This window comes from Kogia breviceps, chromosome 5 (genome assembly GCF_026419965.1).
Source record: "Kogia breviceps isolate mKogBre1 chromosome 5, mKogBre1 haplotype 1, whole genome shotgun sequence".
Lineage (NCBI taxonomy): Eukaryota > Metazoa > Chordata > Mammalia > Artiodactyla > Physeteridae > Kogia > Kogia breviceps.
In genome coordinates this window covers 8,487,714-8,559,802 of record NC_081314.1, presented here as the reverse complement: position 1 = coordinate 8,559,802, position 72,089 = coordinate 8,487,714, and the positions used below count along the sequence as shown (strand labels likewise).

Sequence of the window (72,089 nt, the reverse complement as noted above, 5' to 3'; positions counted from 1 at the left end):
GGATGCCATAACTAAATACCACAGATTGAAAGGCTTAAACACAGAAATATATTTTCTCACAGTTTTTGAGGCTGGAAGTCTGAGACGAAGGTGCCAGCATGGTGGACTTCTGGTGAGGGCTCTCATCCTGGCTTGTAGAAGGCCACCTTTTCACTATGTCCTCACAAGGCCTTTCCTTAGTGTGTGTGTATGGATTGAGAGAAAGAGAGAGAGAGAAAGAGAGAGAGAGAAATCCTAGTCTCCTTATGAGGACATTAATCCTACAAGATCAGGGCCCCATTCATTTATCCTCATTTAACCCTAATTACTTCCTTAGAGCCTCATCTCTAAATACTGTACAGTCACTTTGGGGTTAGGGCTTCAACATATGAATTTTGAGGGGGACACAAACATACCATGATACACAGTAACTCATTTCAGACTTCTGACCTCCAGAACTATTAGATAATACATTTGTGTTGCGGTAAAGCCACTAAGTTTGTGGTGGTTTGTTATAGCTGTGATTAAAACTAATACAGATTTGGTATCTGGAAGTAGGGTGCTACTATAACAAGTACCTAAACATGTAAAACTAGTTGTGGGATTTGGAAATGGTTAGAGGCTGGAAGAATTTTGAGTATGATTGAAAAAGCCAAGATGGTCTTAAATAGACTGTTCATAGAAATACAGACATTAATGTCTCTGCTGGTCAGTATTCAGAAGGAAGTGAGGAGCATGGTAGAGAAGATATGTACAGTCTTAGGGAATACCCACATCATCATGAACAGACTGATAGTGGAAATACATATTTAAAGGTGCTGCAGCTGAGGGCCCAGATGAAAATGAAGAGCAATGGAAACTAGAGGAAAGAGGATCTTTGTTATATAATGTCAGAAAGCTTAGCTAAATTGTGTTCTGTAGTAACTGTATAATAATTAATATTTTATACTCTATTTCTTAATAAGTATATCATACAGAGCCATTTTGAGAAAATATAAATATATTGTTATTGTTTCTTCTCAAACTTTTAGAACTGGTCTTAGCAGCCATTAATGTTTTCCTCCTGGAATCAAAATTATTAGGATGATAATGATCAAATGGTGATTTATTTTCTAATTCCATAATTTCTTCTACAATTTTTAGTTGACTTCTACTGCAAAAGAGAACTTTCTCCCCTCCCTCCCTCCCTCCCTTCCTCCCTTCCTGCCTCCCTTTTCACTTTCATTTCTTTCTTTTCTTTTTTGGAGCAGGAATGTTCTTAGAATGTCTCATTATTCTAGCTACTGGATTAATGGTGGCTGTGTTTTCATTGTCATAAAATAATCATCAGAGAAATTCATGATAATCATGAGAAGTGATCTTTACTTACCGGACTCATTGGGTTGACATTCCTTATTCTCTCTGTAAAACCTACCCAGAAAGCGCAAATTATGATGAATACGTGTGATGAGCACATTAAGAGGATTATTAGTTCTGTAGTTTCTTGGGTACATCTGCTCTGACAAGTTGAGTTCTATTAAAAGTGATTTGTGTTTGTTCTTAAACAAATTTATACAAAATATATCTATCATCATAATTATAGAAAGTTAATAAATATTATTTACTACATTGCTTATAGAGTTATAAAAAGAAATTGTTTCTAAGTTTCTGTAAACTAAGCTGAATTCATGAAAATGCTTATTAATCTAGTCCCTAAAGTTGATTGCTACTGAGTTAGTTACAGTTGAGACAAATATGAATGAAATTGATAGTAAAAATTTGGTATTCTTCACTAAGGTAACTTTTCAGGTATCTTAAAATTTTGACTCTAAACAAAAGTAAAATGTGTGTCTTTATGCAAGAAAGATAGGCAGAAGCTCGAGGTCATACTCAGCCTTTGTATCTATCAAAAGATTGGCAAATGAATGGATGATATAATAATAATATTTACCTTTAATTAATTTTTTTAAATGCATGCGTCTTTTTTGAAAATAAGTTTCCTCACCTTTCTGTTGACACTGTTGTTTAAACAACTAAATGCTCATCCCACCCAATCTCTTGAGATAAATAGATTTTGGCTATTTTGAGAACTTTCAGGTCTTGTAACATGAATCCATTCACCCTATACATTTGAAAGACGGGTAATTCAACAGTTTAAGCCATGTACCATGCATCTAGTTTTTGGTGATGAGGGAAACATCAAACCACTATAAGATACTGTTCATTTACACAGAGAACATTTCTTAAGAGAATATGTGGTTTAAGTACAGTGCTAGAGAAAATAGTGCAATTTCAGAGCAACCATCATCAGGGTGTCCTGGAGACTGAGAGAAAGTTACATCAAGCAGAGGGGACTTGAACTATGTCTTCAGCTACATGTATCTGGAAGCTCCAGGAAAGGCAGTCCAGTCAAGAGGCAGCATGGATAAGACAGGAGTAAGAATGAACTTCATGCATTTATAGAGAGAAAACAAGATTGCTTGAGTATTCATTTTGGAGAGAAATGGGAAATAAAGCTAAATGAGTGATTATAGTACCAGGTTATAGTGAACACTGCAGTTTACTTAAAGACCCATGAATTGTGATAAAGGAGGTTTTTGTTGGTTCTTAAACAGGAGTCCTTATGAAAACTCTTAATAAGAGTCATGTTGTGAACTCCCTTATCCTCATAGAGCATGAAAGCCTCTATTGTAAATATCACAGCTTCGATCCTAATGCAGGAGACCTTTGGCCTCTCCAGCAGGTGGTATTACATTCCCCTCCTTAAAGCGCTCCAATTTTATTCCCCTTCTTAAACCTTCCATTGTTGCTTTCAGGATACAACCTGAAATTCTTCATGTGGCTAGCAAGGCACTGCATAATCTAGTCCTCCTCCTTAATACCAGGACTGGAAAGAGTAGCTGACAAGATGCTAGGAGCCCAGATGTGATTTTCTGAGCATTTTAACTGCCTCTGCCTGGAGCATCCCTTCTCCCCCAGCAGCTACTCTACTTTAGTTCTTCCCTCTTTCCCCCCCACCCCCAAAGGCTCTCTGGCCAGGTACCTGACACTTTAGCCAGACCACTCACCCAGAGCTTCTCAAGATTGAAAACACAGCTCCATTCCCCTGCCTCTACATCTTCTTCCCACACTTACCTCTTAGTCAGGGAAAAAAGATGACTCAAGATTCACTGTCAACCCACCCTATGGTGTCCTGGTTCCTTGATCCAAGGCATGACCCCTAAACTTCCCCTTTCCTGGGCCTCAGGCAGTTCCAGAGCAGGATGAGAAACTTCTAACCCTCTGTATTCCCTCTCAAGGAATCTTGGAGTGTGGGGCAGGAAGAATAGCAGGATGAAGGGGTAGGAGTGCAGAAGTCACTTCCCTGTCCTAGGATAATAGTAGACTCAATACTCTATGTGGTTTTGCCCCCACCAAGCCACATGGGACATGTGGCCCCAGAAGGAGTGGCCTCACTTTACTTTCCTGAACTTTTCCACTCTGGCCTGTTTCTAACTGGGATCATTAGGTTTGTCTACATGTTGACTCTCTTTAGACTGAAAGATGCTGTCAACCCTCCTCCTTCACACATTGTCACCCATCAACTCCCCTCATATATACACACTCAGACACAGCACTCAGATTTCTAACCAGTCCTGAGCTCTGTGAACACCTTTTGAGTGATGACATGATCAAAGGGATAAATTGGTCAAATCCCCACAGTTTGACTTCAAAACTACCTTGAAATGGGGTGTGCCATCAGGAGCTTTACAGTGCCTGCTTAAGACTGACACATATCAAATATGATAAAATACTCTGTCTCCCATTCCACAGCCCCAGGATAACAAGCACTGAGTAAAAGAAAAGTGAATTGCAGGTGGGAGGGCTGTGAGATTCTCTCTGAGGAGACATTCAGTAAAATTCTCCAGTAAACTAATCCACATCCTGAACACAATTTATCACTAGACTTTGAAACCTGGAGTGCACCAAGGGTAACTATAACAACCCACTGCAAACTAAGCCCAAATCCTCACTAAATAACCACAAGTTACTGGATGAAGGCAGGCCACAGGGAAGGCAAGCTCATCCAACATTAAAAAAATAAATTCGAGGATGTCAGGTCCAAGCTGGTGACATAGGAGGCTCCAGAACTCACATCCTCCCAAAGACACACAGAACCTACAGCCATACATGGAATATTTCTCTCTAAAAGAAATCCAGAACCTAGCTGAGAAACTTCTTTGCATTGGGCAAATGAGAAAATAAACTTACTTTGAAAACAGTAGGAATGGCTGTGATAAACAGTCCCTATAAATCCTACCCCTGGCACACTGCCATACAATTGGGAGGGAAATCACAACTCCCAGAATCTCTCTAAGGAGCAAAATATTTGAACCAACATCAGGCATCCCAATTCCTAAGACCTACACCTGAGCTTTGGGCCCCCAAAATACCTAGTTCTAAAAATGATCAGACCTTGCACCCATGAGACCCCCAGGACTACAGTAAATAAGAGCTTCCCAAAGACTTCCTGTGGCTATCCCCACAAAGCTCAGCATAGAGGCAGCAGACAGAAACACCCATCTGTAAGTCATTACCTGAAAGATGCCTATTTGCATAATTGAAAAGCTACAGCCTGAGGGTCATGCTTCCAATTCAGCACAACCTAGGGCCAACTGTACTCCTCTCTAGAAATTGAGAAGGTGAATGGGTGCCATCATCACATTCTCTGTCAGCCCTGCCCCAGGTCGCTGGTGTATTCCTGGAAAGAGCTTATACATATGTTGGGTGCCCCAGCTTTTGTGATTGCCACCCAGGGAATGCTCTCCTTGCTCTTTAAGCTGAAACAAAAGAACACTAATTAGTAACAAGAAAACATATGACATGGAAATGTAACTGGAAAAGGTAAATATATAGTTAAATTCAGAATAATCTGAAGTTGTAATGGTGGTGGATTAGTCACTTATAAATCAAGTATGAAGGGTAAAAGACAAAAGTAGTAAAAAGCACAAAGGACATAACAAGAAGAAGAAGGGAAGAAAGGAGTTACAAAACACCCATAAACCAATGAACAAAATGGCAATAGCAAGTGCATACCTGTCAGTAATTACTTTAAATGTAAAAGGACTAAATTCTCCAAGTAAAAGACAGAATGGCTGAATGACTAAAACACCAAGACCCAACTATATGCTGCCTATAAGAGACTCACTTCAGCTTAAGGGTACACATTGATGGAAAGTGAAGGGATATAAAAGATATTCCATGAAAATAGATATAAAAAGAAAACAAGGGGTAACTGTACTTATATCAGACAAAATAGACTATAAGACAAAGAGTATAGTAAGAGACAAAGAATGTCATTATGTAATGTCAAAGCAGTCAATTCAATAAGAGGATATAACATTTGTAAATATTTGTGCACCCAACATAGGAACACCTAAATATATAAAGCAAATATTAATACCTAAAGGGAGAAATAGCAATACAGTAATAACATGGGATTTCAATACCCCACTTTCATCAGGGAATAGATAATCCAGATACAAAATCAATAAGGAAACATTGAATTTAACACATTACACCAGATGGACATAACAGATATTTACAGAGTGTTCCATTTAAAAGCGGCAGAATACAAATTCTTTTCAAATGTACATGCAGTATTCTCCAGGATAGATCATATATTATGCCCAAAACAGGTCTTAATGAATTTAAGAAGATTGAAATCATATCAAGCATCTTTTCTGAACACAATGGTATGAAAATAGAAATAAATTACAAGAAGAAAATTGGAAAATTGACAAATATGTGGAAATTAAACATGCCACAAAACAACTAAATGGTCAATAAATAAAGGAGAAATTTAAAAATATCTTGAAGCAAATTAAAATGGAAATATTACAACCAAAACTTATGGGATGCAGCAAAAGCAATTCTATGAGGGAGTTTCATATGGATAAATACCACATAAAAAAATAAGAAAGATCTCTGTTACTGAACCAGGTTCATTTGCCTAATGCACAGCCTACCAAAATGCTGAGATGCTGAGTCTTGCAGCAAAGAAAGGGTTTATTCACAAGGCAGCCAAGTGAGGAGATAGGAGAAGAAGTGTCTCCAAAGGAAAGAGGCTCAGGATATTTATGGGATAAAGAATAAAAAAGCAGGGTGGTCTGAGGCATGGAGAGTGGGGAAAGGTGATTGGAAAAAGATACAGTAATCGTTCTGTGCAGATGTAACTAAGCTACAGGTATCTGCAAGTTAAAAAAAAAAAGCACTCAGCATGAGATGAGGGTAGAGTTTTTGGCCCTCTGACATCAGAAGGTCACAGAGTGGACAGTAATACATGCCCAGTTGGAGGGTCAGTGGTCCTATCTAGTCTTAACCAGCTCAGCTCAAATTAGCCACAGCTGACTCTTGGCTCAGCTTGGACTAGACACAGCTGACTCCACATTTCTGGAAAACAAGTTGAACAAACATCTTATTGTTTAGGCTGTGTGCCTCTCAGAAGACATGCAAGACTTTTGTAGCAACAATTAAAATGACTTTGATTAGTGAAGGCAGGTTACATGTGAAATGGATTTAACTAATGATTACCCACGGTTTGCTGTCTAATAAATGCACTAACTTTACACCTGAAGGTACTTGAAAGAAGAACAAACTAAGTCCAAAATTAGTAGAATGAAGGATAACAAAAATTAGAGCAGAAATAAATATAGAATAGGGCTTCCCTGGTGGTGCAGTGGTTGAGAGTCTGCCTGCCGATGCAGGGGACATGGGTTCGTGCCCCAGTCCGGGAAGATCCCATATGCCGTGGAGCAGCTAGGCACGTGAGCCATGGCCGCTGAGCCTGCACATCCAGAGCCTGTGCTCCACAACAGGAGAGGCCACAACAGTGAGAGGCCTGCGTACTGCAAAAAAAAAAAAAAAAAAAAAAAAAAAGATAATAAAGAAATAAATATAGAATAAAAACAATAGAAAAGATAAATGGAACTAAGAGCTGTTTTTTAAAAGATAAACAAAATAGACAGCCCTTATCTAGACTCACCAAGGAAGAAGAGAGAGGACTCAAGTAAATAAATTAAAAAATGAAGTCATGTTACAAGTGATAACACAGAGGTACCAAGGATTATAAGAGACTACAATGAACAACTATACACCAACAGATTGGACGACCTAAAAGAAATAAATTCCTAGAAAATAAGCATCAAAGACTGAATCATCAGCAAATAGAAAATCTGAGCAGACCAATCTCCTAGTAGTAAGGAGATTCAATCAGTAATCAAAAACCTCACAACAAATAAAAGTCTAGGACCAGATGGCTTCACTGGTGAATTTTACCAAACATTTAAAGAAGGATGAATACCCGTCCTTCTCAAATTCTTTCAAAAAAAGAAGAAAGGGGATCTCATTTTAAGATGGCAGCCTTACCCTCATATAAAAATCAGACAAGTATGCTACAGGAAAAAAAAAATTACAGGCCAATATCCTTGATGAGTATAGATGCAACAATTCTCAACAGAACATTAGAAAAACAAATTCAACAATATATTCAAATAATCATACACCACAATCAAGTGGGATGTTTTCCAGGGATGCAAAGATGATCCAAAATGCACAAATCAATCCGTGTGACACACTACTTAATACAATGAAGAATAAAAAGTTATATCATCATCTCAATACATGCAAAAAACCATTTGACAAAATTCAACAACCATTCATGATAAAAACTCTCAACAAACTGGGTATAGAGGGAACAAAATTCAACATAATTAAGGCCATTTATGACAAGCCAAAAGCTAACATCATACTCAATGGTTAAAAGCAGAAAGCTTTTCTACTAAGATCAGGAACAGGAAAAGAATGCACACTCTTGCCAATTTTATTCAACATAGTACTGGAAGTTAGCCAGAACAATTAGGTGAGAAAAAGAAAAGGCATACAAATCAGTCAGAAAGAAGTAAACCTGTCTCTTTTCACAGATGACCTGGTATTATATATAGAAAACCCCAAACTTCAACAGTAAACTATTAGAACTAATCAATGTATTGTTAAAGATGTGGAATACAGAAACAATAAACAAAAATTAGTTGCATTTCTATACATTAACCATGAACTATCCAAAAGAGAAATTATGGAAACAATCCCATTTACAATTGCATCAAAGAGAATAAAATATCTAGGAATAAATTTAACCAAGGATATGAAAACTATGTACACTGGAAAGCTTTAAGACATTGATGAAAGAAATTGAAGAGACAAATCAATGGATAGATAGTCTGTGTGGTCGTGGACTGGAAGAATTAAGATTGTTCAAATAGCCATACTAACCAAAGAAATCTATAAATTCAATTCAATCCCTATCAAAATTCCAGTGGTAGTTTTCACTGAAAGAGAAAAAAACCTAAAATGTGCATGGAACCACAAAAACCATGAATAGCCAAAGGAATCAGGAGAAAGAAGAACAAAACTGGAGGCATCACTCATTTCAAACTTCATTACTAATCTACAGTTATCAAAACAGTATGGAATTGACATAAAAAAGACATAGATCAGTGGAACAATACAGAGCCCAGAAATAAACCCACACATATGTTGCCATTTCATTTATGTCAAAGGATCTACAAATATAATGGGAAGAGAATAGTCTCTTTAATAAGTGGTGCTAGGAACTGGATAGCCACATGCAAAATATTGAAATTGGAGCATTATTTTACACCACACACAAAAATCAATTCAAAATGAATAAAGATTTGAACATAAGACCTGAAAACATAAAACTCCTAGAAGAAAATATAGAGGGTAATATCCTTGACATTGGTCTTGGCGTGATATTTTAAATTTGACACCAAAAGCACAAAGGCAACAAAGGCAAAAATCAACAAGCGGGACTACATCAAACTAAAACATTTTTGCGCAGCGAAAGAAACTCTCAATAAAATGAAAAAGGAGCCTCCAGAAAGAGAAAATATTTGCTAATCATATATTTTGTAAGGGATTAATATGTAAAATATTATGTAACACACAGCTCAAAAGCAAAAAAATATATATCTCATTAAAAACTGGGCAGAGGATCTGAATAAATGTTTTTTCAAAGAAGACATACAAATGGCCAACAGATACACTAAAAGGTGCTCAAAATCACTCATCATCAGAGAGATGCAAATCAAAACCACATGAGGTATTACTTCACACTGATTAGAATGCCTATTTTCAGAAAGATAAGAAGTAACTAGTGTTGTCAAGGATGTGGAGAAAAGGGAACTTATGCGCTTTTGGTGGAAATGTAAATTGGTGCAGCTACTATGGAAAACAGTATGGAGATTCCTCAAAAAATTAAAATATCATATGATCCAGCACTTCCACCTCTGGTTATTTAATCAAAGAAAACGATATCATATCTAAAAAGATACCTGCACTGATATGTTCATTGTAGCATTATTTACATTAGCCAGGACATGAAAACAACCTAAGTGTTCATCCACAGAAGAATGGATAACAAAACTATGGTATATGTACATAATGGAATATTATTCAGCAATAAAAAGAAGGAACTCCTGCTATTTGCAACAACCTGGATAGACCTTGAGGACATTATGCTAAATGATATATAGCAGATAGAGAAAGACAAATACTGTGTGATTTCACCTATATGTGGAACATATTAAAAACTGAACTCATAGACACAGAGTAGAGAGAGTGATTGTCAGTGGTGGGGAGTTGGGGGATGGCAAAATGAGTAAAGGTTGTGAAAAGGCACAAACTTTAGGTTGTAAGATAAATTAGTCCTGGGGTTGTAATGTGCAGCATGGTGATTATAAGTGACAATACTGTGTCACATATTTGAAAGTTGCTAAGAGAGGAAATCTTTTTTTTTAACCAACAAACAAAAAATATTAATGACTTTATAAGATGTTAACATAGGAAAGAAACAGTATCTTAGAGAACCATTGTTAAGGTATTTTTAAAACAATTTTAAAATAATTGTTGTGATTTCACTACACTATTAACAGTTATCTCTAGTCATTGGGAAATGTGAGTCAAAGCAGAACAAACACATTCATATAGACATTATAACTGAGCTATAAACCTTTGGAGGATAATGACCTTACATTGCTGTGTGTGTGTGTGTGTGTGTGTGTGTGTGTGTGTGTGTGTGTGTGTGACAGGGACTTATGCATCGAAGGCTACAAAGTACCCAAAATATTTGTTCTTTTGTTTTTTATTACAACATGAGTTAGAGATGCATGATAAATAAACAACCAGCAAATAATTGCCTTTTTTAAAAACATCTTCTTTGGGGTATAATTGGTTTACAATGGTGTGTTAGTTTCTGCTTTATAACAAAGTGAATCAGCTATACATATACATATATCCCCATATCCCCTCCCTCTTGCGTCTCCCTCCCACCCTCCCTATCTCCCCCCTCTAGGTGGTCACAAACCACCTACCTGATCTCCCTGTGCTATGTGGCTGCTTCCCACTAGCTATCTGCTTTACGTTTGGTAGTATATATATGTCCATGCCACTCTCTCACTTTGTCACAGCTTACCCTTCCCCCTCCCCATATCCTCAAGTCCATTCTCTAGAAGGTCTGTGTCTTTATTCCCGTCTTACCCCTAGGTTCTTCATGACACTCTTGCACTGTTGGTGGGAATGTGAATTGATACAGCCACTATGGAGAACAGTATGGAGGTTCCTTAAGAAACTAAAAGTAGAACTACCATACAACCCAGAAATCCCACTACTGGGCATATACCCTGAGAAAACCATAATTCAAAAAGAGTCATGTACCAAAATGTTCATTGCAGCTCTATTTACAATAGCCAGGACATGGAAGCAACATAAGTGTCCATCATCAGATAAATGGATAAAGAAGATGTGGCACATATATACAATGGCATATTACTCAGGCATAAGAAGAAACGAAATTGAGATATTTGTAGTGATGTGGATGGACCTAGAGTCTGTCATACAGAGTGAAGTAAGTCAGAAAGAGAAAAACAAATACCGCATGCTAACACATATATATGGAATCTAAGAAAAAAAAATAATTGCCTTTTGAAGTGTGTGAGCAGATCTCTCCTGTTTGGGAATTATTGTTAAAAGTCTATAAAATATTACTTTCAGGAAACTTGTCATCTAGGTAATATCTGTGTCTATTGACAGAGATTATCTCTGTGAAGTCATCATTATCATGTTTTGACAATTTCACAGTGTGTCCACATATGCATTAGGTTATTTCTTATTTCCTTCTGTTTCAGGTACTATGTGTATATCTTCCTGGAAATAAAGGTTGACCAGACTATCTGGGGTTAGAAAGAGAACAAAAAATTCTTTAAGCTGGGGACACTACAGGAAATGTTTCTTTTCCTTTGGGCATTTTCCTGGTTTATTCCTAAATGCATGCTGTTGACCTTGTTTCCATTTTGTGAGTAAACTGGGACTGAAGATAAGATTTGCAATAAATGTGTGCTTACTTGCTTATTATCAAAATGAATAGCTTATATATTATCCCTTTCTAATGAGTAAATATTGTTGGTTAGTTCTTTTTTTGGGGGGGTGGTTAGAGTTGTTTTATAATGTCATGTTAGATTCTACTGTACAGTGAAGTGGAGTTCCCTGTGCTATACAGCAGGTTCTCATTAGTTATCTATTTTATACACATTAATGTATATATGTCAATCCCAGACTCGCAATTCATCCCACTCCCCCCTTTCTCCCCTTGGTGTCCATACGTTGGTTGTCTATATCTATTCCTCTATTTCTGCCTTGCAAACCCCTGGTTCATCTATACCACTTTTCTAGATTCCACATATATGTGTTAATATACGACATTTGTTTTTCTCTTTCTGGCTTACTTCACTCTGTATGACAATCTCTAGGTCCATCCAAGTCTCTACAAATGACCCAATTTCATTCCTTTTTATGGCTAAGTAATGTATATATGTACCACATCTTCTTTATCCTTTCGTCTATTGATGGACATTTAGGTTGCTTTCGTGACCAGCCTATTGTAAATAGTGCTGCAGTGAACATTGGGGTGCATGTGCCTTTTTGAATTATGGTTTTCTCTGGGTATATGCCCAGTAGTGGGATTGCTGTGTCATATGGTAATTCTATTTTTAGTGTTTTAAGTAACCTCCATACTGTTCTCCATAGAGGCTGTATCAATTTACATTCCCACCAACAGTGCAAGAAGGTTCCCTTTTCTCCACACTCACTCCAGAATTTATTGTAGATTTTTTTATTATGGCCATTCTGACTGGTGTGAGGTGACACCTCATTGTAGTTTTGATTTGCATTTCTCTGATAATTAGTGATGTTGAGCATCTTTTCATGTGTTTGTTGACCATCTGTGTATCTTCTTTGGTGAAATATATATTTAGGTCTTCCACCCGTTTCTTGATTGGGTTGTTTGTTTGTTTTTATATTGAGCTGCATGAGTTGCTTGCATATTTTGGAGATTAATCCTTTGTTTATTCATTTGCAAATATTTTCTCCCATTCTGAGGTTTCTCTTTTTCTCTTGTTTATGGTTTCCTTTGCTGTGCAAAAGCTTTTAAGTTTCATTAGGTCCCATTTGTTTATTTTCATTTTTATTCCCATTACTCTAGGAGGTGGGTCAAAAAAGATGTTGCTGTGATTTATGTCAAAGAGTGTTCTTCCTATGTTTTCCTCTAAGAATTTTATCTAAGAGTTTTATAGTATCTGGTCTTACCTTTAGGTCTTTAACTCATTTTGAGTTTATTTTTCTGTATGGTGTTTGGGAATGTTCTAATTTCATTCTTTTACATGTAGCTGTCCAGTTTTCCCAGCACCACTTATTGAAGAGGCTGTCTTTTCTCCATTGTGTATCCTTGCCTCCTTTGTCATGGATTAGTTGACCATAGATACATGGGTTTATCTCTGGGCTTTCTGTCCTGTTCCATTGATCTAGATTTCTGTTTTTTTTGTTCCAGTACCATATTGTCTTGGTTACTATAGCTTTGTAGTATAGTCTGAAGTCAGGGAGTCTGATTCCTCCAGCTCTGTTATTTTATTCTCAAGATTGCTTTGGTTATTCGGGGTCTTTTACATCTCCATACAAATTTTAAGATTATTTTTTCTAGTTCTCTGAAAAATGCCATTGGTAATTTGATAGGGATTGCATTAAATCTGTAGATTGCTTTGGGTAATATAGTCATTTCCACAATATTGCTTCTTCCAATCTGAGAACATGGTATTTTCTGCTTGTGTCATCTTTGATTTCTTTCATCAGTGTCTTATAGTTTTCTGAGTACAAGTCTTTTACCTCCTTAGGTAGGTTTATTCCTAGGTATTTTATTCTTTTTGTTGCAATGGTGAATGGGTTGTTCCCTTAATTTTGCTTTCTGATGTTTTGTTGTTAGTGTATAGGAATGCAAGACATTTCTGTGCATTAATTTTGTAACCTGCAACTTTACCAAATTCATTGATTAGCTCTAGTAGTTTTCTGGTGGCATCGTTAGGATTTTCTTTGTATAGTATCATGTCATCTGCAAACAGTGAGAGTTTTATTTCTTCTTTTGCAATTTGTATTCCTTTTATTTCTTTTTCTTCTCTGATTGCTGTGGCTAGGACTTCCAAAACTATGTTGAATAAAAGTGGCAAGAGTGGACATCCTTGTCTTGTTTCTGATCTTAGAGGAAATGCTTTCAGTTTTTCACCATTGAGAATGATGTTTGCTGTGGGTTTGTTATATAATGGGTTTTATTATGTTGAGGTAGGTACCCTCTATACCAACTTTCTGGAGAGTTTTTATCATAAATGGGTGTTGAATTTTGTCAAAAGCTTTTCTGCATCTATTGAGATGATCATATGGTTATTATTCTTCAATTTAATATGGTGTATCACATTGATTGATTTGTGTATATTGAAGAATCCTTGCATCCCTGGGATAAATCCCACTTGATCATGATGTATGATCCTTTTAGTGTGCTGTTGGATTCTGTTTGCTAGTATTTTGTTGAGGATTTTTGCTTCTATATTCATCAGTGATATTGGTCTGTAATTTTCTTTTTTTGTAGTGTCTTTGTCTGGTTTTGGTATCAGGGTGATGGTGGCCTCTTAGAATGAGTTTGGGAGTGTTATTTCCTCTTCAATTTTTTGGAAGAGTTGGAGAAGGATGGGTGTAAGCTCTTCTCTAAATGTTTGATAGATTTCACCTGTGAAGCTATCGGGTCCTGGACTTTTGTTTGCCGGAAGATTTTTAATCACAGTTTCAGTTTCATTACTTGTGATTTGTCTGTTCATATTTTCTACTTCTTCCTGGTTCAGTGTTGGAAGGTTATACCTTTCTAAGAATTTATCCATTTCTTCCAGGTTGTCCATTTTATTGGCATAGAGTTGCTTGTAGTAGTCTCTTAGGATGCTTTGTATTTCTGTGGTGTCTGTTGTAACTTCTCCTTTTTCATTTCTAATTTTATTGATTTGAGTCCTCTCCCTCTTTTCATTTCATTTCCTTTTCATTCGTTTGGTCTTGTGGGTTTTTACCTTTCTCCTTCATCTGCTGCGTATTTCTCTGTCTTCTCATTTTGTTTAACTTACTGTGTTTGGGGTCTCCTTTCCACAGGCTGCAGGGTCATAGTACCCCTTATTTCTGGTGTCTGTCCCAGTGGGTGAGATTGGTCCAGAGACTTGTGTACACTTCCTGGTGCCTTTGTTCTGGTAGGTGGGGCTGGATCTTGTCCCTCTGATGGGCAGGGCCACATCTGGTGGTGTGTTTTGGCTTGTCTGTGAGCTTAGTATGCCTTAAGGAAGAGTGTCTGCGAATGGGTGGGGTTGTGTGTCTGTCTTGCTAGTTGTTTGGTATGCAGTGTCCAGCACTAGAGCTTGCTGGCTGTTGGATCTTAGTGTGGAGATGGAGACCTATGTGAGAGCCCTTGGCCATTAATATTCCACGGGGCTGGGAGTTCTCTGGTTTTCCATTATCCTGGACTCGGCTCTCCCACCATGGAGGCTCAGGCCTGACTCCTGGCTGGAGCACTGAGACCCCGCAAGCCACACAGCACAGAAGAAAAGGAAAAAAAAAAGGAAAGAACAGACAAAACCCCAAGAGAAATGGTAAAAGTAAACAGACAAAAATCACACAAAGAAACACACACATTCACGAAAACAAAAGAAAAAAAAGAGAGAAAAAAAAGGAGAGAGCAACCAATCAATAAGCAAAGCCAAAAATGAAAACAAACACTAAAAACTAAACTAACAAAAACAAAAAACCAGAAACAAATCAAATGCAGAAAGGAAACTTAAAAAAAGGCAAAGAAAGCATAAAATAAACATACAAAAACGATTTTTAAAATGTGTAAAATGAAAGATGAAAACAAAAGGAAAAACTATAAACAAAGAAGTAAAGTAAAAATAGAAAAATATAAAATATAGTTAAAAATAAGATAAAAACAAAGCAAAACAGAGGAAAGAACAAGAACAAGGGGAAAACAACGAAAAATACAGTATAATAGGAAAAAAATAAAAAGTATATTAAGAATGAAAGCATAAAAAAGAAAAAACAAAATACATAAACATTTAAAATTAAAAGAATAATAAAAAGAGAACAGCAGAGCAAAACAAAAAAACAGTCATAATAATAATGATATTTTCCTGTGGCCTCAGCTGTCAGTGTCTTTGCCCCCTCAGTGAGCCAACACCAATCCCTGCCTATCCAGGATGTCATGCAGTACTCTAGGTAGGTCTCTGGACCTGCTGTGGGCACTGTGGAGCCAGCTCAGACTCTGACCTGGCCTTACTCCTGTGTGTACTTGCCCTCAGCATCCACAGTTGCCCCCAAGGTCCTCAGCCTCAACTGTGGGAACTCTCATCATTATCTATTCAGATGTTCCACAGTCGCAGGGTTTATCAAGCTGGTTGTGGGGATTAAATCTGCTGCTCCTGTGGTTGCACGCAGAGATTTCAGCTTTAGTTTTGGCCCCGCCTCTGCATGTGGGTCACCCTCAGGTGTCTGTTCCCCACCCGGGCAAGAGGGGACAAAAGCAGCAGCTGATTAGGGCTCACTTGCTCAGTCAGGCCAGGGAGAGGGAGGGATATGGCAGTGACAATTTGGATGTGCAGGGAGAGCCTGCGGCGTCAGAGGTCCACGTGAAGTTACAACAGCCTGAGGCACGCCGTGCGTTCTCCCAGGGAAGTTGGCCCAGGAATGTGGGGTCCTCGGCAGTGGTGGGCTGCACAGGCTCCCCAGAAGGTGTGGGCAGTAACCTGCATGTGCTCACAGGACCCTTGGTGGCAGCAGCAGCAGCTGTGCACCCGCCTCTGGGGACCGAGATAACAGCCGTGGCTCGTGCCCCCCTCTGGACCTCGAGTAGGCGGTGCCCTGCCGTCTGTGAGCACACAGAGCAAGAAGTTGCTGTGGTGGGCCTGTGCCCCTCCTTGCGCACCCACAATGGTCTCTTGCCTCTCCACTAGGTCCAGACATTTTCCTGGACTCCCTCCTGTCTAGCTGTGGCGCACTAGCCCCCTTCAGGCTGTGTTCACGCCGCCAACCCCAGTCCTCTCCCTGGGCTCTGACCTCCGAAGCCCCAGCCTCAGCTCCCAGCCCCCGCCCGCCCCAGCAGGTGAGCAGACAAGCGTCTCAAGCTGGTGAGTGCTGGTCAGCAGCAGTCCTCTGTGCGGGATTCTAAGAGAGAAAATCTTAAAGTTCTCATCACAAGAAAAGAAAAATTGTAACTATGTGAGGGGATGGATGTTAACTAAACTTATTGTGGTAATCATTTTGCAATATAAACATAAATAATCATGTTATACGTCTAAAACGAATACAATGTAATTTGTGAATTATATTTCAATAAACTTGGAAATATTATTTCACTATGTGCTGTTCTAAACTACATGTCACAACTCCTGAATCCAATTAGGTGATACTCAATTTACTTTGTCCCATTATTGATGATGATAACTTTGATTACGTGATCATAGTGGGGGCTGCTAGGCTCTGCTGGAAAAGTTACTCTTTCCTCCTTAAAAATTAAAAGGGTTTCATGAGAAAGTAATTCAAAACTATATCTGTGTCCTCAGCAAAATTTTAAATTTTCACATTTATTATATCTGTAAGGACATATGGTGTCCTACTTTACTTAATGGTAATAATCTCATAAAAATATTTTGGTGTTCAAATTGTCCTTAATTTTGCTGGTTGGAGCCCTTTCAGATTCATTCTTTGAATACACCACCATCATTCCTTGAGCACCTTCTTGATTTTCCATAAGTTGTTCAAGGCTTATCTTGTACTTTTCCTGGCTTCAACTCTGGGATCAACCATTTCTCAAAGAGCTTAGCTCAGGTAGAGAATGGTACTTAGAAGCCAAGAGCTAGGACTTGGTGGGCAGAATAATGACCTGAGATGTGATGATTTTCTTTTGTTCTTTTCAGGGTGAGAAGGACAGGCAAAGGGAATTCCTGTTCTGAATGAGTCCACGACCCCACATCTCTAAGTCACATCATCCTGAGGGACAGAACCTCTGAAGTGGTAAGGTCTCTACACAAAGGCAGGCATAGGAAATGGGGGGCAAGGACACAATACCTTTATAGGATTTCTTTTTGTTCCTCATACTTTGATCCTTTAAATGTCTGTGATTAAACAGGGCTGAATTGATTGAACCTTATTGACGAGGTAAGTAAAAATGAACTAGACTGTGGGAATATCATGGATTTTAAGGCACAGGAACCATTCTACTAAGGCCTAACAATGTCTGCCCTAGTGCAGACATATAATAATTCTTTTGTGAATAAATAATCATAGATAGATAGGTATTTTCATGAATTTTTCTGATATATGATAAATTCATTCAACTAGAAGAGTACAGTCTGTTCTGACTGGAAATAAGTTTTCTTACTTATAAAAATTATTCTCTTGGTTCCATCTGATTTCTCCTTCTGGAATTCTGGTTGTACATAAATTGAAGTTGATATATCTATTCCTCAAAAATCATCTTTTCTCTCTACACTTTGTTAGACTTCCTGGAGAATTTCTAAAATCTGTCTCTTTATTGTGTTATCTTTCTTCCATCATATGGATGATATGATGTGGTCATCATATTTTTCAACCTCACTAACATGTTGGCACATCAGAATGTTCCCGTTTCTCTATTGCCTGTTCCAGGAACAAATACATATGCAACATTCCCTGAGATCTCACTGAGATTACAAATTAAGATATTTATTGTAATTCCTGGTATTTTTTCTCATTTAAATTTCTAATCTTTCATATTTGATCATTTTTCTCTTTATAAATATTTAATGAGAAGATATTTGTCTAATATTTGAACTTAAATGGGCCCTGCAGATAGTGTGTGGTTTTCTGCTTAAATTTTCCTTGCACAGCTGAAGATAGAAGGAATTGCTCAGATTAACTGCAGTTTTACTTTGCATAATCAGAGACCCTGTGTCCCATGCCAGGAAAGGGGAGGTGGAAGCTGGGGAGGAAGGGGTGGGGGGAAATGAAAGCAAGATGTAGCTGTCACAGAGATAAGGTCAGTATCTTTAACCTCTTTTTGGGTTGGTTGTGGTACCTGACAGCTGGCTTGGAAAGCCCTCCCCTTCTCTAAACTGATATAACTAATGCCACTAGGATCCAGCTGTGCAAGTACCTCACTTTACCTGGCATGCTGTCTGTACCAACTCTAAACTGAACCTGAATACCTCTGTTACATCTTCTCATTGTAATCTGGCATCTGGTGAATTATTTAGGCTAACAAAAGGTGGTCTGGACATCACTTTTCTTGCAGTTCCCTCGCCATCCCAATGTTCTCAGCATTAGGAGCTAGTGGTGTTGGAGTTCTGCTGCAGAAGAAAGGAAGTCTCTCCCATAAGCTCTTATTTCTTAAACACATGTCCTTTGCATGAAGTAAATTGTGGGTTGGATATCTCACTCAGTTCAGTCTTCTCTACAAAACAGAGTTTAAAAATTCCTTTAACTTTCTGACAGATAGAAATGCTAGATTCCAGTACTGGTATTGATTTTACTAATGGTATCATATGTTTTTGCTCCTTTTAAGGAGATTTGAAAGAGAATGAAAGATACAGAGTTCAGAAAACCACCTGATTTACTTGTTCACTGATTGTTTAAAAAAATCAAATATGCAAGGAAATATATCAACAATTTAAAAACTTCGGTTATTTGATTATTGGTACATTTAACACTAGGCCTATACTGAAGTTTATACCCTGCAAAGGAATATGTATATTCTATTAATACCTAGAGTAATATCGAGGTTACTGTGTTCTATAAACAGTAGGATATAGGAACTAACTATTCCATGTGTAAATGGTTACTTCAAAAATTATAACAACACCCCAGTTTTAGAGTGAGTTTTAAAAATGTGTTCTTCTTGGGGACAGAATCAAAATCAAAACCATCAAAAATGGTAATTTATTGTCTTGTCAATATGAAGATTTTACTTGTACTAGCAGATTAATTTATCAAAAAGCTAAATATAGTGTGGATTCCTGAATATAAAACAAACACATTTTACTTTTCCTTGATATCCGCATTGAGTATTATCTGAACATAATTGTAAAGGATACTGAAATTATGTTAACTCTTGAATATATAGTATTTGTAAAATAACATGAGTTGTTACATATGAAATATCTAGATTTAACAAAGTATAATTTTACATTATAATTCCTTTAATAAGTCATTAATTTTTGCTATAAAAATGGAAAATGAATCAGAGTATAATTCAAAATGGCTTTTCATAAGAAGTTTCATGTCTAAAGGTAAAAGTCCTATACATTTCTCCCAAATACACAGCAAACATTCAAAGAAAATGTATAAAACATTTGTAGCCAGTGAACAGAAAATGAACCATAGTTTCAAAGTGAAATAACATTCTGGGACTACAGGCATCACAGAGTATTTCACATATGGTACAATGACTTTCAAGAGAAAAAAATGATGAGTGTTTCTTTTATACAGTCCCAATCCGTATAGACATCAAATTTTCTGATACTTTCACTAATCTGCTACCATGTTCCTGCTGTCAAAAGCTGAATGCAGCCATTGTTATCATAAAACATGAAATCCTAGATAAAAACAAAAATACAGAAATGAATTTTCAACAGCAGAACAGAGGTAATTCTGATGTAGAGATGCTGAGGGATCTGATAAAATACAGTAATATATCTGTTAAACAAGAAACAAAAAACTGTAAAAAGTAAACCTGGAGCTAGTCTATAGCTGTATAAGCTCTACCTGCAGCTTTCAATTTTAATAGCAATTAAATACTACAGTTCTATTCATTTGTTGGTAACTGCATGAATTTGATTAATCTTCTGGTAATTTCTCCATATTTCACTTTTTAAAAATCCCCCTTGGGAACTTTTTCTTTCAGTCTTTCTCCTCTATGTTTTGTAGTCCTTGTCTCTCCTAACTTGTGAGTAGAGTTCCATGTGCAATTTTTAGATTTGTTTTCCACAAGAATGACAGCCATCTCAAGAGTCAGAATGCACCTTAGAAATTTTTGTGTTGGTTTCATGGTTTGTCTTCCAAATTTGCTCACTGTGTTCCCCAGCTTGTTCCATCATTGTGTATCCAGATGCCCTCCCCTATGACTTTGGCCAAACCCTATAGAATTTTTCTCTCACATCTATTATTTTCCTTTATCCCTTCAACAGAAATAATTTAATCCTAATTGCTAATCACTTGCAGTTGCACTATTGCAATTTTACCTCTCAAATTCATTTCTTTCTAATAGACACCAGAATCTATCTTTCTAAAATTTATATTTATAATTTTTATATACATCTAGTTTGAAACTAAACAATTAACAAAACAATTTTTAATGAATTACCAACAAAAAGTTGCCTAATCTTTAAAGGACTTTTAGAGGAAGGCCAAATTCATTTCTCAATAACCCCACCATCACCCCCCAGTCTCATTTCCCATCTATTCAGACACGCCAAATTGCCTCTCTTCCCTAAACACATCATATCTTTCACATTACTCTGCCTTTGGTTGAATCCTTCCCTTAAGGTTAAGGTTAGATTTTGCTTTTTATTTGAAATGAATACTTATTGAAAACACAATTTTTACACAGAACTCTGGTTATATTAAAAGTTATTTAGAAAATATTATGCATATCCCAAATTAGACAGAATTGTATAACATTGTCCCAAAGACCCCTCCCCCTGCTTCAATAATTATTAACATGACCAATCTTGGTTCAGCAATTTCTACATCCCCTAGATCTCCCTGCCTTCACCTCCATTATTTTAGAGCAAAACCCCTGACAACATACCACATTATACTGAAATACATCAGTGTTGGGCTTCCCTGGTGGCGCAGTGGTTGAGAATCCGCCTGCCGATGCAGGGGATACGGGTTCATGTCCCGGTCTGGGAGGATCCCACGTGCCGCGGAGTGGCTGGGCCCGTGAGCCATGGCCGCTGAGTCTGTGCGTCCGGAGCCTGTGCTCCGCAACGGGAGAGGCCACAACAGTGAGAGGCCTGCGTACCACAAAAAAAAAAAAAAAAAAAAAAAAAAAGAAATACATCAGTGTTTGCAGCTAAAAGATATGGACAGTGTTTTGCTTTTACATAACCCCTATTACCATCATCAGAGCTTAAAAAACCTTAATTAGTCATTATGTCATCAAATAGCCAGTCAATGTTCAAATTCCCTGATGTCTTTTTAATGTGTTTTAACACTGATTTGTTCAATATGCAAACCTGGTCCACAAACTGGGTAAAGTTGATGTCTCTCTCCTTTTTTCATTTTATTTTTCTTTTTATCTTCCTTGACATTTGTTTGTTGAAGGAACTGGGTCCTCTTTGCTGTATAGCATCTCACCTTTTAGTTTTTTCTGATTGCATCTTCAAATGAATGTTTAAGATAGTTATCTAATGATTACAAATCTTGTTTGTATATTGGAATCACCTGGGAGCCCTAATCAGCTTAAAGACTTGGTCCCACTTCCAGAGATTTTGGTTTACTAGATCTGGGTGCAGTCTTGACATAGGGAGTGTGAAAAGCTACCCAGGTGTTTCTACCCAGGTGTTTCTACTGTGCAGCTAAGGTTGAAAATCATTGTTCTGTCCCAGATGTCTTTGACTTTAGCTGTGTATAGAATCATCTGGGGAATTACACAAACTTTTGATTCTGAGCTTCCAATTTAATTGAACTGGGGTATGATTTGGTACTTGTGGTTTTTGAAATCTCTCTAGGCAATAATGTAAAGACAAGTTCAGGATCATTGCTCTATTCCATGTATTCCTCTCAATTGGCAGTTCGATCCAATGGCTTGATTGGGTATATACTCTTATCGCAGATTATACTCTTGTATTAGATGATTTAATTTAATAGTGAATCAAGAGGAAATCTACCTGTTTCACTGAGTTTTATCCTATGTAAGCCCGTATTTAAAGTATTCCCCAAAGCACCAATTTTGATTTTTCAATACAAGCCCCAAAGACTAGGGCCTCTCCTTAACGCATAATGTCCTTCTATTGACGTGTGCAACTAAGTAGACCTTCCAGAGAGAACTAGTCACCTATGAATCCACAGTATCAGGAGAAACTGGAATTTAAGAGGTAGGATTAAATAAACCCTTTTGAACAAAACCTATAAATTTAAGAAGGTCATTCTAACATATACAATTTACTGAATAATTTAAGCATGATACTAGAGAAACCATCTATACCCAAGATTAGTAAGAATAGACTTACAATGAGGAAACACATGCCAAGTATCACAGGTTTCCTTTTCACATCAATGTCTGCAGGGAACTGGATGACAAAGTTACTGTAATGTGTAAATATTTCTCTCATAAGCCTAGTAAACTGCTTGGAAATCTTGCCAACCACATTTTTTCCATCAAGAGATTTAATCTAAATAGAAAAAAAGGAGACAGTCTTAAAGAATTCTAGAAATTTTTAATCTACTTTCAAAGTTGGATTAAAATGAAACAAATATACTCTTAAAATTATGCGCCAGGTGGAACTATGAATGTTATATGATTCAGTAGATGCATACAAATACCTGCACCTATCTATAGATACATGAAAAAATTATTTCTTTGCCTTATGTAAAAGTTGTTTTGCTGAAATATTTAACACTTTTTATTCTACATTAAGATAGACTTAATAAATGAGTTGAATTGATCCAAAATACAAGTTAAGTAGAAAAAGATACAAATATGAAATATTTCTTTGGTGAAATTTCTAGAAGCCATTGGGGGGAGTAGTAAATGAAACTCCCATCTGAATTCTGCTTTAAGACAAGCACAGAGAGTTTATATAGGTCTAGTGTTTAAAGGTGATGGGAAGCCCCATTATCACCCACTGTCAGTAGGAAAATGTGAAATGCCAACAGCCTGGAAAAGAGGACTGGCAGTTTTGAGTGAAGTCAAGTAACCAATAAGTAACTTGATGGGATGCTCCAGGTCAAGGCTTGGGGGTAAGACTTGACAACAGAATGGGGCTGAACAACAAAGGAGGAAGCACGTATGAAACAAAAGAGCTCCAAAGTAAAATTTTTCTAGTTTTACAATTCTGACTAAGGAAAGCTCGGGGCCATTATAAAGAGTTGAACAGATTGTGGCTGGATAAATGCACCTCACCAAGTGGACATGTGGGTCTGAATGTAGCCCACACTCACCAAAGTATGTGCAGGCAGGGTGTATGAAACCAGGAAGAGAAGTGTTCTTTTTGAATGTGTATAAGATACAATACGTGCTGGCAACCACCTTATGTTGACAATAACATAAATGTGGAGAAACTAAAAACAGTTGACTCATTTTGCTTGGATGTGGGTGGTTAAATTATTGGGTTGCTAAAAAGTTCATTTGGGTTTTTCCATAAGATATTACAGAAAAACCCAAATGAACTCTTTGGCCAACTCAATATTAAAAAACCTGAAATAAACTTTTAACATGAACACTGTAATAGCATAGATTACTGTTCATCAAATAGTCATTTCAATCCCCTCCCTCTGTAAGCCCAGTATACTTCCCTGCACATTGAAATTAGGATTGGACAGTGCCTTGTTTGACCAATGGAGTGTTAGTGGATGTGACACGAGCAGAGACCTTAAACATGGATGAGCTGTTTGGCCATGGTCTTGCTCTCCTGTGATCAGCCACTAGAAAAGTATGATCCAGGCAGCTGCTGTTGCTACAGCTCTGGAATGAACATACGTGAAGCAGACCTGAGGGCAATTTACAGCCTAAATCAGAGCCATCTGTCTGAGCCTAGGTATATCCCCCAGACACTCTTGACCTACAGACGCATAAGCATGAAAATCAGATGCCTGTTGTTTTAAGCTACGGAGCTTTAGGGTTTTTTTTTTTTTTGTGTGTGTGTGTGTGTGTGTGTGTGTGTGTGTGTGTGTGTGTGTGTGTGTGTGTGTGTGTGTGTGTGTGTGTGTGTGTGTGTGTGTGTGTGTGTGTGTGTGTGGTACTTGGGCCTCTCACTGTTGTGGCGTCTCCAGTTGCGGAGCACAGGTTGCGGACGTGCAGGCCCAGCGGCCATGGCTCACCGGCCCAGCCGCTCCGCGGCATGTGGGATCCTCCCGGACCGGGGCACAAACCCGTGTCCCCTGCATCGGCAGGCGGACTCTCAACCACTGCGCCACCCGGAAAGCCTGAATGCTTCATTTTTTTTTTTTATTTTTTTTTTTTGCGGTACGTGGACCTCTCACTGTTGTGGCCTCTCCCGTTGCGGAGCACAGGCTCTGGACGCGCAGGCTCAGCGGCCATGGCTCACCGGCCCAGCCGCTCCGCGGCGTGTGGGATCCTCCTGGACCGGGGCACAAACCCGCGTCCCCTGCATCGGCAGGCGGACTCCCGACCACTGTGCTACCAGGGAAGCCCTAGGGGTTCTTATGCATCATTATTGTGGCAAAAACAGACACAAATCTCTGTACAGTTTAGTGTTCCATCTTCTAACAGCTGCCATTTAAGCATTTGTAGCTAGTAAAGAAATCTTATTTTATTTTTAAAATTTATTTTTAATTTAAAAATATTTTTTAAAATAAAAAATATAGAAGATAATTTACCAACCACCATAATCCTACCACTGGACATAACAGACAATAACATTTCCCCATTTTGATTCCTGTAGCAAGAAATTTTAAACTTCACCAAAAGTCATTCAAAAAGTAAAAATTATAATTCTTTATGGAAAGCTTCAAACATGAACAATGACTTACAACTGAAAAGTTATCAGGACTAGGTAATACTTACCTAAATTTCAGATAACCTTTTAAAAAGACAAAATCCCTATAATAAAGTTCTTTCAACTTTGAAAAAATTAATTGGTATTTGTGGCACAAGAAGAAATATATATTTAGTTTTTCTGTCTGATTCCTGACATAGAGCTCTAAAACTCTTATAACTTTCTGAGTGATAGGAATTGTAGGAGAGTTTTAAAATTATAACATGTGATCTTTGTCCCAGATTCCTGGCACACAGATGCTAAAAGCTTCGGAAACTTCTGAGTGAAAAATCTTTTGTGGGCTTATGATATGACTGGCTGTGGGCCACTGATAGCTTCAGGATTGGGGCTGGTCACCAGAAAGTCCAAGCCAAGGATTAGAGAATTGGCAAGTGGAAGGGGAGTGGGGCTTGTGGGGGAGAAGCTGGGGAGAGGCTAGAGATTGCCCTAATAACCAATGGCCAATTATTTAGTCAATCAAACTAAATGATGGGGTTAAGAGATCTTCCAGGGTGGTGAATGCATCCATATTCTTAGAGGCTGGCGCATCCCAGCACCATGAAGACAGATGTTCTTCTGTTCAGTACCTTTTCAGGCCTCACCCTATATACATGCATGCCTTGGATATATTGCAGGTTTGGTTCCAGACCACTGCAATAAAGTGCATATCACAATAAAGTGAGTCACATGAAATTCTGGTTTTCCAGTACATATAAAAGTTATTTGTAAATTATATTGTAGCCTATTAAGTGTGCAATAGCATTATGTCTTAAAAAAACAATGTACATACCTTAATTAAATATACTTTATTGCTAATGCTACCCACATTCCAGCCATCAGTAAGTCATAATCTTTTTGCTGGTGGAGGGTTTGAAATATTGTAAGAATTACCAGTTTGTGACACAGAGACATGAAGTGAGCAAGTGCTGTTGGAAAAATGGTGCTGATAGACTTGCTTCACTCAAGGTTGCCATGAACCTTCTATTTGTAAAAAGTGCACTATCTGCAAAGTGCAATAAAGTGAAATGCAAATAAAAGAGGTATGCCTGTACTTCATCTTGCTGTTCATCTGTATCTGATAATATCCTTTATAAAACCCCTTATCATGAGTAAAATGTGTTTCTGAGTTCTGTGATCCATTCCAGCAAATTATTGCCTCTGAGAATGGAGTTATGAGAACCGCTGCTTTATAGAAGGTTGGTCAGAAGTGCAGGAGTTCTGGGACTTGTGATTAGCATCTGAAGTAGGGGAAGGCAGTCTAGTGAGACTGAGTCCTTAACCTGTGGGGTATGCATCAACCCCAATTAGTGTTGGAATTGAATCAAATTGTAGGACAACCAGTTGGTGCCTGGAGAGTTGGAGAATTGTTTGGTGTGAGAAAATATTCATGCATTTGGTGTCAGAACTGTGGATTAAAAATAGCATTATGTATATTACATTTGAATTGAATTCACAAATCCATAAATCTAATACCAATAACTATTAAGATACTCTAAAAAGAAAACTATAGACTCATAATATAAATATAAATGCAAAAATCCCAATAGAAAACTAGCACATAAAGCTAGGTAAGGGGCTTCCCTGGTGGTGCAGTGGTTGGGAGTCCGCCTGACGATGCAGGGGACACGGGTTCGTGCCCCGGTCCGGGAAGATCCCACATGCCACAGAGCACCTGGGCCCGTGAGCCATGGCCGCTGAGCCTGCGCGTCAACAGCCTGTGCTCCGCAACGGGAGAGGCCACAACAGTGAGAGGCCCGCGTACCGCAAAAAAAAAAGCTAAGTAAGTATCAAAAGAATATACTCTCATAAGTGTGAAATACTAGGAAATTGATACAATTAAAAACAAATGATCATATCACTGGTTGCTAAAAATATTATTTACTAATTAAGTATTTATATAACATTTAGTATATGGATGGCATATAAAGGCTTTACAATTGTTAGGTAATTTAATGTACATAATAACCTTGCATGTTACATACTATTATTATATACATTTTCCATATATAAAAACTGAAGCAAAGAAAGGTTAAGTAATTTGTCTAATGTTACACAGATAAGAAATTGTAGTCATGGGTTTGAAACCAAGGCATTCTGCCTCCTGGGTCTGCACTCTTGATTGTTATAACATTCTTCCTTTTAAAAAGTTGATACTTAACTTTTAAAATTCCTAATGAAAATCTTAGTCAGGAGGTAGCAAACAATGGTCAGTGGGCCACATCTGCCTGCCTTCTGTTTTTGTAAATAAAGTTTAATGGTACACAAACATGACCATTCATTTATATATTGCCTCTGACTACTTTTATGCTACAACAGTAGAACTGAGTAGTTGTGACAATGAATACATGACCCATATAACCTTAAATGTTTTCTATCTGGCCCTCTACAAAAAAATTTTTTTTTTCATTCCTGCTTTAGGTAGATAGGAATAGAAAAAATGGTATGAAAACAATAGTAATATCTTTCTAAATTATTAAATATTTGTTACTATTTCAACTGAAATAATCAACTTGGTAGGTATTCCCAGTATTATCATCATCATTATTATTATTATTGATGTGTAGGTAGGCTGGAAAAAATGAACAAACTGGTACATAAACATTAGAGGAACTACCATCTCATTTGCACTGTGATTTTATACCCAGAAAAACTAAGTAAATAAAGCAAAAACACCTAAATTTAATATTAGAATACAGTCATATGACTGGATAAAGGTAAAGAAAAATATCTTTTCTCATCATTTAAAATAAGCACCTCAAAATGTAAATATTCCTTCTTAATAATGAGAATGACTATACATTACTTAGGAATAACTTAACAGAAAAGGCAGAGGTTCTGTATGAAGAAAACTGTATGGCCTTATGAAGAATACAAAATAAGATATGAATTAAAAGACATAACACTACTGGGATGGGACAGGTTTAGCATCTCATACATGCTAATTAGAAAAATGATAAACAGATTTTACACAATACTGATTAGATTCTAACCTCTGAAAAATTGAATGAAAAGGTCTTACTATTTATATAAAAGGAAATATCAGATAATTCAAGAAAATATGATAAAGGAGAATAATGAGTGATCATTTTGCTATGACTAGACAGAGGACATATCATTAAGGCATCATAAGCATATCATAAGGCATTGCTGTGAAAAGAGATAGGTCACCGCAACAGAGCATAGAATCTCTAATAAAATTGCTGGTGAGTTAAAGATTTAAATATAAAATATTAAAAAACATTAGATAAAACATAAGGTTTGAGCTGTACCTTTATAATTAAGACAAGAGAACCAGAAGCTATGAAAATAGCCATACTTAACCACATTAAGTAAATTGATACAGCCACTATGGAGAACAGTATGGAGGTTCCTTAAAAAAACTACAAATAGAACTACCATATGACCCAGCAATCCCACTCCTGGGCATATACCCAGAGAAAACCATAATGCAAAAAGATACATGCACCCCAGTGTTCATTGCAGCACTAATTTACAATAGCCAGGACATGGAAGCAACCTAAATGCCCACCAACAGATGAATGGATAAAGAAGTTGTGGTCCATATATAGAATGGAATATTACTCAGCCATAAAAAGGAGCAAAACTGTGCCATTTGCAAAGGTGTGGATGGACCTAGAGACTGTCATACAGACTGAAGTAAGTCAGAAAGAGAAAAACAAATATCGTATAATATTGCTTGTATATGGAATCTAGAAAAATGATACAGATGAACATATCTGCAAAGAAGACTTAGAGACACAGATGTAGAGAACAAATGTATGGACACGAAGGGGGGTAAGGGGGAGTGGGAAGATTGGGAGATTGGGATTGACATATACACTACTATGTATAAAATAGATAACTAATGAGAACCTACTTATAGCACAGGGAACTCTACTCAGTACTCTGTGGTGACCTAAATGGGAAGGAAATCCAAAAGAGAGGGGATATATGTATATGTATAGCTGATTCACTTTTCTGTACAGCAGAAACTAACACAACATCGTAAAGCAACTATACTCCAATAAAAAATAATTTTAAAATAAAAAAATAAAATTTCTGTATGGCAAATATATAAAAATAAAATATGAAAACAAAGGGTAGATTTGTAGAAAAATTTGCATATCAGAGAAGAGATGCAGGATTAATGTCTCCAATTCACAAATTATTTTTGTAAATTGACAATAAAGTGTAAACAACCCAAGAGATAAATGGATATTAATACACAATGCAAAAAGAGCAAATATAAGTAGCTAGTAAAGGTAGAGTAAAATGCTCAAAATCTTAATTGTGGGTATTACATGTTAAAGTAGAGATAACTTTCCCCCTTGTCACTTGCTGATTTTAGGTTTCCATTTTTAGTTTGAAGTTTGCTGTTTATTTAGGCTGTACCTGAGTGTCATTTCTTTTTCCTACCCAGAACTCCTGGCAATCTCTGAACTGGAGCATCCATAGCGTAAGGTCTGAAAGAATCTTAGCAATTTATCTCTTTAAATATTATAAGCACATTCTCTGTCTTGTCTTTCTTTGTATCTCCTCTTTGGCATATGCACAAGCAATTTTTTCTAGCTTGTATGTCCCTTCACTTTTATTTTTGTCTCTTCAAATTGATTTCTTTTTCCCACCTCCTCTTTATTTTCTTCATATGGATCATCCAGTTCACTAATTCTCTCTTTACTTGTATCTAATTTTCAGCTCAACCTTTCTAATGCATTGTTGTTGCTGTTTTTTTTAATCAGTGACTGTTCCTTATTTCTGAAGGTTCTTCTGGCTTGTTTTCAAACTCTTCATTCTCCTCTTGTGATCTTCCTTGTTTCTTCCTTAGTCTCTTTAATATTTATTTAGGTATTTCTTATATGATTGATTGCTGACTGTTCTATTATATGCAGTTTATTCCTGGTGGATTAGTTCCTAGAGCAGTATATAATTTTTGAATCTGCTCATGTGAAGATAGGCTTTTTCCGTAGGAATAGAAGGTGCCGTTGATGAAAATCTTTTAGTGTGCTTTGCATCCAATCCTGACATCTGTATCACCACTCCAGGTTAATTTCTATGTTTTGAGATTCCTGAACTAAAATGGAGGTATGTATTCAGACTTCAAAGTCACAGAGGGTGCTGGATTCGGTTCAGTTTCATGTAGGCATATTTTTTCCCCCACCAAGAGTCCTGGAAGAAGTCAGATTTGCCTATCATCTCCATGGGACAGAAAGTCTACTTGGCTTTCTTCTACTTATTCTTGGGATAACCTTCTCATGGGTTTAACTACCATCTGTATGCTGAAAACTTCCCAACCTTTTCCTCTACATACCTAAAATCCAACATGACACAAATACAAATCATTAGCTTCCCACAGATCAACTGTTTCTCCTCCAATGTTCTTTTTTTAAAAAAATTTTTATTTTATTTTATTTTATTTATTTTATTTTTGGCTGCACTGGGTCTTCATTGCTGTGCATGGGCTTTTCTCTGTTTGCAGTGAGCAGGGGCTACTCTTCATTGCAGTGCGTGGGCTTCTCATTGCTGTGGTTTCCCTTGTGGAGCATGGGCTCTAGCCACATGGGCTTCAGTAGTTGTGGCACATGGGCTCCGTAGTTGTAGCTTGTGGGCTCTAGAGTGCAGGCTCAGTAGTTGTGGCTCATGGGCTTAGTTGCTCCACGGCATGTGGGATCTTCCTGGACCAGGGCTCGAACCTGTGTCCCCTGCATTGGCAGGCAGATTCTTAACCACTGTGCCACCAGGGAAGCCCTCCTCCAATGTTCTTAACTTGGCCAATGGATCATTATTCATTCAGCTTCTCAAATATGAGACATCAGAATCATCTCCAAATTTTCTTCTTCCTCAAATGACATCAAATCTATGAATCAGTTTCACTCAGTTCCTTATGAAATATTTCTGAATTATTTTCTCCTTTAGAATAACACCTGCTCCTTCATATTCATTCTGCTATCACTTTCTACTTCAACTTTCACAGACCATTGATACCATGATGGAGTCTATGTTCCATAGTGGTCCCTCATACTGATAAATCCAGCCTTAAGGTATCAAACTTTCCATCAGAAATTGATTCAAGTGACTATTTCTGAATTCTCTGGAAGAATACCTAGTTAGCATCATTCTAGAAGTACAGGAGAGAAGTTAATTCATTACATATTGTAGATGTTTTAAGGCATTCATTGGGAAGGATTGCTGGATGAAATCTAAATATCTCAGCAATATCAGAGTTTCAAAATGTTTTCTGTGTTTTCACTTATTTCCACCAAATAAACTATCTGCCAGCTAAACTTCTGTTAATACTGTTCCTTGAATGAATAATTATCTTTCCACTGCTCTGAATCTTTGATAGACATACCATCCTCTACATGGAGAACTGATATATATACTTCTATAAAGTCCATTTACATGTATATCACATACACATTATATGTATCTCTTTAAAAGAGCCTTTATAAAGTCTCTTTATACAATATTAGTTGTTGTTTTCTTAGGATTGCCCATCTCTGTCATTAGACTAGGATGTCCATGTGAAGTGATTCATGTTTAAATAACCGGAGTCTAACACAGGAATTGAAAACTACTAGGGAAGCTAGACAGATAATGTAAAAGAAAGATGCTGGACAGTGGAAAATCTTAGGCAGTTAGGGGACAGTGGGAGAGTTCCCACATCTTATCATAAGGGGACAGTCCTGCTCAGTGTTAGGAGATTTTTGTCCCTTCTGTGGAAATGTGGATGTAGTTGAACAGATTTTATGATTTTCTAATAGAATCATTATATTAAGATTAAGTTACAAGGCATCCAAACTTTATACATTTGCATCTAAATAATATAAAGGCTATAAGGCTAGACCACCTGCTGGAAAACTGCTGTGATAGAATTTCTTCATGTAGTAAATACACAGATATATTGTGATTTACAGTGACTCAATTAATGCGAAGACCAGGGCCATAGAGAAGCATAATTGCACAGTACGTCTTACGCCATTTTTCTTAAAATTCTCTTTGTGTAAGTGAGCTTTTCATAGGAACTCAAAGATGTCAGAGCTTCTGAAGAGGGTCTGTCTGGCAGTCTGTGTTTCAGACTAAGGAAATACCATGTGCTTTGGCATTCAGATTTAGTGACAAGGTTAATGTTCTTTTTAAAATGATAATATCCAGTGCCTCCATACAAAACCCACCATATTTAAAAGTTAGATGCTTTGCTTTTTTTTTTTTTTACTATAAGGCTCTGCTTCTGTTTTTCCCGTTTAATATAATCAACACTGACATTTAATCAGAGCAATAACTACCTCTGATCAAAGTTAAAAACATGAGCACATTATCTTCCTCCTGAGATATCAGTTTAAAAATATTTATTTAATATATTTGTAACATCCTACAAAATTATATTCTCCTTATATTAGGAAAGCAAATCCTATAAATGTATCACATCTCTTACCTTAAATTCAAGATTTCCACAAGTGTTGCACACAAAATATGGGCCTATAATTCTTAGAACATCCTTTTTATTCTCATTTTGAATTGTAAACTTTGGCAGATATGGGTGCCAGGTCTGAGTAACATAACCTATTGGTACACCAGGAGGAGCATAGATTTCTATCTACAAAAACAAAAGAGTATAGGTAATATGTAATCATCATCATCATCATAACAATGTCTGATAATAGCTCTCATTTACTGAATACTTGTTTTTCAATTAGTAATATTCTTTTCTCCCATCTTTACTGAGGTACAGTCAACATACAAAATTGTAGTATGTTTAAAGTGTACAATGTGATGCTCTGGTATACATACACATTGTGGAAAGATTACCCCATTTAAGTTAAATGAAACAACCAACACGTCATATAGGTAACTTTTTCTTTTTGGTACGAACACATGAGATCTATCTCTTAGCAAATTTCAAGTATACAGTATAGTATTATTAACTGTGGTCCCCAGGCTGCACATTAGATCCTCAGAACTTATTTATCTTATCACTGAAAGTTTGGAGTGTTTAACTAGCATACCCCAATTCTCCCACCACCCAGCCCCTGGCAATTACCATTATACTCTCTGTATCTATGAGTTAGACATTTTATTTTTCAGATTCGACTTATATGTGATACCATACAGTATTTGTCTTTTTTATCTGGCTTATTTCAGTTAGCATAATGCTTTCAGGTGCATGTATAGTGTCACAAATGGCAAGATTTTCTTCTGTTTCTTGGCTGAATAGTATTTTATGTGTGTATATATTTATACGCATTTATATATACACACATATAGTTATTTATACACACAAACACACATCTCACATTTTCTTTACCCATTCATCAGTCAATAGACACTAAGGATGTTTCCATATTGTGGCTACTAAATAAGCATTCAATAAACACATGAATGCAGAAACTTCTTTGAAACCTGGTTTTATTTCCTTAGGATATATACTGAAAAGTTGGATTGCTGGCTCATATGGTAGTTCTATTGTTAAATTAGTTCTGTTGTTAATTATCTGAGGAGAGTTGATACTTTTTTCCACAATGGCTATACCAGTTGACATTCCCACCAACAGTGTACAGAAGTTCCCTTTTTTCTACATCCTTGCCAACATATGTCTTGTCTTTGTGATAACAGACATTCTAACAGGTGTGATGTGATATGTCATTGTGGTTTTGATTTTCATTTTTCTCATCATTAGTGATTTTGAGCAGCTTTTCATATATATCTTTTGGCCACTTGTATGTTTTCTTTGAAAAAGACATTTCTTTAATGTCTATTTAGATCTTTTGCTCATTTTCTAAGTGCAAAATACTGTTCTATGCACCACTTAATTCATAATACATTCTTAGCAGGTTGGTACTATTATTCCTATTTATAGAGGAACAGAGAGGTAAATTAATTTGTGTTAAGATTCCCCGCTACAAAGTGGAAGAGAAGAGACACAAACTGCATACACAGTCTCCACTCTGAAGTACTGCTCTACTGGCCTCCTATATTTAAAAATTTTCTCTTTTATTCATACTTATGAAAAATATCTAAATTATTAAAAACTCTTTTCTTAAACTCCTTTAAAAACAGTGGTTTAGATGTATGGACAGACCTCTGATCACTGGGGCAATTTTCAAATATGAATGGAAATTGTGCTAGGATGGTAAGAAAATGGGGCCTGGAATCTTGGCTCTGCACCTTAGCTGGGTGACCTGGAGAGCATTTCAGCATGTTAATCTGTAAATAAGGACTTCTTAGGTCTATTTTTTAGACCAAAAGTATAATGTATGCTAATGTGCTCTATAAGTTGTAGAGAATATTCCTTCTAACTCTCAGTTTTTCCTCACCTATTCTTATGAATATTATTATATCTAAAGCAAGTGACATGGAAAACAAAATTTAGTATGAATAAGGTCAGTTATCCTTTCAAAATAAGTGCAGTATTGGACATCAAATCTCTATGTGCTTGTATCTCTGTGTGCCCTGCTCTCACAGCTACATGTATGGATGACTGAGTGACCTAGGCAGCACTGGTCTCAGGCCAATGGAGATATAGGCAAAGGTCGACTTCCTGTAAACACTCTGTGCCCTGGTGTCTCCCCTGAGATCCATGTTCTCTATCAGAGGGCTGTCAAGTAACATGAAAGAGACACCTGGTCTTCATGGAGCTCAAGGATCTAAGATCTCACCCCCAGGGGGCACACTGCTCAGGGACATGGGGCTAACTGCTCAGTCTTTTCCACCTGCCTTTCTTCCTACAATTTATCCTCAAGCATAAACCAATAGCTGGCGGACCACTTTTCCTTTAAATCTCATTTGATTATATAAATTCAATGATAGGGTAAAAATTCTTACTGAACTACTTTACAAAGTACCCGGGTAATTGCTCACTGACCTCCTGCAGGCAGCAGGGAAAACAACAACTGGTACACTTTAGTGGTCTCTTCAGAGTTATGACTTCTTGGCCCTTAAGATCATGAATCCTCCTGATAAAAGGCCTATAAGATCCATAACAAAATCGGGTGCACAAAGCAGTATCCTCTGCTGCACAGTATATCCTCTGTCCAAGGCTGTTCTTAATTTCATATTTGTTATTGGTTTCATAACTTATTATGACTAAAAACATAGAAGAAACCATAATCACCAGTATGTTAAAACTATCTGGAATCTAAATATTTTAGACTTACCTATTTTTGGACAATACTTTAGATTATATTTACCGAGTAGATAGAAAAGGAAAGGTGTTTAGAGATGATCTTGACAGCGGAAAAAAGGCAAAGAAAAAAAGGAGGAAATGGTATTACGGTACTGAGAAATTAAGATCACCTAATTAAGACTTGGAAGAGAAAACAACTCGTATCTTCCTAATTCCATAGACCCGTATCAGAAAGGGAGACTTTGCTGTGAGGGATGGTGCAATGCTGCTGATGGCCACAGTCCTTTTAAGTGAATGCAGAAAATGTCTACTTGTTCATGTATTCAGCTATGGAGGGGAATATAGGATGATTGCTATGTTTATGCACCATATAGTATTATATTAAGTAAATTTGCTTGAGATTTAGTTTTATAAATCACAGTCATGGCTTCTCTTTCTGCACTATGTGAGGAAGGTGTGAGAGGGCTTTCTCTCAATGCACACATGTGAAGAGGGAGAGAGTGAAAATGCAAGGTGAGGTAGAACGTCACCCTGTGCCCAGGGCACCCTTGTTTAGCTCAGCAGTGGTTGTTCAGAAGTGGGAAATGGGTATTAGACAAGGGGAAAGGCGCTTGGCAACCAAGGCTGCAAGTCGGAGGATATCTAGACAACTGGCATCCTAAGTGAACTCTGTACCCTTAGCAGGGGCTAATCTCTTCACGGGGGAAACAGAGATGTGCTAAATACTGACACCCATGTGGTTTCTTACCAAAGCGCTTCCCATATTGAACCACACTTTGGAAACCTCTCCTTGCTTAAAGCCAGGAGGGAGCAATTCATGAGTCCACAGCCCTCATTAACATGGGTCATAGGATGTCAGAAGCCACGAAAATAATGAGCAAAAAGAAACACATGGAGACAAAAATCACTTTCAAATATCTGTGTCGATGGATTTAGTCAAATAGAAATATCGTTCACAAGTTCTATCACCATGACCTCCTTTAAATGTCTTTTACTCAGACAGGCCCTGTACTTCACCTTAAAAGAACCATCCTTGACCTCACTATCTCCCAGTCAAATGTCTAATGAGAAAAAAATTAAACTGATTCATGAGATAGAATCTATTATCTAGCTGATTTCATTAAGTACCTTAATCTCAAAAGGCTTTAGTTTGTGCATCTCTAAAATGAGATCAATGTTTTTATACAATCTCTAAGTTTCCTTCTAATTACTGAAAAGAATGAAAACAAATATAAGAATTCTATAGTTATATCTTTCTGGTGTATTAAATTTTGAACTGGGGACAGCTATAAATAAGTGCCTGTCATAGTCTCAGATGCTAAAAATAAACTGAGTAAACTCTATCACTTTATACTATTCAATGTTAAAATATGATATAGACTTTCTATTTGAGAAAAAAAGAAAACTAAAGACATCTATTTTAAAAACTGAAACTTAACAATTAGTAAATTTGTTACTTTATATTTTATGCCAAAGATATGTGTTTTCACACATCAATATAAACTTATTTGATCTAAGAATTCTGTAAAATGTGTCATATCTGGTCTTTTGAGTTTTATAATCTCAATGAAATACACCTTAGAATAAAATGTTTAAAAAATTCAGAATACAAACTATCAAACATTAAGGAGCTCCTTTCCAGAGAAAACTTAGTTTCAAAAAACTAAACAAACTCAATAATTTTATAAACATCTAATAATGTATATTATAAGTAATTTTTAAGATGATACTTTGAATTATTTTTTATTGAGATGTAATTGGCATAGACCATTGTATTGATCTTAGGTGTACAACATTATGATTTGATACCTGTATATATGTGAAATGAATACCACAAGTTTAGTTAGTATCCTTACCACACATACATTCAAAATTTTTTTTCTTGTGTGAGAAACTTTAAGATCTACTGTCTTAGTAACTTTCAGATATACTATATAGTATTGTTAATTATGGTCACCATGCTGTACATTATGTTCCTAGGATATTTCATTATCTTACAACTGAAAGTTTGTACCTTTTCACCACCTTCTCCAACCCATTTCTCCAACCCACTACCCCCATATATATGGCAACCACCAATCTATTCTCTGAGTTTAGTTTCTTTCAGATTCCACATATAAGTGAGATCATACAGTATTTTCCTTCTCTAACTTATTTCACTTAGCATAATATCTTCAAGATCCACCTGTGTTGTTGCAAATGGTAGGATTTCCTTCTTTTTCATGGCTGAAGAAAATTCCAATGTATATATACCACATTTTCTTCATTCATTCATCTGTCAATGGACACAAGTTGTTTCAAAGTCTTGACTACTGTAAATATGCTACAATAAACGTGGAAGTGCATATACTCTTTTTGAGATAGTGATTTTTGTTTCCTATGGATAAATACCCAGAATTAGAATTGCTGGATCATATAGTAGTAGTTCAATTTTTTAAATTGAGGTATAATTGACATATCACATTATATTTGTTTCTTTTCCTCTTAATTTTTTTGAGGAATTTCCATATTGCTTTCTATGATGGCCACACCAATGTACATTCCCACCAACAGTGCATAAGGGTTCTCTTTTCTCCATATCCTACCAACACTTCTTATCCCTTTTTTTTTATAATAGCCATTTTAAAGTGTGAGGTGATATCTCATTGTGGTTTTGATTTGTATTTTTCTGATCATTGGTGATGTTGAGCACCTTTTCATGTATGTGTTGGCTATTTGTATGATTTTTTTGGAAAACATCTACTTAAATCCTCTGTCCATTTTTAATCATTTTTTTCTATTGAGTTTTATAAGTTATTTGTATATTTTGGATATTAATCCCTTATCAAATTTATGACTGGCAAATATTTTCTCACATTCATAGGTTGCTCTTTCATTTTGTTGATGGTTTCCTTTGCTGTACAGAAGCTATTTACTTTAATGTAGTCCTACTTGTTTGTTTTAGTTTTAGTTGTCTATGGTCTGTGACTTATACAAAAAATCATTACCTAGAACAATGTCAAGGAACTTAACCTCCTCTATTTTCTTCTAGGAGTCCTGTGGTTTCAGATCTTACATTCAAAATCATCATTCCATTTTGAGTTCTTTTTTGTTGTGGTGTAAGACTGTGGTCTAGTTTTATTCTTTTGCATATAGAAATCCAATTTTTCCAACACCATTTATTGAAGAGACTGTCTTTTCCCCATTGTGTATTATTGGCTCTTTTGACAAAAATTAATTGACTGCATATGTGTAGATTTATTTCTGGGCTTTGTATTCTCTTCCATTGGTCTATGTGTTCGTTTTATGCCAATATGGTACTGTTTTGATTACTATAGCTTTGTAATATAGTTTGAAATCAGGAAGCATGATGAATACAGCTTTGTTCTTTCTCAAGATTGCTTTGGCTATTCAGGGGTTTTGTGGTTCCATACAAAACTTGGGATTGTTTTTTCTCTTTCAGTGAAAAATTTCATTGATGTTTTGATAGGGATTGAACTGAACCTATAGATTGCTTTGTGTAGTGTGGACACTTAAGCAATATTTATTTTCCCAGTCAATGAGGACAGAATACCTTTCCATTTATTTGTATCTTCTTCAATGTCTTTCATCAATGTCACAAAATTTTCAGAGTACGTTTCTTCCCTTCTTGGTTAAATATATTCCAGATATTTTCTTTTAGATATAATTATAAATGGTATTGTTTTGTTAATTTCTCTCTCTGATAGCTCATTGTTAGTGTATAGAAAGGCAACCAATTTTTGTATATCGATTTTGTATGCTGTACCTTTATTGTATTTGTTTATTAGTTCTATCAGTTTATTTGTGGAGTCTTTAAGGTTTTCTATATAATATCATGTAATTTAAAAATAGAAACAGCTTACTTCTTCCTTTCTGATTTGGATGCCTTTTATTTCTTTTTCTTTCCTAGTTGCTCTAGTTTGGACTTCAGTTCTATGTTGAATAAAAGTGGCAAGGGTGGGTATCCTTGTCCTGTTATTTAACTTAAAGGAAAAGCTTTCAGTTTTTTATCATCAAATATGATGTTAGCTATAGGCTTATCACATATGGCCTTTTATGGGTGGGAGACATGTGTACAAGCTCCTTTCTAGGTGATATCAGCAAAGCAGGATGGGGGAGAGGGAGAGCATGAAGATACCCATCTCTGAGGACTCTGGATTGCACTGCAGTTGGCCCAAGATGTGTGTTAAATTGAAGGCTTCCCTGAAAATCAAGGCTTTTAAGATAAAAAAATACACTACTTTCATGGTAATACTGGGTTTCTTTCACAAAAAGACTGGGCTTCTTTTAGTCTGCTACATCTGTGCTGGGCCCTGGGGGGTTAGACGTAGTGAGTCAACATTTAAGAATTATCTCTGAGTTTGTTATAGCTTTGTAGGTCTTACATATGTAAACGCCATAATTTTCAAAGCTAGATATTTGGGGTGCCCGGCACTCTCTGGAAATATTAAGAGTTGGGGTATCAGTTATGGGGTCAAATCCTTCACTCCTCAAGGAGAAGCTGGGCGTTGTGAGTTCCCTCCTGGTTGTGTGTTGTGCTGGGGGTATGGTTTATGGCAAGATTGTGTCTCAGCTTCCCCGATCCATTTCAATGTGCATTATTTTTTCTCATTTATACAATGTGTAGAGTCACTCAGCTAATTTCTAGATTTCTTTCAGAGGGAATTGTTCCATAGGTAGCTGTAGATTCATTGTGTACATGGGAGGAGGTGAGTTCAGGAGCCTGCTCTGATACTACCTTGAACTGGTAGTTAAATTAAATTAAATTAAATTGTAAGTAATTTAAATGTAATAGGTGATAAATGTATATACTTTAAATTTATTTTTATTGAAGTATAGTTGAATTATAATGTGTTAATTACTGCTGTACATCAAAGTGACTCAGTTATACGTATACATTCATTCTTTTTCATATTCTTTTCCATTATGGTTTATCACAGGATATTGAATATAGTTCCCTGTGCTATAAAGTAGGACCTTGTTTTTTATCTCATATATATATATATATATATATATATAATCAGTTTGCATCTGCTAATGCCAAACTCCCAATCCAACCCTCTCCCACCCCTCTCCCCCTTGGCAACCACCAGTGTATTCTCTAAGTCCTTGATTCTGTTTCTGTTTCATAGATAGATGCAGATAATTGTATATTTCAACCAAATCTATTACTCTGCTAGTACAATTCAGGTTCTAAATCTGCTACTGGAAAGGCACTGTCCAGAGATATAAAGGTGGATTTACAGATACATTCTACAACTAGCAGTTTCCACTAAACTCCTTGTATCTGGAAGGAAGACACTCTGGTTCATGAATCTACCCAGGTTCTCTTTCCCCGGGCAGCAGTCTGGATCTAGTGGCTTCCTAAGTTTATTCTTGCACATGGAGAGCACTGAAAACATCTGGTAGAGTCAAAGGAGTCATTTAGCACAAGAGGAAGTGCTCTTCTAGGAAACCAGTCTACTGGGACTGCTGGTCAGCACTCTCCAACACTGCAGTGTCCCTTCGTCTGAGCTGGTAATTCACAGTCTGTGGAACAGAGCCCATGGAACACAGGTTTTATAGGGTTCACCTGAGCTCCCAAGAGAAACTGTGAGCAGGAATGTCATTTTCCAAAACATCCCCATCCAAAGTCAAAAAGTTCACTCTCTTTTAAATGTACTAAGGTAACTGTTAGTACATGGTAATAAGTTAACATGAACCATTGCCGGTGGCTCTGTGCCAATGTCAAGGTTGTCAGAAACTGGGGAGAAAACAGCTGAAGTCATAGAAGTCAGGTAAAGAGACAGATTCCCTGAAGAGATGTCTAGAGAGAAGAGGGAACAAAAGTAAATTTTGATTGTTTTCCTTCTAAGTTAGAGTCCTTATCATGAGGACAGATACCCAGAGGAATAGTATTTTACCACTTGACTCCTAATTTCAAGAAATGAGCTGCTGATAATCCTCATCAATTCATTACAAAGAGAGACATTTGTAAATAACCAGGCTTAATTGTCCAACATCGCTGAAAGTGTTATATTTGTGGTTGGTGACATGCCTCTATCTGCATAAACGTACCCTCTTTCTAAAAGAAATGTAATCAATACAATGAATACATACCTTCCGTAAGTTCAACTTGCTGATGAATCTGGATTTGATCTAGCTATCATAGTAAACAAAAAAATTAAGCTGTAAGCATATGTCAGTGTAGAGAGTGCAAGAGACACAACTAATTTTTTGAAAAATCGTTGTGATATCACAGGAATATTTATTTTTGTATAGTTTGGACACAGAACCTCCTATTCTACTTTACCTATGAGATTTCTAACATCAAACAAATGTAAAACCTCATGTTGTTGAGATAAGCTATCATGTAGTACAGTAAAATGTAGGACTTTTTTTCCCTTTACAGTTGCATTTATAAAATTGGGTCTTCAAAAGAATAAAAGCAACATGAAATGTAATTTTATTAGTTATGATAAAAGTTGCATAATTTATACACAAAATATTATTCCATTTTGGTACCACTTGTTGAAACTGAACACTAAGTTTTATTTGATGTTTGTTTCTAACTCCTAGGAAATTATTTAGTCTTGGGATTAAAGGGCACAGGATCCAGAACCAAGGTTCCAGAAGTAAAAAGCCATTTCTACTTCCTGTGCATTTTGATGCTGAGCAAATTATGTAACTTTCTCTAGGCCTCAGTTTCCTTTTTGATAAAATGGTGATAAGTATAGCATGTATATATCATAGAGTTTCTAAAGGATTAACTCCGTTAATACATGTATTATACTTAGGAACAAAGCCTGGAAAATAGTGCTTAGTAAAGGTTTCCTATTGATTATTATTGCAGATTATATTCAAGATCATAGAACACACAATTTCCTAAGACATTTATATTTTGCTTTACTAATAAACCTTGCCTAGAAGAATTAGAGTAATTTGTTAGCAAAAAGTGTTATTTTACCACTTCAGACTTTTGTGAATTAGTCATTTGTTAATGTCATTAAGCAAACTGGAAGCACATTTTTACTTGAGTCTTTTATGTATTTGAAATTACCTGATTTAAATATTCCAACCCTGGTGGACTGTCTGATGAAGGTGTTAGCTCTGGAATCCATAGTAGCCTTGTAGGCACACTCGTCTGAAGAGACACTGGCTGGTATTGGATAGGAATGCCAACTAGGCCAACCCCTCTATCACCAACTAGTCAGTCTGGGTTCCAGTGTAGCCAGGCTGGGGACCAGGATATTCAGCCTGGATTTCAGGATTGCTAGCCTGGGGGGCAGGACAGCCAGTATGTCCTGGAGATGCTAAAATATGAACAAGTGAAATTATTTGTAACTGTACAGAAAAGTGAAAAATATCAGTTCTTTTAGTTATCTACAAACTAAAAATGTCTGCTCAGAAATCCTGATCCTGTGAAGCTAAGGTATGTGTTTTTACCATTTAACAATTTTTCAATCAAATATCTGTTGTTTCATATCCACTTCTATTTTGAGGGTTTGGGGCTGTATACAGAGTTGGTGCACATCCTTACACTTACTCTTCAAAATTCAGATGAAAATATGCTTGAAACCTAAGAAAGTGAAAAAAAAATTAACAGCATCACATACATATTCTGGAATGCCTTCATGGAAATGAGATATGGCATTGGGTACAGGGCCCACAATAGAGGTGTTAAGCCAGCATTTCCAGATTCAAATCATCCTGCAAAAAAATGATAATTATGGAAATCTGACAAATGGAACTTCCTGTATGTATAGAATTGGCAGTGGTTTTGCCCACTTAAGGAATATTTATCAAGGTCTAGAGATATTTTTGTTGTTCCTACAGCAGATGAGAGTGATACTGGCATATAGTTGATAGAGGCCAGGAATGCTGTTAAATATCCTAAAGTGCTCAGAACAGCACCCTGAAATAAAGAATTATCCATCCCCAAATATTATAGTGTTGCTATCGAGAACCCTGGTATAGAGGTAAAGGCTTGTCATTCCATCTAGTACTGTCCAGACACTCCTCTGGGTTAACAGTTTGCCTGGGGTTTTAATCCATGGTTTATCCCTTTCCTAAGACCCTGTCATCAGAAAAAAAAGTTGACTATGATACTTAAGTTATAAATTAAATTTCACAATTTTGTACCCTCAGCTCTCTGGAAAATACAATTTGAGAACAAAAGAAGGTAAAAAGTATAAGAGGCAAAATTGTCTTAAGTATTAAGCATAGTATGAGAAAATTTTAGTAAGTGTATACTGTGTGTTCCATGAAAATTTGTAAACAGTGAAGCTTCATAAGCTTATATGTACAGTACACAGAATAGCAGTTCCATCAACATGTAATATAATTTGAAAGGACTGTGTCCCAAAATATTTTAACTGCAAAGGCTATACAAAATTTAATACTAAGAATAGGCCATTTATAAACACATTTAAATGGAGCACAGATGACAAGACACATACCTCATTAAAGAGTAAGACTTAAAAGACTTTTTCAGAGGGAGATCAATGGTGGAGTAAGAGGACATGGAGCTCACCTCCCACCACAAACACATCAAAAATACATCTACATGTGGAACAATTCTCATGGAAAACTAACAGGAAACTGGCAGAAAGACTCCTGTACAGCCAAGGCTGTAACAAAGATACACGTGTAATCGGGTAGAATGTGAAGAAAAGCGATTGGGTCAGGACCTGTGCCCCTGGGAGGGTAGTCAGAGAACAAGGGAGATCACATGGGTGGACACTTGCCCTGGGGAGTGAGCAGGTTGAGCCATAGACTGGGTGTCTTAGTTCTGAGGGTCTTGTGTATGTGAGGCAAGCCTCCTTGGCTACTTGGAGAAATGCTGGGGCAGATAGAAAGGGTGGAGAAGCTTAGATTCCACTCAAGAGGAGTGTGTAGTGCTGGCTTGCCCCCAGGAAGGGTGAACAGTGGTCTGCCCTAGTGGCCGCCACCTCACCACACTTCCCAGTCTGAGGCAAGTGAACACCCCAGCCCCACTCACTCCACATCACAGCTTGGAACTAGATCTAGGGTGTCCAGGACCAGGGAAAATACTTGACCTAGGGACAGAGACTACCTGGGTACCCAGAGGATAGCTCAGGTGGGATGGTGGCAGCCATTGTGTTTATTCAAGTGGCACCCCAGAAGCAGCCCAGACTTCTGACAGCAGCTGCAATTCCTATGACTTTCATGTTGTGTGCCTCAGCCTCAGCTGAGCAAACACTGCAGCCCAGCCCACTCTATGCAACAGTGCAGCTCTAGATCAGGGTGGGGTTGGGCACAACCAGGGAAAAAGCCACTATGGGCTATATCTGAGCAGAGCCACAGGTGCCTAAACAGGCAGAGCATTGGACCTTGGTAAGCACATGAGTCCCACTTGTTTCACCAGTCCCCACCTTTGGAGCAAAGAACCTAGTGTGAGGAGAAGGAAAAACACACACCTAAAGAGAACAGAGCCAGCTCGAGCCTGACCTTCAGGGCTATTGCTTCAGCAAGGTGGGAGCAGACCCCACCATTGACAGGGTGATGATGGCCACTGAGCATAGAGGAAGTTCTTCCTCATAGCTTGCTCAGGCTCTAGCTCCTCCATCACCAACCACACCTCCTACCAAGGTGATAGCTGCCAGCAGACACTGAGGAAACATGTGACTGGTGTCCATCATATCCAGCCCTCCCACCTGCAGAGGGACACTCTCATACAAGAACACTGCTTTAAGACCACAAAGGTAACTGTTTCACCTAAATTAATAGAGGCAGAGAAAGTTAAGAAAAATGAAAAGGCAGAGGAACTACTCTCAATTGAAAGAGCAACAGAAAACACCTGAAAAATAAATAATAAAACAGAAATAAATAATTTACCAAATAAAAATTCAGAACAGTGGTAACAAATATGCTAACTGATTTAGGGGAGATAATTGATCTAAACACAGATCATCTTAACTAGGAATTAGAAAATATAAAAAGCCCCAATCAAAACTAAATAATTCAATATATGAAATGAAAAAAACCCTGTAGAAGCAATGAGTAACAAACTAAATGAAACCAAAGAATGCATAAGTGATCTGGAAGATAGAATAATGGAAATCATTCAGTCAGCACAGCAGACAGAAAGATGAATGAAAAAAAATGAAAGCAACATATGAGATGTCTGGGATAACATTAAATGTGCCAACATTTGCATTATAGGGGTTGCAGAAGGAGAAGAGAGAAAGAAGGGTATCACAAATGTATTTGAAGAATTTATAGCTGAAACTTCCCAAACCTAAAGAAGGAAAACAGGTATCCAGGTATAGGAAGCAAAGAGGGTCCCCAACAAGATGACCCCCACACAAAGACATATCAAATTAAAATTTCAAAAGTTAAATATAAAGAGGAAATTCTAAAGGCAGCAAGAAAAAAACAAAAGAGGTCATATACAAGGAAATGCCCATAAGGCTATCAGCTGATTTCTCTGCAGAAACTTTGCAGGCCAGAAGAGAGTGGCATAATATTCAGAGTGCTGAAAGGGAAAATCCTGCAACCTGGGATACTCTACCCAGCAAAATTATCATTTAGAATAGAGAAAGAGATAACTTCTCAGACAAGCAAAAACTGGAAGAATTCAGCAATAATAAATCTACCCTAAAAGAAATTTCAAAGGGTCTACTCTGAATGGAAAATAAGTAGGAATCTATAGAAAAGGGTAAATTCCACTAAGAAAAGCAGTGTTACAGTAAGGATCGAGGATAACTCAAATAAATACATCTAAAAATGTAGATTTTTTAATGTGTTTGAATTATAATGACTACCAGTTTAAATCAAGTAGATATAATCATATGTCAATATATATGAACCCAATGGTACCAGAAATCAAAAACCAACTACAGATTTGCAAAAACCAAAAGGAAAGTAGCCCAAGCATACTAATGAAGAAAATCATCAAACCACAACTTGAGAAACAGAAGAAATGGACAGAGAACTACAAAAACAATTGGAAAACAAGTGATAAAATGACAATAAGTACATACCTATCAATAATGACTTTAAATGTCAATGGACTAAATACTCCTATCAAAAGACACAGCGTGGGCTTCCCTGGTGGTGCAGTGGTTGAGAGTCCGCATGCTGATGCAGGGGACGTGGGTTCGTGCCCCGGTCCGGGAAGATCCCACATGCCGCAGAGCAGCTGGGCCCGTGAGCCATGGCCGCTGAGCCTGCACGTCTGGAGCCTGGGCTCTGCAACGGGAGAGGCCATAACAGTGGGAGGCCCGTGTACCTTGCAAAAAAATTGAAAGACACAGGGTATCTTATTGGATTAAAAAACAAGACCCTTCAATATGCTGCCTACAAGAGCCTCACTTTACGGTTAAATACACACAGAGACTGAAAGTAAAGGTATGGAAAAAGTTACTTCTTGCCATCAGAAATTATAAGAAAGTGGGGGTAGCAATACTCATATCAGATAAAATAGACTTTAAAACAAAGCCTATAACAAAAGGCAAAGAAGGGCATTATATAATGATAAAGGGGTCAATACAAAAAGAGGATATTACATTCATTAACACATACATATCCAGTACAGGAACACCTAAATATATAAAACAAATACTAACAGACATAAAGAGAGAAATGGACAATAATACAACAATAGTAGGGGAGTTTAACACCCACTGACATCAGTGGACAGATCATCCAGACAGAAAATCAATAAGGCAACAGGGGTCTTAAATGACAAAATAGCCAGTTGGATTTAATAGACCTACAGGACATTGCATTAAAAACCAACAGAAAACACATTCTTTTCAAGTGCACATGGAATGTTCTCCAATATAGATCACATAGTAGACCACAAGACATGCCTCAAAAAATTTAAGAGGATAGAAATTATATCAAGCATTTTTTTCTGACCAGAACAGTATGATACCTTAAATCAACTACAGAAGGAAAAATGTGAAAAGAAAAAACACATGGAGGCTAAACAACATGCTACTAAAAAGCCAGTGGATCAATGATGAAATGAAAGAGGAAATCAGAAAATACTTAGAGACAAATGAAAATGAAAACACAACTTTACAAAATCTCTGAGATGCAGCAAAAGCAGTTAAGAGTGAAGTTTATATTGATACAAGCCTTCCTCAAGAAACAAACAAAATCTCAAATAAACAACCTAACCCACCACCTAAGAGAATTAGAAAAAAAATAACAGACAAAGCTCAAAGTCAGCAGAAGGAAGGAAGCAGTAAAGACCAGAGAGGAAATAAATAAAATAGAGATTAAAAAATAGAAAAGATCAATGACACCAAGAGCTGTTTTATGAAAAGGTAAATAAAATTGATAAACCTTTACCCAGGCTCACCAAGAAGAAAAGAGGACCCAAATAAACTAAGTAAGAAATGAAAGAGGAGAAATAACAACCAATACCACATAGAAACAAAAAATCAAAAGAGAGTATTATGAACAACAAATTGGAACCTAGAAAAAAAATTGACAACTTTCTTGAAATATACAGCCTGCTAACACTAAATAAAGGATAAAAAGACAATTTGAACAGCCCAATGACAAGAAGTCATTGAATCTGTAGTTAAAAAAAAAAAAACTACTACATTGAATTTGTAGTTAAAAAAAACTCCCAGCAAATGAATGTCCAGGACTGGACATCTTCATGGGGAGAATTCTACCAAACATATAAAGAAGAACTAATACCTATCCTTCTCAAACTATCCCAAAAAGTTGAAGAGGAGGGAACACTCCCAAATTCATTCTGTGAGTCCACCATTACCCTGATATGAAAGACACTAGAGACAATATAAAAAAAAGAAAATGACAGGCCAATATCTTTGATGAATACAGATGCAAAAATCCTCAACAAAATATTAGCAAACTAAATCCAACAATATATGAAAAGGATCATACCCCATGATCAAGTTGGATTTATTCCCGGGTCACAAGTATAGTTCAACATTTGCAAATCCATCAATGTGATATACCACATGAACAAAAGGAAGAAGAAAAATCACGTGATCATCTTAATGGATACAGAAAAGGCATTTGAGAAAATTCAACATCCATTCATGATAAAAACTCTCATCAAAGTGGGTATAGCAGGAACATATCTCAGTATAATAACAGCCATTTATAACAAAACTACAGACAACATTATACAAAAGGGTGAAAAGCTGAAAGCCTTTCTAAATTCATGAACAAGACAAGGATGTGCACACTCCCTGCTTCTATTTAACATAGTATTGGAAGTCCTAGCCATAGCAGTCAGACAAGAAAAAGAAATAAAACGTATCCAATTTGGAAGGGAAGAGGTAAAACTGTCACTATTTGCAGATGACACAGTATGTTATATAGAAAATTCTGAAGTCTTCACCTAAAAACTGTTGAAACTAATAAATAAATTCAGCAAGGTTGCAGGATACAGGATTCATATATACAAATCTGTTGCATTTCTATACACTAATAATGAAATTTCAGAAAGAGAAAGTTAAAAAAATCCTGTTTAAAATCACATCAAAAAGAATAAAATACCTATGAACAATCTTAAGAAGGGGGCTAAAAGACCTGTACTCTGAAAACTATAAAACGGTGATGAAAGAAACTGAAGATGACACAAAGAAATGGAAAGCTATCCTGTGCTCTTGGATTGAAGAATTAATATTGTTAAAGAGGCCATAAAGGCAATCAACAGATTTAATTCAATCCCTATCAAAATACTCATGATATTTTTCACACTAGAACAAATAATTGGAAAATTTATATAGAATCACAAAAGACCCTAAATTCCCAAGGCAATCTTGAGAAAGAAGAAAAAGCTTGTGATATAATAACCATTTCAGACTTCATACTGTACTACAAAGCTAGAGTCATTGAAACAGCATGGTATAGCATAAAAACAGTCCCATAGATTGATGGAGCAGAATTGAGAGCCCAAAATATACCCACATATCTATGGTCAATCTACAACAAAGGAGTCAAGAATATACAATGGAGAAAAGACAGTGTCTTCAATAAGAGGTGCTGGGAAAACTAGACAGCCACATGTAAAAACACGAGATTAGAACATCCCTCAAACAAAATATAAAAATAAATTCAAAATGGCTTAAAGACCTAAATGTAAGAATGGAATCCATAAAATTCTTAGAAGAGAACATTGGTGGAACACTCTGACATAAATTGTAAAAATACATTTTGTGGATCAGTCTCCTAAGACAAAAGAAATAAAAGCAAAAATAAACAAATGGGACCTAATTAAACTTAAATGCTTTTGCACAGCAAAGGAAACCATCAAGGAAATGAAAAGACAGCCTACAGAAAGGGTGAAAATGTTTGCAAATCATGTGACTGACAAGGGGTTAATATGCAAAATATCAAATAACTCATACAACTCAATATCAAAAACTGAACAACCCAATCAAAAAGTGGTCAGAAGATCTGAATTGCTGTTTTTCTAAAGAAGACATACAGATGACTAGTAGGCACATGAAAAACTGCTCAACATTGCTAATTATTAGAAAAATGTAAATCAAAAGAAAACAGATATCACCTCACACCTGTCAGAATGGCCATCATCAAAAAGTCTACAAAAAGCAAATGTTGGAGAGGATGTGGAGAGAAGAGAACCCTTGTACAGTGTTGGTGGGAATGTAAATTCAGGCATCCACTATGGAAAACAGTATGAAGGTTCTCAAGATACTAAAAATAGAACTACCATATGGTCCAGCAATTCCACTCCCAGGTTTATATCTGGAAAAAAAGGAAAACTAATTCAAAAAGGTACATACATCCCAATGTCCACAGCTGCACTGTTTACAACAGCCAAGACATGGAAGTACCCCAAGTGCCCATCAACAGATAAATGGTTTAAGAGAATTGGTAGGTGTGTGCATATATATATATATATATATATATATATATATATATACACACATATATATGTATATGATATATATGCAATTGAATATCGAATATTTCAGCCATAAAAAAGAATGAAATAATGCCAATTGCAGCAATGTGGATGGACCTAGAGAATATTATGCTTAGTGAAATGAGTCAGAGAGAGAAAGACAAATACTCTACGATATCATTCATATGTGGAATCTAAAAAATAATACAAATTAATGTATATGCAAAACATAAACTCACAGGTACAGAAAACATACTTGTTGTTAACAAAGAGGAGAGGGAAGGGGGAAGGGACAAATTAGGGTCATGGGATTAACAAATATAAACTACAATATATAACATAGCTAAAGGATATACTGTATAGCACAAGGAATTATACTCCTATAATGGAGTATAATCTGCAAAAATACTGAATCACTATGCTGTACATCTGAAACTAATATAATATTGTAAGTCACCTATACTTCAATTAAAACAAAAGTAAGACTTAGAAGACTAAACCTCACACTAATGCCTCTTTAAATATAGCATTATAATTCATCTGTTGAAGAGACTACCTTTGTTCCATTGTATTGCCTTGTTCCTTTGTCAAAGATCAGCTGATTATATTTATGGGTATCTAACTATGGGTTCTCTATCCTGTTCCAGTGACCTATATTTGTCTATTCTTTTGCAGCTGCCACACTGTCTTGATACTGTAGCTATAGTAAGTCGTTTCGATTTTGGGTAGCATCAGTCCTCTAACTCTGTTCTTCTCAGGATTTTGTTTTTGATATTTTCCCCTAATATATATTGTTTTTCTCTTTAGAACCTTAAAATTTTAAAAAGAGAAGGTCTTTTATTACATGTTTGATAAATATCCATCTTTTTTAGATTTTTCTTGAGAGAAAAAGAGCCCAAACATAATATTGGTATTTATTTAAACCTATGTGCTTGTGTATGTTATGAAATATATATGTCAAGGGATATAGCTGAGGATTTTATACTATGAACTGACATATTAAATTTATTATTTATTAATTAGTATGATTTGAATAACATATATATATATATAACATACACAGAAAAGGGCAAACTGATCTGGATATAATATAGTATATATTATACTGGATATATATAGTATATATATATATATATATATATATATACACACCAGTATATATATCTGGATATATATAGTATAAATTATATATTTCTCAATAAGCTTAGTTATTTTTTAAGGGGAAAACAGGCAGTATTGGATATCTGTCTACATCTTCTCTGTAGTAAAAATACTGAACTACACACTGAATTCTGAAACATAAATAACACAAAACAAATGTGTCTTTTCCGAAACTGAATAAAACATTATGACAAATAACCTGTTAAGAACAGAATTAACATTATACGGTGGAAAGTAAACAAAACAAATTACTTACTTTGGTTGTCCATGATTTAAAGAGTTCTGAAAAAGAAGACCTCATATTAATACATTGTCTACAAATTTATAAGTCAAATATGACTGCAGAAGCAAGACACTCTGAAGCTATATAGTCATACTCATGGAATATTCCTCTTAATTCATCAAGTCTAGCCATATCTGGCCATTTAAACCCTTTGGGCTTGACCCCTTCCCCACTGCTATGTTTTTGAGTAGGACTTTAGAAGTGGTTGGTCAGCCCAGGATGATGGACAATTTCTAAAACCCTGAGGATCCAATGAGGCAGAAAGCCATGAAGAAAAGCTGTGAGCCTAAGACCCCCACATGGTAACCAAGTTGAAAATCAGAGCCTTCACAACGTACACAGCCTGTGGGGAGCATGCGATCCAGCATCCAGCCTCAGGGCTGGGCTCCAGGCATGAGAAGGAGGAAGGTTAACTGTCAGGTCACACTATTGCAAACATCTCTGGAAATTCCAGGTCCTGAAGACATGTTCTGCCCAGCTTCAACAGCAAATCTGAGAAGACCTTGACCCCATTTTATATATCAATATGTGCTTTTACCAAAAATGTACGCCCAGGGCTGATAGGAACTGTAACACCATGATAATCCAACTGAAACTTTGTGTTGGTCATTTCTACAGAAAACAAACACACCCTTTGTACTCAGAACCTCCCTTTTCTAGTGCCTTGATCCCAGTCTAGTTTTCTCCAGTACTATCCAGTCACTATTTTTGCTATCTCTCCACTTTAAATCCCAACTCCCTATATGCTTGTTAATTACAATTAACATATGAGACCAAAACTCTGTTATCTGATTGGTTTATCTTGAACTATACATGCATGTGAATCAGTCCTCCCCCTTCCCAGACTCTCTCCAGTCTTTCCTGCCCTTTACTAGAGCTTCCTAATGTGTCATCATAAATGGTAAATAAAAAACAAATAATTCCTCCAATAAGTGTCTGATATCCAAATTATATAAAGAAATCATATGACTCAATATGAAAGAAAAACAAATAATCTGATTAAATAATGAGCAGAGGACCCGGAAAACATTTCTCCAAAGGAGACATACAAATGGCCAGTAGACACTTGAAAAAGTGCTCAATATCACTAATCATCAAGGAAATGCCAATCAAACCCACACAATGTCTCCTCACCTTTGTTAGAATGGCCATTATCAAGAAGACAAGAGATAACAAGTGGTAGTGAGGATGTGAAGAAAAGGGAACCCTTATACCCTGTTGGTGGGAATATAAATTAGTGCAGTCATTACGGAAAACGGTATGGAGGGTCCTCAAAAAATTAAAAAATAGAACTACCATAGGATCCAGCAATTCTACTTCAGCATACTTACCTAAAGTTAACAAAAACACTAATTAAAAAAGATATATGCACTACTATGTTCACTGCAGCATTATTTACAATAACCAAGATATGGAAGTAACCTAAATGTTCATCAATAGATGAATGGATAAAGAAGATGTATTTACTTATACACCCCCCCACAGGAATATTACTTGGCCATAAAAAGAATGAAATCTTGCCATTTGTGACAAGAAAACGTGGATGTACCTAAAGGTGTTTATGCTAAGTGAAATAAGTCAGAGAAAGACAAATACCCTGTCATCTAACTTATAATGTGGAATCTTTAAAAAACAAATTAAAAAAACAAAATAGAAAAAGACTTATAGATACAGAGAACAAACTGCTGGTTGCCAGAGAGGACAGGAATATGGGGTTCGGCAAAATGGGTGAAGGGGATTAAGAAGTATAAACTTCCGGACATAAAATAAAGAAGTGGATGAAATATACAGCATAAGGAATTTAGTCAATAACACTGTAATAATTATGTATGGTTATATTGGTTACTAGACTTATTATGGTGACCATTTTGTAATGTATTTGACTGTCAAAATCACTATGCTGTACACTAGAAAGTAACATAATATTATTTGTCAAGTATATTTCAATTAAAAAAAGTCAGCAAATCCCTAATACCCTTAACTAAAATTTAAGGGTTCCCAAGAAGACCCTCCTCTTCATTTAAAAATCATAAGCATGCAATGTCATATACTAGGCAGTAGAACAAAAATGGAGAAATGGGCAATTAAACAAAATTAAGTACCATCTTATAAGTACTCTAAATGCTGTAATTAAAAGTGATGGTCCTATAAGAAAGAGAGATGGAGGCACCATTTTAGATGGTGGTGGTGCTAGGGTTGTCAGGAAAGTCAGATCTGAGAGCCAAAGGAAGTCTAAAATCATCCAATCCATGGAGGTGTTCCGGGGGGGCGGGCGGGGAATGCGGTGGGACAGGGTGAGGCATTAGAGGCAGGGGAAACTGTATATGTAGCAGTCCTGAGGCTGAGCAGGGAGGGAGATTGGCTCATTCAAGGGAATAAAGATCTGTGGGTTACAGAGCCAAATGGAGAGGTGGAAAGGGAAAGTTCTTACAGGCTTACTGTGTACCGGCTGCCTAAGCTCTCAAAGGCCAGAGCATGTCTGCCTTGTCCAAGACAAGACACTTAATTGGTGCTTGTATTGTGTACAGTATTATTTCACTCTCTTCAGTCAGAAAAAACAGCTCCCTTATAGATGTGAAGGCTGGCTAATCTGTGACTCAGCCGTTTTTTGTGCCACTTGTATCTAACTGCAGAAACCCAGTCATTTCCCTTTTTATTTCCTTGTGTTTGTTCAGTGTTCAAGGGCCTACAATTGTCATACTTTCCCGGTGGTATTAAGAGAAAGTTCTGTTGTTAAGAAAGTTCCAGGAAGAACAAGGGGACCTTGAATTGCCTGACAATTGACAATAAGCAAATCACCCGTGGAATAACCATGTATCTCAAATTGCTAAACTAAGAGAAACATTGACTGCCTGTTCCTGGAACTGGGAGGTGGCCATGCCAGGACTCACATCACCACATGGGAACCAGACAGTGAGCTTGGAGGAGCAGGGACTTGGTCAAATATTAAAAACAATAAATCTAACATTTACTGAGTACGTTCTGCAGTGCCAGACACTGTTGAACAAAGTTACACTAATACATGTCATACTCTAACTCTTGTTAACTTTTGATCATTACCCAACTTCAGAGATGCTCAAGGAAGAAACATGTAGGAAGAAAGCGGCTCGGAATCATCAGACATTAAGTAGTAGAGGCAGCTTCAAGTCAGGCAGGTGGACTCCCGAGCTAATGGCGTTTAGCCTCTATCTTTTAAACCACCTGTCTTCCCAATTCTTCTGGTGTTCAGTGTATCTAGCATAGTCTTGGCTGCAGCCACAATCCTCATTAATACTTACTGTTCAACAACAGCTAGCAGGCTCTATTAATCATCCCTTCTAAGACCCCCAAATGCTGTCAGATACCCCTGAGCCCAGGTTCTGGCCATGATCCAGCGCTGCTCCGCGCCGTGAAGAGATGGACTAAGCTAAGGCCAGCCTACCAGGCGGTTTCAGGCAGGAAACCACTTGGCATTGGAAAGGTCTGGGGCTGGCCGGGATAGGACTGGGCCAGCTGCGCTGCTCTCTACGTCCCCCGCTGTGCTTCTGGGGTCGATTCCCAAGGCTGCTGGGATGCCAACCCCCACTCTCTGAAGCCAACACTAAGCTCTGCCTCCCGCCCTCCCAGCCCTTCCTCCCAGCCGCCCCAATCCTGCGCGTGCGCCTTGCTTCTGCGTTGCTCCTGGGCAGTCGGGATACAGCGAACTGAGGTCAGGGGTCCTGGGCGCTTGCTGTGGTTCTCCTCCCCTGCGGCCCCGTGTCGCTACTGGAGGGCCTGAGACTTGGAGGTGAGACCATCACCTGGGTGAGGCTCAAGGAGCGAAGAGGCTGCCCGCTGCCTTTCTTGCACCTGGAGAGGCTCCAAAAACGTTGGTTCTGAGGATCAGGTCGCGAGGAACTAGGACGTGGCCACCAGCTGGAACTTGGAAGTCGTTAAAGGGGAGTAACCGCTTCCACGGTGGGCTCTCAGCGCTGGCTCAAGGGAACTTCCTTGATTCTGGCCTTCACCTTCATCTCTTAGGTTCCTGTTGCTTTTAAGTCAGGCAGCAGGGGGCGGTAAAGGGTAAAAATGAGAATGGGCCAAGCTCTTTTTATTTATGGTCTCTTTTGTCTCTAGCTCATGCTCTCTGCCTCTTTCTGTCTACCAGATGAGGTTTTAAAATAGTTGAAGAGTCAAAGCGACCAGGTGTATAGAATGTTTAATTTTCTCGCCCTATATTGGCACACAACCATGCATAAATACATACTGGTTAAATTGGACTGACGTGTTCATTGCTTTTTTTTTCCTTTAACAATTTTTATTTACAAAAGTAACACGTGATCTTCCAAACAGTAAGGCTGAATATGGAGAAAAAAGTGAAACCTTACCCTCTCCACTCCCTGTTTTTCTTCCTATTCCACTGTTAACCATGGTTAGCAGACATTTGAAGATTTAACTAAGAGAAGCAGGTGGGAGGAGAGAAGGGGATTGGAAGCGAGGGGAAATAGAGAGAGAAATTGATAAAATAAGATGGAAAAAGAAGGGAGGAAACCAAGGCACTTTAATTTGAATCCCTTCTCATTCACTTTCTGTCTCTGTGACATTGTGAAAGTTACCTGACCATCTCTATGCCTCATTTTTAATGTGTAAAATGAAGGTAGTAATACTATCTATCCATAGGGTTTTTATGAAGATTAAGGAAGATAAATATGTAAACGGTTTAGAATGGTGCCTGCCACAGAGTAAGCACTCAGTACATGCTATAAATACAAATATATGTGTACATATGTATACACATCTACACAGTGCTTTTTATTAATTTTTTTACATAAATAGAATTATTTTTATACAAATTGTTCCCTGATGCATCTTGGAAATGCATCTTGAAAATCTCCAGGCCTTTTATACAGAACTGCATCATTGATCTAATATATGTGTACTTTATTTTCAGTTTTTCACAATTAGAAATTTTGTTGTCATCATCATCTTTGTACATATCTTTCTAAACAAACTACAGAAAAACATTCTATCCTTCTGCCAATCCAGTCTGAGAAGGCTAGTTTTTTCACATTACTCCAGAGCTGTAATTTCAATTATGTTTGCTTCTCTGATTGGCAGTTTTTATCTTTTTCTTGTTTCTGTTTGTAATATCTAATTGGTAATAGGGCTGAGTACTTTTTAATACGATTACTGGTCATTTACCATTTTATTATCTGATATATCTGATATTAATATCCATTTTTCTGCAAAATTAGCATTTTTCCCCCTGCTGATTTATTGGTGCTCTTTTTTATATTGTGAAGTTGAATCCCTCATCTGTTAAATGAAATACAGTTCTTTTGCTCAGTGGGTCTCTGGTTTTTAACTTATTTAAACTTGCTTTCATGATTCGTAAGTTTTTGTCTTTAATAATTTAAAATTTTGACTTCTGTGCCTGATTTTAAAAAACCTATTGTGCCCTAGGATATTTATTATGGCTTTCTCCTTGACACCTGTTTATTTCCTAATTTCCAAGGGGTGGAATTTCTAGTTTTATTTTTTATTATTTGTAACTGTAGTCCAAGAACATGCTATGAATGGTTTCAGTCATTTGAAATGTTTTGAGACTTGCATTATGGTCCTTTGGTACACAGCCAAGTTTTGTACTTATTTTATAATTACTTGAAAAATAGTGGTGGTCTTCAATTGTGGGTACAGTGTTCCAGGTTTTAAATTGACTCAATTTGTTAATTGGATGGTCATTTTATTTTGTTTGCTTGTTCTGTCATTTATTTAGAGGGATTTTAAAATCTCAACTATAGTTATGGCTTTATTTGTTTCTTCTTGCTTTGATTTTTTTTCATTCATTTTGAGATTATGTGATTAGGAAAAAACTGAAAGTTGTATATTCCTGATGAGTTGAACATTTATCATTATGTAGTGGTTCTCTTTCTGTTTAGTATGCTTTTCCTTTATATCTATTTTGTGTGAAATTAATGTTTAATTAATTCATAAATATATTCATATATATATTTACATATATATAGTTAGATATAGATATAGAAATGTTCCCTTATCCGGAAATATGTCAAGAGGGTGTACTATGGACCTCACTTTGAGAACCACTTGGTAAAGGAATCTTGTTTTGGTCAGTTATTGGGGAGTAATGTGTTCATGGAAGGAGGGTCCTAATGCTAAGGATGAATTTTCATTAGTAGACAACCATAGTAACAACAGGCCTCCTTTTCCTGTAATTGGTGTACATGTGGGCATATTATCCAGATTTGGCTAAGGAAAAATCTTCTTGAGGACTTTTTTTTTTTTGTGGTATGTGGGCCTCTCGCTGTTGTGGACTCTCCCGTTGTGGAGCACAGGCTCCGGACGTGCAGGCTCAGCGGCCATGGCTCATGGGCCCAGCTGCTCCATGGCATGTGGGATCCTCCTGGACCGGGGCACGAACCCGTGTCCCCTGCATCGGCAGGTGGACTCTCAACCACTGAGCCATCAGGGAAGCCCCTTGAGGACTTTTAGGAAAGCATTTCCTGCCTACTTTTACATATGCCTACTTTTACATTCTTTTACATATGCACACACACACACACACACACACATACATAGATGCTTGTATATGTGCAGTGATATGTAGAGTTGTGACAGCATCTTGAGACATTATGAAAAGTCTTGAGGATTGTAGGATTGAATTGTGGAAGGAGCCCAAGAACTTGATGACACAGATGAGCTGCAGCACTAACCCTGACATATGGTTCCCCATGACTCGTTAAGTGAAGGCTGGCTTATGGTTATGAACACTCAGGGGACATTTATTTTTGTTCTGCACGTGATTTCATACTCAAAGCAGATTTCTTTGTTCTCCTGTCTGAATGGTAGGGTTTAAGTCTTTTAAATTTTGTACTATGGTTGTAGCTCTCCTGATTTTGGCTCTTTGTTATTTAGGTTATTTTTAGTCAAAAGCATTGTATCACTGAGGAACTTAAATATATTCCTTCTGTAATTCTCTTTAATGCTCTTACGTGTTTTTTTTTTTTTTTTTTTTTGTCTTGGCCAGCTGCTGTAGTCAGTAGCCCCAAGAGCCCCTTAACCCCAAGGTGGAACTGGCATAATAGGGTTTCATGGGAAGCAGCAGGAGAAGGTAGGTCCTGACATCTGGGTGCCTCAGGTTCACCTGATGTAGGGCAAAGTTTTCTATTTTGATAAAATTGACTTAGTAGGGCATTTTAATTTTCAGTTAGGTTACTAACACGAATTCTTTAATCATCAAGGTTGGGCTGTAATTCTAGGGGTATTACTGGTAGGATAAGCAAACATAAAGCTTCTATAGCATAGCATAGGCTTTTTAGTGTTGTTGTTCTTTCATGACATACCAACCAAATGGAAATGTTACCCTTTGGTGCACTGAGGCTCTGCTTTCTAGAATTATTCCAGGATCCAGGTTAATGGAAACACTGGCTTCTTTAATATGTGATTTCCAAAGTTTTCTGGACTTTGACATTGAGTCTGCAGAAAGGAGAAGGGAGAAGAGAGTTGCGTATGGAAGGTTTTTATGGGTCTGGCCTGGAATTAACACACACATCACTGCTTTTCATATTCTGTTGGTCAAATCTAAATTGTATGGTAACTAACATCAGCTGTGTTCCTTCTTCCATGGTATACAATTGTTGTTAAGAATTGGATGTCTAGCTTAGAACTACAGTTCCTTGTATCTAGATGAGACCATGTAACTGAATTTCTGGCAACAGACGTGAGATGAATCAAATATGTTACCTCCAGGCCAAGGTTCTTAGAAGTAGATGAGCCTTCATCATGCTGCTCCCCCCACCCACCACTGCAGTTGGCTTGATGCAGATGAGATGTGAAGAAAGAAAGAACTACAAAACAGAAGGTTACTGTGGTCCTGAAACCATGTGGATAAAAGCTGCCTACAGATCAGAAACCTACTTTGATAGTTTTTAGTAGAGAAATACAATGCTGTTGGGAAAAACCATTGAAATTTTCTAATCGTAGCTACCACCATCTGAAGTAATCACTCTTGGAAAAGTTGGGCAGACAACATTTATAAAAGGCCATAGACTACGCTGGAGAGATTGGATTTTATTTTGGAGGATGGATTGAAGAATGATATACTTTCTGGTGTGAGAAAGACACTATTAGACTCTTGCTTTAGAAAAACTAAATTAGTGACAGGGTGCAGGATGATTTGTAAAATAGCAGCTGGGAAATCATTTACTGACAATTCCAGACCCCAAATAATGGAATCCTAAAAAGATAGGAATTGTTTAGTAAAATTAGAAGTGGGGAGGGGCGTTCAGAGATGAAGAAGGAGGGGGAGGGGGAGGAGGGAAAGAAATTGGAGTAGAAGAAACATGGTGTTTGGTGAGTAAACAGATTTGGGAGAGGGGAAGGGAAGACGGTTATTTTAAGAAGGTTTCCAGCTGAGCAGTTGCATGGGTGGCAGTGCACACATGTAAAGAGGGATCACAGGATGAGATTTGGGGTAAAGTCCAGTTAAATTAATGAATTTAAGATGCCTATGGGACATCAAAGTAGAGACAACTGGTAGGTAATGAGCACTGGTTCTTCATCTATTGCCTAAAGAAGATTGATAGGGAGGGCAAGAAGAAATTTGTAAAACAGAAGTGTGATGGTTCTGAAACTCAGGTGGGAGAGACTTTGAATGAGAGGTGATCAAATGAGGCACAAGATACAGGAAGTAAAAGAGGTTGTGGCTGTGGTGGCCTAGTCCTGCTACTCAGGTCACAGGGTCATGTCCTTTTGTTTGTACCTAATGACAAGGAAACAGTGCTCACACATACCTTCTGGTTAAAAACAATGTCTAATTCATTGTGCCCTTCTCTTCCCCAGTTCCAGAAGGGAAGGGAGATCACCAGTCAGAAGACATTATTTACAGTCTTACCTACAATCTGAAGCATGGCAGGTAGATGGTATCAGTGTGAAGAAAGTAGGATTTCACTCTTTAGAATTCTAACTACCTCAGCATTTATTATGATCACTTTGGTCCCATGACATACCAATTGTGCTTTCCATTGTCATTCCTGAATGTAATCTGATGCTGGTAAGCAGTGAAATGTGTCATATCCTTGATTCTCAGCCCCATTACTCTATTCACTATTCCTGGTTGAGGTAGCACCAGTTATTCCCCTGGCATGACTGAGTGAGGTGCATCCTTGCATTTACACCTGTTTTATCATGTGGACCAGTCCTGATTCTCTCTAAGTCGTCTATGGGAAGTTCTGCAAGGCTCAATCCCTCTCTGGGAGGCCAGCCTCTCAGGGTCATTCAAGTTAAACTTTACCATTTGTTGTGCCTATAAGAAATATTTGCTTTAAGCTTTCAGATTTGAAAAAGTCCTGCTGCTTTTTTCAGGGCTTAACTTTGGCATCATAGATAATAAAGAGATACAAATCTGCTGTAACTCCAAATGATACCAGAAGTTCTCTGTGTGGTGTGTTATGGAGAGTCCTATTTTGAATTAGAGTTTGTGAAAATTTAGAATCCATTCTTTGGAGAAGAATTGAGAACTTGGATAACCATAGAATTTGGCTTAGTGAATTGGGATATGGAGCGATCTCTCAAAATAAGAGCATTGTGTCCTAATATAATAATGAGTTGATCCATTCTTTGCAAAATAATATTTTGAGTGCTTTCTCACAAATTGTCTACAAGTTTTCACAGAAGAGATGGACCATTTCATTTAAAAAGTGTTCTCATTAACTATAACACAGAACACACAGATTTAGGAGACATGTTTCAGGTATCCCTTCTCACCCACTTTCAAAGGCTCACCTCAGACTCCAGTGTTTGACACAGCTAACTAGAGAGTAAGAGAGATAATAATCCACATTTGTAGATTTGGAAATGGCAACAATTAAATTACTTCTGTTATCGCTACAGTTTCCATGACTACTATTTTTTTTTTGGAGTGTAATTGTTTTACAGTGTTGTATTAGTTTCTGCTGTACAATGAAGTGAATCAGCCATATATATACCTATATCCCCACCCTCTTGGACCTCCCTCCCACCCCACCTGCCATCCCACTCATCTAGGCACCGAGCTGAACTTCCTGTGTTTTATAGCATGTTCCCACTAGCTATCTGTTTTACGCATGGTAGTGTATATATGTTAATCCTAATCTCCCAATTCGTTCCACACTCCCATTCCCCCACAGTGTCCACATGTCTGTTCTCTATGTCTGTCTCTTTCTGCAGGTGTAGGTTTGCCTGTAACATTTTTATAGATTCCACATATATGCATTAATACACGATATTTATTTTTCTCTTTCTGGCTTACTTCACTCTGTATGACAGACTCTGAGTCCATTCACATCTCTACAAAGAACCCAACTTCGTTCCTCTTTATGGCTGAGTAATATTCCATTGTATGTATGTACCACATCTTCTTTATCCATTCGTCTGTCATTAGACATTTAGGTAGTTTCTGTGTCCTGGCTATTGTAGATAGTGCTGCAGTAAACATTGGCGTATATGTGTCCTTTTGACTACTATTATTATTATGACTACTTCTCCTACTAACAACTTGGTTCGGTAGAAGTTCAGAGGGCCTATCTTAACTGTATACAATGAAATTAGAAATGTTATCATTTTTCTCACACTATTGTAACAAAAACATTTTGGATTCTTAATCTAGAGAAGGACTCAAGAAATTAAAATGAACCTTTTTGAAAAATTAGAAACTGAAAAATGGATAATTTTTGAGTTGCTTTGGTTCACATATTAGTTAGATCACACTTCAGTAAGTAAGAGCAAAGCCTCTTCAACTGGTCTCCAACATATGAAAAGCTTTTTCAGTCTCTACAAAATAAATGCTGGGGTGCTTGAATAATTATTTGAGGATTGTTTGATTAAAATATAGATCACTCTTTGTTCTTTATAAGCTTAATGACAAAGTAATAAAAAATAAAATGTTTTCATAAAAGTCAATAATTTAAAAAATCCCCAAACCACTATTTTGGGAGTATGACTAAAAGTTTTTCATAATTCAGCAAGATCAAAGGTGCTAATATTTATCTTTGACTCCTTCATAATAAGTCTGGGATGGAAAAATGTAAGTAGCAATTCTGTGATTTAGTCTTTCACTTTACCATTTTGGCCCTCAAGAAAAAATGTGACCTGGTCAAATCCTCATGTAAAAATACTAATGACTGATCTCCTGGCTAAGGAACTAAAAGTATTTGCTAGTAGGAAAGATTTTATCCGTTTATGCTTACAATAGGATGGAGCTGTCTTGCCTAGGATTTATACTGTGAGCAAATCTAGAATCTGTGGATTTAGGGAGCACTTCTCCCTGGAAAATGTCAAATGAGCTGTTTAACTGTCTGGGTATAAAATGGAGATGTTTCAGACCAAAATAACTCCTTTCTGCTAAGTAATGTAGGTGTATAAATTATTTAGCAATCTGTTACATTAATTTTGGCCAGAGTGTGTTCTGAAATGGAAAGATAGGACCCAAGGAGTTCTGTCAGTGTTCCTGAGCCTCCTCCTGAAGATTCACCTCTGTGTGGCAATTAGACTATTTATATCTTGAAAAATTCTAGTAAAGCTTCATACTGGATAAGATCTCTTGTTTGTGTGAATTTGATTTTACATTTGGATTTCTCGTGTTATCTCACTTATTATAATTAATATCTACATATCTGTAGTTTAAATGAACATAGTCTGTCATCTGACTACTCATATTCCAACTTATACCACTTAAAAGTAACAATTCAGTAAGTTTTTCTTTATCAATATGTCAACTGATGGATATTTAGGTGCTTACATGTCTTGACTATTGTGAATAGTGTTACAGTAAACATGTGAGTGCATATACTTTTCAAGATCCTGATTTTGTTTTCTATGGATATACAGTCAGGAGTGGAATTGCTGGATCATATGGTAGTTCTATTTTTAGTATTTTGAGGAACCTCCATACAGTTGTTTATAGTGGCTGCACCAGTATGGTTTATAGTGGCTGTTCATGTTACATTTCATGAACAGTGTACAGATGTTCCCTTTTCTCCACATCCTTACCAATACTTGTTATCTTTTGCTTTTTTTGATTATAACCATCCTAACTTGTGTGAGATGATAGCTCATTGTGGTTTTGACTTGCATCTCCCTGATAATAGTGATGTTGAGCATCTTTTCATGTGTCTTTTGGCCATTTGTATGTCTTTTTTAGAAAGGTGTCTATTCAGTTCACTTGCACATTCTTTTTTTTTTGGTGCTTTTGAGGTGTACTTTGTATATTTTGGATATCAACCCTTTCAGATACACAGCTGACAAATATTTTTTCCCTATTCTCTAGGTTTTTTCATTTTTTTAATGGTTTCCTTTGCTGTGCGGTAGCTTTTTAGTTTGATGTAGTCCCACTTGTGTATTTTTGCTTTTGTTGCCTGTTCTTTTGGTGTCACAGCCAAGAGGTCTTTGCCAGGACCAACCTCAAGAAGGTTTTCCCCTATATTTTCTTTCGGAGTTTTATGGTTTCAGATTTTGTGTTTAAGTCTTTAATCCATTTTGAGTTGTATTTTGTGTATGGCATAATAGAGTCCAGTTTCATCCTTTTGCATATGGATATCCAGTTTTCCTAACATCATTTACTGAAGAGACTGTCCTTTCCCCTGGGTTCAGATTCCATGGCCAGACCTAAAATATCATAAGATATTTTAAAGTTGCAAATTAACATCACATTTTAATATTGCTCAAACCCATTTTATGTTCTACCATATGTGTTATACTTGTTTATATGTTCTAAAACTAAAGTTTATATATTTTCTATTGAACTAAAAATTTCTTTGAAAAAGTCTAACATGTCATTTGAGTATTGAAAATTCCCTACCCCTGACATATTTTAAGCCAGATAAGGAAAATTATTTTTGCTGAAAAGTCTTTTAAACATTAGAAATTAATGCTGCCATGTAAAATCAAAGGTAATCTACATAATATTTTTCCTACAGGTTTCAAAAATATTACTCTAGATGGGTCATCATAAGTTGATCATTTTTAATAGGTGTAATATCTGATAACTTCTTGTAGATGTACCTTGGTAACTGTTGAACCATTTGTCTTTTTCACAGTCTTCCTCAGATAACAAGAAATTGAACAAATAGGCTTTCTTTCTGGAATGCTGAGACTGTGCAAGGGCATTTGAGTGCTTATGTGGGTCACCTTCATTACCCAAGATGGCCTTGTAAGTGTTGAATTTGTTAAAAAAAAATGGGTAAGCTTGATATAAAGTGTTCCTTAAATATAAGTACCTAAATTTTTACAGTGAGGTCTTCCTCAGTAGCAATGTAAGCACCTGTGTAAAAAGGTATTGACAAAGCATGAATCTGGTTTTCTTTTAACCCTATGTGAATGGAGAGACTTAAGAAAGTAAAGTGCTAAGAACCAAGGCAGAAGAAAACACAAAATAGACATGTGTCTTTATTTCTTAGAAATGTCTTTTATTTTCCAAACATTTTTATAGCTCTTTGTTAGTGTATTCTGTTGTGTGTTCTTGGTTTTGTTCTGTTTTGTTCTTTTTCATTATTTTTATGTGAAATTAGTTTTAAAAATATTTTTCAAAAGAACCTTTGTTGTAGATTTTGGTGAATGTTTCATATGTGCTTCAAAACAATATTCTTCATTGCACATAGGGCAGAAGTTCTCAAAGTGTGGTCAGAACTATTTACTATATCACTAAGATGTTATTTGCTTTTTTTCACACTGTCTCCTATGCGTGTACAGTGGCAGTTTCCAGAGGTATGTGATATGTGGTGATGACAACACTGCTCTGACCGCTATTGGAGTGTGAGTCTGTGTTTTAACAATATCTCAGTTTTAATTTCTAATTCTGGTAAATATCACTAGATATAATGCATATAAACAAAAGCTTTTTGGGGGTCTTAACATAATCTGCCTTCTACTATTACATTTTCAGTTTCCTTTAATAGCAGCTCTATGTCCAATCCAGGCTTTATAGCTACACTAAATGGGAGAGACAGAGAGCAGTGTACTTTACTCCATCTCACCTGGATCTGGAATCTTTGCGTTTTTTTTTTTTTTTTTTTAACAATTTTATTGGAGTATAATGGCTTTACAATGGTGTGTTAGTTTCTGCTTTATAACAAAGTGAATCAGCTATACATATACATATATCCCCATGTCTCCTCCCTCTTTCGTCTCCCTCCCACCCTCTCTATCCCACCCTTCTAGCTGGTCACAAAGCACTGAGCTGATCTCCCTGTGCTATGTGACTGCTTCCCACTAGCTATCTATTTTACATTTGGTAGTGTATATATGTTCATATATATATATATATATATATATATATATATATATATGGACACTTTCACTTTGTCCCAGCTTACCCTTCCCCCTCCCCATGTCCTCAAGTTCATTCCCTAGTAGGTCTGCATCTTTATTCCCATCTTGCCCCTGGGTTCTTCATGACCTTTTTTTTTTTTTTTTTTTTTTTACATTCCATATATATGTGTTAGCATATGGTATTTGTTTTTCTCTTTCTGACTTACTTAACTCTGTATGACACAATCTAGGTCCATCCACCTCACTACAAATAACTCAATTTCGTTTCTTTTTATGGCTGAGTAATATTCCATTGTATATATGTGCCACATCTTCTTTATCCATTCATCTGTCGATGGACACTTAGGTTGCTTCCATGTCCTGGCTATTGTAAATAGTGCTGCAATGAACATTGTGGTACAAGACTCTTTTTGAATTATGGTTTTGTCAGGGTATATGCCCAGCAGTGGGATTGCTGGGTCGTATGGTAGTTCTATTTTTAGTTTTTTAAGGAACCTCCATACTGTTCTCCATAGAGGCTGTATCAATTTACATTCCCACCAACAGTGCAAGAGAGTTCCCTTTCCTCCACACCCTCTCCAGCATTTACTGTTTGTAGATTTTTTGATGATGGCCATTCTGACCGGTGTGAGATGATATTGCATTGTAGTTTTGGTTTGCATTTCTCTAATGATTAATGATGTTGAGCATTCTTTCATGTGCTTGATGGTAATCTGTATATCTTCTTTGGAGAAATGTCTATTTAGGTCTTCTGCCCATTTTTGGATTGGGTTGTTTGTTTTTTTGATATCGAGCTGCATGAGCTGCTTGTAAATTTTGGATATTAATCCTCTGTCAGTTGCTTCATTTGCAAATATTTTCTCCCATTCTGAGGGTTGTCTTTTCGTCTTGTTCATGGTTTCCTTTTCTGTGCAAAAGCTTTTAAGTTTCATTAGATCCAATTTGTTTATTTTTGTTTTTATTTCCATTTTCTAGGAGCTGGGGCAAAAAGGATCTTGCTGTGATTGATGTCATAGAGTGTTCTGCCTATGTTTTCCTCTAAGAGTTTGATGGTCTGGCCTTACATTTAGGTCTTTAATCCATTTTGAGTTTATTTTTGTGTATGGTGTTAGGGAGTGTTCTACTTTCACTCTTTAGCTGTCCAGTTTTCCCAGCACCACTTATTGAAGAGGCTATCTTTCCTCCACTGTATATTCTTGCCTCCTTTGTCAAAGATAAGGTGACCATATGTGCGTGGGTTTATCTCTGGGCTTTCTATCCTGTTCCATTGATCTATATTTCTGTTTCTGTGCCAGTACCATACTGTCTTGATTACTGTAGCTTTGTAGTATAGTCTGAAGTCAGGGAGCCTGATTCCTCCAGCTCCATGTTTCTTTCTCCAGATTGCTTTGGCTATGCGGGGTCTTTTGCATTTCCATACAAATTGTGAAATTTTTTTCTAGTTCTGTGAAAAATGCCAGTGGCAGTGTGATAGGGATTGCATTGAATCTGTAGATTGCTTTGGGTAGTAGAGTCATTTTCACAATGTTGATTCTTCCAATGCAAGAACGTGGTATATCTCACCATTTGTTCGTATCATTTATTCCTTTCATCAGTGTCTTATAATTTTCTGCATACAGGTCTTTTGTCTCCTTAGGTAGGTTTATTCCTAGATATTTTATTCTTTTTGTTGCAATGGTAAATGGGAGTGTTTTCTTAATTTCACTTTCAGATTTTTCATCATTAATATATAGGAATGCAGAGATTACTGTGCATTAATTTTGTATCCTGCTACTTTACCTAATTCATTGATTAGCTCTAGTAGTTTTCTGGTAGCATCTTTAGGATTCTCTATGTATAGTATCATGTCATCTGCAGACAGTTACAGCTTTACTTCTTCTTTTCCGATTTGGATTCCTTTTATTTCTTTTCCTTCTCTGATTGCTGTGGATAAAAGTTCCAAAACTATGTTGAATAAGAGTGGTGAGAGTGGGCAACCTTGTCTTTTTCCTGATCTTAGTGGATATGGTTTCAGTTTTTCACCACTGAGGATGATGTTGGCTGTGGGTTTGTTATATATGGCCTTTATTATGTTGAGGTAAGTTCACTCTATGCCTACTTTCTCGAGGGTTTTTATCATAAATGGGTATTGAATTTTGTCAGAAGCTTTCTCTGCATCTGTTGAGATGATCATATGGTTTTTATCATCCAACTTGTTAATATGGTGTATCACATTGATTGATTTGTGTATATTGAAGAATCCTTGCATTCCTGGGATAAACCCTACTTGATTATGGTGTACGATCCTTTTAATGTGCTGTTGGATTCTGTTTGCTAGTATTTTGTTGAGGATTTTTGCATCTATGTTCATCAGTGATATTGGTCTGTAGTTTTCTTTTTGTGTGACATCCTTTTCTGGTTTTGGTATCAGAGTGATGGTGGCCTCATAGAATGAGTTTGGGAGCGTTCCTTCCTCTGCTGTATTTTGGAAGAGTTTGAGAAGGATAGGTGTTAGCTCTTCTCTAAATGTTTGATAGAAATCGCCTGTGAAGCCATCTGGTCCTGGGCTTTTGTTTGTTGGAAGAGTTTTAATCACACTTTCAATTTCAGTGCTTGTGATTGGTCTGTTCATATTTTCTATTTCTTCCTGGTTCAATCTTGGAAGGTTGTGCTTTTCTAAGAATTTGTCCATTTCTTCCAGGTTGTCCATTTTATTGGCATAGAGTTGCTTATAGTAAGCTCTCATGATCCTTTGTATTTCTGCAGTGTCAGTTGTTACATCTCCTTATTCATTTCTAATTCTATTGATTTGAGTCTTCTCCCTTTTTTTCTTGATGAGCTGGCTAATGGTTTATCAATTTTGTTTATCTTCTCAAAGAACCACCTTTTAGTTTCATTGATCTTTGCTATCATTTCCTTCATTTCTTTTAAATTTATTTCTGATCTGATCTTTATGATTTCTTTCCTTCTGCTAACTTTGGGGTGTTTTTTGTTCTTCTTTCTCAAATTGCTTTAGATGTAAGGTTAGGTTGTTTATTTGGGATGTTTCTTTTTTCTTAAGGTAGGATTGTATTGCTATAAACTTCCCTCTTAGAACTGCTTTTCCTGGATCCCATAGGTTTTGGGCGTCGTGTTTTCATTGTCATTTGTTTCTAGGTATTTCTTGATTTCCTCTTTGATTTCTTCAGTGGTCTCTTGGTTATTTAGTAGTGTATTGTTTAGCCTCCATGTGTTTGTATTTTTTAGATTTTTTTCCTGTAATTGATATCTAGTCTCATAGTGTTGTGGTCCTGAAAAGACAGTTGATATGATTTTGATTTTCTTAAATGTACCAAGGCTTGATTTGTGACCCAAGATATGATCTATCCTGGAGAATGTTCCATGAGCACTTGAGAAGAAAGTGTATTCTGTTGTATTTGGATGGAATGTCCTGTAAACATCAATTAAGTCCATGTTGTTTAATGTATCATTTAAAGCTTGTGTTTCCTTATTTATTTTCATTTTGGATGATCTGTCCATTGGTGTAAGTGAGGTGTTAAAGTCCCCTACTATGGTTGTGTTACTGTCAATTTCCCCTTTTATGGCTGTTTTGAGGTTGGATGCATAAATATTTACAATTGTTATATCTTCTTGGATTGATCCCTTTATCATTATGTAGTGTCCTTCTTTGTCTCTTGTAATAGTCTTTGTTTTAAACTCTATTTTGTCTGATATGAGAATTGCTACTCCAGCTTTCTTTTGATTTCCATTTGCATGAAATATCTTTTTCCATCCCCTCCCTTTTAATCTGTAAGTGTCCCTAGCTCTGAAGTGGTTCTCTTGTAGACAGCATATATACAGGTCTTGTTTTTGTATCCATTCAGCCAGTCTGTGTCTTTTGGTTGGAGCATTTAATCCATTTACATTTAAGGTAATTATTGATATGTATGTTCCTATTATCATTTTCTTCATTGTTTTGGGTTTGTTATTGTAGGTCTTTTCCTTCTCTTGTGTTTCCTGCCTAGAGAAGTTCCTTTAGCATTTGTTGTAAAGCTGGTTTGGTGGTGTTGAACTCTCTCAGCTTTTGCTTCTCTGTAAAGGTTTTAATTTCTCCATCAAAGCTGAATGAGATCCTTGCTGGGTAGAGTAATCTTGGTTGTAGGTTTTTCCCTTTCATCACTTTAAATATGTCGTGCCACTCCCTTCTGGCTTGCAGCGTTTCTGCTGAAAGATCAGATGTTAACTTTATGGGGATTCCATTGTATGTTATTTGTTGTTTTTCCCTTGCTGCTTTTAATATTTTTTATTTATATTTAATTTTTGATAGTTTGATTAATATGTGTCTTGGCATGTTTCTCCTTGGATTTATCCTGTATGGGACTCTCTGTGCTTCCTGGACTTGATTAACTATTTCCTTTCCCATATTAGGGAAGTTTTCAACTATAATCTCTTCAAATATTTTCTCAGTCTCTTTCTTTTTCTCTTCTTCTTCTGGGACCCCTATAATTCGAATGTTGGTGCGTTTAATATTGTCACAGAGGTCTCTGAGACTGTCCTCAGTTCTTTTCATTCGTTTTTCTTTATTCTGCTCTGCAGTAGTTATTTCCAGTATTTTATCTTCCAGGTCACTTATCCGTTCTTCTGCTTCAGTTATTCTGCCATTGATCCCTTCTAGAGAATTTTTTATTTCATTTCTTGTGTTATTCATGATTGTTTGTTTGCTCTTTAGTACTTCTAGGTCCTTGTTAAACGTTTCTTGTATTTTCTCCATTCTATTTCTAAGATTTTTGATTGTCTTCACTATCATTATTCTGAATTCTTTTTCAGGTAGACTGGCTATTACCTCTTCATTTGTTAGGTCTGGTGTGTTTTTATCTTGCTCCTTTATCTGCTGTGTGTTTTTCTGTCTTCTCATTTTGCTTATCTTACTGTGTTTGGGATCTCTTTTTTGCAGGCTGCAGGTTCGTAGTTCTCTCTGTTTTTGATGGCTGTCCCCAGGGGCTGAGGTTGGTTCAGTGGGTTGCGTAGGCTTCCTGGTGGAGGCAGCTAGTGTCTGTCTTCTGGTGGATGAGGCTGAATCTTTTCTTTCTGTTGGGCAGGTCCACATCTGATGGTGTGTTTTGGGTTTTCTGTGACCTTATGATTTTAGGCAGCCTCTCTGCTAATGGGTGGGGTTGTGTTTCTGTCTTGCTAGTTGTTTGGCATAGGGTGTCCAGCACTGTAGATTGCTGGTCGTTGAGTGGAGCTGGGTCTTGGCGTTGAGATGTAGATCTCTGGGAGATTTTTGCCATTTGATATTACATGGAGCTGGGAGGTCTCTGGTGGACCAATGTCCTCAACTTGGCTCTCCCACCTCAGAGGCAAAGCCCTGACACCTGGCTGGAGCACCAAGAGCCTGTCATCTACACGGCTCAGAATAAAAGGGGAAAAAGAGAAAGAAAGAAGGGAAAGGGTAAAATAAAATGAAATAAAAAAGTAATTGAAATAAAAAAATAATAATTATTAAAATATTTTTAAAGTAATAAAAAAGAAAGAATGAAGAACCAAAACAAAAAACAAATCCACCAATGATAACAGGCGCTGAAAAGTATACTAAAAAAAAAAAAAGATAAAAAGCCGGACAGACAGAACTCTAGGAGAAATGATAAAAGCAAAGCTATCCAGACAAAAATCACACACAGAATCATACGCATACACACTCACAAAAAGAGAAAAAGGGAAAAAATACATATATATATTGTTGCTCCCGAAGTCTACCTCCTAAATTTGGGATGATTCATTGTCTATTCAGGTATTCCACAGATGCAGGGTACATCCAGTTGACTGTGGAGATTTAATCTGGTGCTCCTGAGGCTGCTGGGAGGGATTTCCATTTCTCTTCTTTGTTTTCAGGATTCCCAGGGTTCAGCTTTGGATTTGCCCCACCTCTTCGTGTAGGTCGTCTGAGGGCATCTGTTCTTCACTCAGACAGGACAGGGTTAAAGGATCAGCTGATTCGGGGGCTCTGGCTCACTCAGGCCGAGGGGAGGGAGGGGTACACAGTGCAGGGCGAGCCTATGGCAGCAGAGGCCAGTGTGACTTTGCACCAGCCTGAGGTGCGCCCTGTGTTCTCCTGGGGAAGTTGTCCCTGGATCACGGGACCCTGGCAGTGGCGGGCTGCACAGGCTCCCGGGAGGGGAGGTGTGGAGAGTGACCTGTGCTCGCACACAGGCTTTTAGGTGCCTGCAGCAGCAGCCTTAGTGTCTCATGCCTGTCTCTGGGGTCTGTGCTGATAGCCGCGGCTCACGCCCATCTCTGGAG

The 72,089-nt window shown here is 37.0% G+C and overlaps 1 protein-coding gene across 1 annotated transcript; it reads right to left on the bottom strand.

Moving 5' to 3' along the window:
* Positions 1-19,934: 19,934 nt before the first annotated feature.
* Positions 19,935-60,621, bottom strand: LOC131757613 (phospholipid scramblase 2-like). Its single transcript, XM_067035321.1, has 8 exons — positions 60,536-60,621; positions 42,767-42,799; positions 42,281-42,416; positions 41,341-41,383; positions 34,981-35,201; positions 32,554-32,715; positions 22,635-22,796; positions 19,935-19,994 (listed from the first exon to the last, which is right to left on the bottom strand). The coding sequence occupies exons 1-8, from the start codon at positions 60,619-60,621 to the stop codon at positions 19,935-19,937; spliced, it is 903 nt and encodes a 300-aa protein (XP_066891422.1).
* Positions 60,622-72,089: the final 11,468 nt, after the last annotated feature.

Bases quoted from the DNA above. Each gene is read 5' to 3' on its own strand.
- LOC131757613 (XM_067035321.1), bottom strand. From the start codon at position 60,621: ATGGGGCTGAGAATCAAGGATATGACACATTTCACTGCTTACCAGCAT. The intron at 22,797-32,553 runs GTAAGAGATGTG...TTTTCTATTTAG, and splicing joins GTGGAAATCTTGAATTTAAG to ATTAAATCTCTTGATGGAAA. The intron at 19,995-22,634 runs GTAAGTCTATTC...GTTTTTATCTAG, and splicing joins TTGGCATGTGTTTCCTCATT to GATTTCATGTTTTATGATAA.